Source organism: Saccostrea echinata, unplaced genomic scaffold, assembly GCF_033153115.1.
Source record: "Saccostrea echinata isolate AGI-Se365-2 ecotype Australia unplaced genomic scaffold, CSIRO_AGI_Sech_v1 ptg000081l, whole genome shotgun sequence".
Classification (NCBI taxonomy): Eukaryota; Metazoa; Mollusca; class Bivalvia; order Ostreida; family Ostreidae; genus Saccostrea; species Saccostrea echinata.
In genome coordinates, this window is record NW_026889830.1 from 1,587,736 (window position 1) to 1,659,824 (window position 72,089).

At 32.6% G+C, this 72,089-nt stretch overlaps 2 protein-coding genes across 5 annotated transcripts in view; both read right to left on the reverse strand.

Annotated features, from left to right (window-relative positions):
• Positions 1-1,568: 1,568 nt before the first annotated feature.
• On the reverse strand, positions 1,569-57,771 carry LOC133176714 (short transient receptor potential channel 7-like). Of its 4 annotated transcripts, none has more exons than XM_061311789.1 (16): positions 57,599-57,771; positions 44,083-44,170; positions 35,929-36,579; positions 29,939-30,100; positions 28,845-29,012; positions 27,738-27,999; positions 27,354-27,510; positions 26,476-26,600; positions 25,790-25,974; positions 25,411-25,529; positions 24,178-24,269; positions 8,995-9,155; positions 8,500-8,706; positions 7,717-7,846; positions 7,193-7,345; positions 1,569-2,064 (listed from the first exon to the last, which is right to left on the reverse strand). In XM_061311789.1, the coding sequence occupies exons 2-16, from the start codon at positions 44,125-44,127 to the stop codon at positions 1,640-1,642; spliced, it is 3,042 nt and encodes a 1,013-aa protein (XP_061167773.1). In that variant the 5' UTR covers positions 44,128-44,170; positions 57,599-57,771; the 3' UTR covers positions 1,569-1,639. The 4 variants fall into 4 exon arrangements, with proteins under 4 accessions (XP_061167773.1, XP_061167774.1, XP_061167771.1 ...); XM_061311790.1 differs by lacking the exon at positions 57,599-57,771 and adding an exon at positions 57,459-57,558; XM_061311787.1 differs by lacking the exon at positions 57,599-57,771 and adding an exon at positions 55,979-56,276.
• A 13,644-nt stretch (positions 57,772-71,415) lies between these two features.
• The window catches only part of LOC133176717 (heat shock 70 kDa protein 12B-like), a 5,513-nt gene continuing 4,839 nt past the window's right edge, over positions 71,416-72,089 (reverse strand). Inside the window, exon 4 of the mRNA XM_061311792.1 lies at positions 71,416-72,089. This exon is cut by the window's right edge and continues 425 nt beyond it. Within this exon, the coding sequence (XP_061167776.1) occupies positions 71,427-72,089 (663 nt within the window). The 3' untranslated portion in view covers positions 71,416-71,426.

The window sequence follows — 72,089 nt, forward strand, 5'->3', positions numbered from 1 at the left end:
GTGAACGGATTTCAATGAAGAATTGTTAAAGCTTGCAAGTGAATGGTACAGACGCTGGATGTATTTAAATAGGATATTTTAATTTCATATACAGCATTTACAAATATAATCAATAAAAGCAGATGTTTAACTTTCATTACACGCCGGTGACTTTGTGGGATAACAGAGCAGTGCACGCTTGGGTCCTCATTTCTTGTTGAACCTCTACCAAATTCGTGCATAAAGGTAAAATCACACTTTTTGGCCGTATTTGGCCGCTGTATTTTTATGCTTAAAGCATGGAAGCATAAATTATTGGTGCCAAAATTTGTCAATGAATAGTTAGTTAATCCGGCGATAGGTTTGATGCATATTGCAACGTTAACTGTAATTTAATTTCAGACAGATGTCATACTGAGAAATATGGAAAACTTCAAGAGAAAATAAAAGAAGGAAATACCATTTAAAAAAAAAAAGGGGGACAAGATACATTAGGAGGTACTTTTTGTTGATTTTTTGTTTGGAATGAAAGGCATATTAGATAGCAACTTCTTTCACTTACATGTACATTGGGATACTTCTTTCCTTACTGCCCCCTGTCGAAAATATGGCATTGTGTGCACACAAATGAGTTTATAAATATTTATGTTTTAATTTTCTTCTGCCTTTCTAGAGAAGTTTTCAGAAAATGTTAAAACAAGTGTAAGTGTAAGAATTCTTCATTAAGACATTAAATTATATACTCTTGGGCTTTCAAATGTCAAAACAAGTCTCTGACGAGAGAGTAGCTCTACTGGTTTTTCCTTATAACACAGGAAGAGAAAAGTACTTGAACTCGAAACTATGGGAACATCAATAAATAGAATTATTATCATTAGTTTGGTCTGCTTGTTTGTCAAGTTTCTTTTTTTAAAAAGTACTAAAACTGTAGGAGGATACATACCTGAGTTAACCATTTGTGAGAAGGGACGTGTGTGCAGCAGAATGTTGAAATTGGCAATTACATCTTTATTTTACACATTTCAATATTAAAGTGATGTCAGTAAATATTTTACTGTATACAGTTAAATTGTATGCAAAGCAACACCTGCTTATGGCGAAGTCATATTTTCTTCGGCAAAGTTTTCCAAAAAATTAAAGATATACACAAAAGATACACATTATATAAGACATATTCTGAGGATGATGACAATGCTTAAAACAGTTTTAACATAAATAAAGAACACTCTCACCAAAAATTTAACAACTTTTATTACTGGCTTTTTACTGTCTCGTGTAAAGAAACAACATATTCACAATATTCTAACAATGTAATAAAAATTGACTATAACAGTCCATATTGCACATTTAGTTGCATCACAGTTTAAAATACAATGTATATCACTTTTCTGCTTTGTTTTCTATCAATAAAACTTTCAATTATTATCTTAAATATTTCAAAGAATTACTTTTTCAGATATATATATATATATATATATATATATATATATATATATATATATATATATATATATATATATATATATATATATATATATTTATATTTATATGTATATATCATATTATCTTTTAAAGAATTGAAATATTTTTACTCTGTAGCCCCTGATTCAAATTATTTTAAAGTATGCCATTAGCCACCCTCCCTCTGTTCACATTTTCATCAAACTTCACTTTCTTCATCATCCTGATGACTTGTGCGCTTTTTCCCTGAAGATTTTGAAACGGAATTTGAAGAGTTCATATGACTATGATTTTTGTCTGGTACAGGTGTTGACGATAGACATTTGACAAGGTCAACAATTTCACCTTGCATATTTCCAAGAGCATGTATAATGTTAAATAACGCCTTCTGATTTTCTGTCATTACACGTCTAAGAAATTCTATATCGTCAATAATGCGATTGTTTTCTTTACTATTTGCTTGAAGGTGTTGTAAACGAACGTCTAAGAGCTTCTGTGATCGTTGAATAGCATCTAACTGAGGGATCACAAGAGTTGTGGGAGAAGGAGCCACACTGCTTGATACTCTGCGCATGTTCGACCGACTGCACAGCTTCCGTTTGGATCCTATCCCTTGCCTGAGATCTGAATTAGTAAGAAAATTATTAACTATCATGAATAATTAAATTATTATGGTTCTATCATATTCATTTAATGTATCCATCTTTTTAAACATAGTTTTGTTTAAATCAGAGACAAATAAATGTCTTCGTAGATGAATGTTTCAAAACTAACGGCACTATAATTCTGCTATATGATGAAAACCGACTTTGAGCACTTGACATTTTGCATAAACGATGAAGCCAGGGACCTATTTAGTTCCCTAATGAATCTTCATGTTAGTGATCATCCGTACACACATCAAGTAATGGACACGTATTCTTATAGCTTGTACATGTATATACATTTTTACCGTACTGGTTCATACGTGATAAACATGCATACTTAACACAGAAACTATAGACGTTGCGCACGGTGTTGGTACACATTGACGTTACGTCAAAATAACGTAATTAAAGTCATAACGTTGTTACAAAGTTTTAAACGTTATAATTGCATATTTTAGTTGTTTAATGTGAATTTTATTTATTTTTTAAAATCTAAATAAAATTACAGGGCACAAACTTTTCAATTCTTGAATCTTCATTGAAAGTATTCAGATGTACACTAAAAATCTTATAATCTTATAAATAAATTGTAAGATTTTAAATATGATATTGCCACAGACATACATATCCCCATTCATATCCTTGATTCCTCTTTCTATTTCTTTTTTCTCACTTTGTACTCTCTGTCTTGCAAGGAGAAAACACATCAAGTAGCTTTCTCTTTCAACTGTCTCCCCTTCATTTTTTTCCAATACGTCATTTCAAGTTTTCTATTTCTATCAAGCCCCGCATGCGCCTTGGTTTTTGACACCCAAGATAAGAGAAAAGCATAGAAAATCGGTAGTCCTTTCATGCGCGGTTCCAGGATTTTTCAGAAGGGGGGTCCAACCAATTAAAAAAGAAATATGACTCTCAAAGTTTTTGACAAGCAAAAACAAAATAATAACTGAAAATCCTAGGGTGGAGGGGGTCCGGACCTTCCCCCCTTCCCGACCTCCCCCGCCTGCTTTTTTTAATGAAACCTTTTGAATTCTATCATTTGCTTTCTATATTTTTCTAAAATATGTTAGATTAGGTAATGTACTTAGCATTTACAACCTTTATTTTGCATAGGAATATATTTTTCTACGATAGAGAAAATGTGTCTTTCTGCGAGAAAAATGGATTTATGAAATCAAAACGTTTGGATGACGTCATTTTTATGACAACCGATGTACAAAGTAGGATTTCCCCATAATCAGCCCCCACCCCCACCCCCCCGGATCTATACTCAGGAGTGGGATCCTTCCCCCGAGGGGAAATCTTACACTAGAGCCTATTTTTCCCCCCTTTCTTTCACAGAGTAGGTTTTCCCCTGTTTTATCAATGCTTAAATCATACGCAGGTAGGTTAAGGCTTCCCGTAGAATATCACAGTGCACTCTGTGCCTTCACATCTCTGAACTACCAAAATATGACGTCATAATGGAAAATGACGTAAAGTCACTGCAAACTTGAGGTGTTATGACGGGGAGATTGTCATAAACTTTACACTTTATTTCAAACTGCATGTAAAATGCTAGATAGCTATTGCAAAATTCACGTGTCGATAAAGGTTTTTTAAGTCTTATATGTCAGAATATCTTAAAAATACACCGCTTACCTACCCTTGATTGAAATTCAGCATGTTCAAAATGATTATGAAAAATATACTTTTGAAATGTACTCTGTTTTATACCCGTGGTTGGAGGTAGAATTTATTTTGTGTGTATAAAAGAGTCTGGCGCAGGTGATTAATGAGGATTAATCTGAGAATTTTTGTGGATATCAGTAAGAAGAGGTTGTTCTCTAATTGAATCTTGCTTGGGAAAAATGTGTGTTGGATTTGTTTTAACACAGATTACGATATTGTGTGGAAAATACCCTCAAATTTGTAGGTAAGCTGAATTTCTCAGGAAATATTTTGTATCTAAGTAATGCTATGACTTTTCCCAAGCACATTTCGGATACACAAGGATACGACGAGTTTAATTACATAACAAAATGTTTATAATTATTGTGTTAATCAGCTGCGCCGAAGCAATTTATATGGAACACTTCAAAAAATTATAAATGACCGTCACGTGATCAACAAAGTCATGTGATATCATAACAAATATGTTAATGTATAGCCGAGGATACCCTCTATATAAATTGGGAGTACTTAAGTTCAATACTTATAAATTAAAACCAAAACCGACCTCGCAATGACATATGTTTTGAGCGCATTTTAAAGCTTCGGGAAGCCTTAACATAGCTGCGTATCGACATTATTAAAGTTTATATGAAAGTCAACTGACTTTTTAATAGAAATATTAGTGTTTTCGCTCAGGAATTGTTCAAATTTAGTATGAAATTTTAGTAGTTAAAAAAAGTACAATACAAGAAGCACTGCTCTTGCAAGCTGTAGGATAGGTATGACCCCTCGACCACAGAGGTGTAATACTCGATAGCTATTTTAAACTCCAGAAACTTGGAGAGACACTTAATCAATATTATGCACATGTAGTTTGATGAAATATAACTGGAGAAAAAAAAATTAAAAATAAAATTCCTCTTTTTTTAAATAAATTAAATGTTGACACAACTAGACTTTTTTTATTACAATTTTTGTGAAGTTTCATTAAGATTGTCTACTGCGAGAACGCCTGTGGAAAAATTGTAGAAGGGGCATTTGTCGCCCCCTTGCCCTCATATATACGTACTGGCATGATATTTTATAGGAGAAGGGGTAAATTGGTTCTTAAGGGAATCGCACTTTATAACTGTTACACAGAGTAAGGATTTCTAGGGCTGTATCAATATCATCAATATATTGATACGTAGCGATATTTAAGAATGTATCGTATTGAAAAAATAACTTCCAATACGTATCGGATAGGCAGATTTTCTTATAATGCTGTGAAAAAGTTAGGAATTTCAATCACTAAAGGTTATATTTTCAGTGTTTTGAATTAAAATTGATTAAAAATAATATAATCATGAAGGAGATAGCACATCTTAGATAAATATTACAAAATACATAAACTTTATTTTAACTTGTTGTTTTTACAGTCATTAAAAGCTTGAATTTGAAGTGTAATTTTTAGACATAGTGAGACAAAACTTTTGAAATGGGTTTTAAAACAATTAGTTTTTATAAAATTCATGCATAAGATGATTTATAAGACTTTTTTGATAGATTTGTTAAAGAGTCCAATATATCGGATATCGCATTATAAAATATCGTATCGTGTCGTATCGAATTTTTTTGCTCAATACACAGCCCTAGGGATTCCCCCGTAAAATTGAATCTGTTGTGGGATTTCTGAAGGGGAAATTCTACTCAAGAGCCAGTTTTCTGAAAAAGACTTTAGAGGGGAAAGACTGATAAATCAGGGCTCTAATTGGCGACTAATTTGGTCGCCATGGCGCCTTAAAATTTTGATTGGCGCCTAAAAAAAAATTTTGTAAGTCGCCAAATTGGCGACCATTTTAAATTGACTTGGTGATTGTCAAATTACTGAATTATTAACATTTTCAATTAAAAAAAAAAAAAAAAAAAAAAAAAAAAAAAAAGCAATGGGCATGCCTTTTTATATATTGACTAATGTCTGTTTTTAAATTAATGCTTACAAAAAATTACCTGGCGACTAAAAATTTGCATTGGCGACTAATTTTTTTGATAAGAAGCCAGTTGGCGAATAAATTTTAGAGATCACATGGAGGCCTGTACATGTATAAAGTTCATTGTTTTAATTTTGGGCTTTTGTACTGATATGTTTTTGTGAATCAGACGGTAGATTGGTTCTAGAATTATAGAAGGTCGCTAGACTGAAAAAAAAAATTAAATGGTCTTATATTGAATTGAACTTTTCTTGTTTTTTTTTTCAGCCCCAGTAGTTAAGCTCTCTTTACAAATCGGGGGTGGAGGGTATTGACATGCAAAAAAAGGAGGGATGGGGACGTTTCGCGACTAAAAACCCTACCAAATTGACAGAAAAAGAAACTGGCTTATAGCCAAATTCAGAAATCCTATTACTTTTTTTTTTTGGGGGGGGGGGTCCTCATTCTCTTTTTTTAGCAACAGAGAGAGAGAGAGAGAGAGAGAACAATAAAGTGATATGTTTAGATATTGCTGCAACAAAATAAAAAGGGGGTACCGGTGTTTGAATGAAAATTTTCAGAAAATTTAAAACGAAAGATTATTCTAAAATAATTGGAAAAGGACCTTCTACCCTTCTTGGTACTCCAGACCTGCAGAAAATTGGGGAAAAAAGATCACGGCGATAATAATTTGACGCTCCCGACGTGATTCGTATATATGTAGTGTGTAAAATGGCGTTTTTCGTATCTGTGACAAAATGGCTACATTTATATTGATGCTTGTATTTATTTCATGTAGATGATTACCGTAAAAATTATGTTATTATCTAATACAATATGAAATGTTCTTTCAAGATACAGTAATGATTGGTATATATATGGCATTAATTTAAGTATTTTTGATATGTAACTGAGACATCTAAGTTACAGTACAGCGACTCGTACGTGTATAACAAAATGGCTACACTTAACAAAGCCTTACTAATATCTACGTATTAGCAGTAATATGACATTTATCAACATAACTTATTTTAGAAACATATGTACTTAAGGATTATTCATCAAAATTTCCTTTTGTTTGGCATTTATGTCTAGTACACATCGCCATGTGGGCTAATGTCAACTTTAGGAAACGATTTTTTTCTGTTGAACATTTTACTTACGCACTGTAGAATCAGCCCAAACTCATGAAATTGAGAAAATGATATTAAAAATTCAACAATATCACAAAGTATGTATCCAAATTATTGTACTTCCTAAATTTCATTCAATTTAGAGGATTGGGAGTGAATCTTTACGACATCTAAAGAGTCAGAATTTATAGTACCAACACCGTGCGCAACGTCATAATTAATCAAGACATAGCTCAGAGATGGTTAGGAACATCTACCCTTTGTTAATTAGTGGTTTGGTTATTACTGACAAAATATTGCAAAATGTAAATATCGGTTTTAATCTTCAAATAACTCCTATGTTGCTTTTTATAATAACTTTATATATTACTTTTATTAATAGACTGCGTTTCATCTTCCTCTTCTTCGTTGATGGGTGTGGCGTAGGGAATCCTACTAGGAGCTTCCGGTACTGGTGGGGGTGTGTCATTTGTCTCCACGATTTCTACGTCCTCATTTCGTAAATTAGGCACTCCATCTTTTACTAAGTTAAACCATATGGTGTATTGTAATATACGATTTAAATGAGTACATTGTGTTAAGTATATATAAAGCCTCATCACAGTTTTTGCCAATTATTCCAATCATATCAGAATATATCCAATCATATCAGAATAATATTTTTTTCCTTCTAATATATTTTAATTTAAGTAAATAATAAGTAAAAATAGAGATGAATAAACAAACAACATTGCAGTTTCCCATATTTCTTATACATAACTGGTTCCTAGAGCTGAAGTGATGCAATAGAAATATTACGCGATTCATCTTCCTTTACATCTAGTGTCTTTAAATCAAATAGAATAACTTTAAGAGATAAATAAAGCTACAACCATTAACATAAAAACGTCTCACCAAGTTCTTTTTCATCTTTTGCACGCTCCATTTTAAATAGATATCGTTTGACCAATCTCTGCATTATGTCGCTGTAGGACGTATCTTCTACTTTAAGATCCAGTGTTTTACACACTCTTTCTCTCCTTTTCTGTGAAAACAACTCATTGAAAGCAAGATATTTCTTCTTCCATTGCTGGTAAAAACTCTTTTTTTTTTTTTTTTTTTTTTTTTTTTTTTTTTGCTTATTTTTTTTATTAAAGTAAATGAATATCCTCAACCATTGTATGAAAAATATACGCTATACATTTATTCTGAAGTGTTTTTATAGTAATAATCAATTATCATTTAAATATTAGAAATTCGACTAGAATCTACATTTATTTATACAAACCAGGTATTAATTTCAATTTGTCTAATTTTTTCATACTAGAAAAAAGAATAGGAGCAGCTTGACATGCACATTTCGTGGAGACAACACAAGACAGTTATTAACGTTGGTCAGTGGTGGCCTGTAGGGTAGGTGTTTACACGGCGCCACGTCCTCCCCAATGTAGCGCCTGTGAAACACCTTTCCAACAAATCCAACAATTTACTCATGTTTCTACCGTTATTTTAAATACAAGAGTCATGCAATGCTAACCGTTCATAACTATATGTAGACTATTTCACAGCATATAGACTATTTCACATCACAGGAATGTTTCTCGATTATTTTTATAAAATAAAATCAACATACACTATCACAATCATTATCACTAAAGGTATATAAAAAGCAACAATCACAATTTGAGATTTATTCACCTTAATAAATGTCTGCTTTTTCTTCGTCTGATATTCCAACCAAGATACATCAGATATTGCTAACAAGTCTTTACAGAACCTCCAGGCATAGCAGAGAGATTTGGGTGTAGGTATCATATTAAATGGCACTGGTAGGGTACTTCCCTCATCCATATAGTTCAGCCAAAGTTTGGTTCTGGCAAATTTCCATTCCACATCACAATCAGTCTTTAAGTACCAAAAACAGATTATATTGCCAATAAACACCTGTATGTGGTTTTCTTGAAAAAAATGATCAATTTCCATGAAACACAAAAACCTAATTCCAGATAATCCTGAGAACCTTTCAATACTTGTATTATTTAACTATCAATAGACAACAATTTATTATCACTTTTTAACCTAAACAACTTTGTAGTTTGTGAATTGAATCCTGGTTAACTCATAGTTTTTTTGTGTTCTCAGCCATAATTAACAATTCCAACTGATATACAATTAATGTTGATAATTACAGACCTGAATATCCTCAAATGAGTGGCTCATCATAGCAATTAACATGTTGATCAAAACAATGATGATGACAACATGATAAAGAGCGAAGAGGTACATCCCGACTTGTTCTACGATATCAGTGCTTCTCTCCATATTCACAGACTCCGGTGTTGGACCACCATACACTAAAACGTTCAAACTCTCAAAGTAGCGAATATCATCAATCATATATATGAAAATACTAGTAAATAGATAAAGAACAAGGTTCACTTAGGGCCTTTTTTGGCCCTGTGAATTTCTGAAAAACTGAAACTGCTTAGTTTTAGTTGACAATGCATAAAATTTCATTAAGACATTTGGCGATCGCGAATTTACCAAAAATGACGTAATTTTCTGGCTAGTCAATGCATTATGACGTCATGCAATGCGTCATTTTCCTCATATCCTGAACAATTCTACAAAAACAGACAAATTTTAAAGCTATTTTTCGATATTTTTCGATATTTAATATAGAGCACAATCTCTGATCTAAAATATGCAATTATTTACTGATAGAACCGTTTCTGAGGATTACAAAGCATGTTTTATTTTTTAGATCAGAGGGTGCGCTCATATTATGTTTCTTCTCTGAAAGTACTAAAATATACCTGTTTTCCTTAAAATTGAAGAACATTGCAATTCCATAAAGCTTGTTTTCCAAGACCTGGACTTTAAGGAGAAAGTCTTTACTTTATTTTGATGTTTAAAATGGAAAATAAGGTGCTAGTCAATAAATTGGTATATCTACAGGGCCATTTTACGCATAAAGTGAACCTAGCTCTTTGGATAACAGAATTTCAAACAATAATCTTTAACACATAATAACGCTTATCTGACGAAAAGAAACTCAAAAACATTTGATAAAAACCACTTTTTTTCCAATTTTCTGTTAATGAATTGTCAGACCACCATAAATTAAAAGAGAGAAAGAAATCGCGCTGCATCAGAACTACTTAAAGTGACACTGTGACGGACAAACGGGAAAATTGATAACAGTAGAATTTTTGCATGACACATGCAAATTTTTTTCAGTTCTTGAAGATATTAGGTTTCAGAAAATTACAGGTTTCAGAACCTAAAAAATCTAATTTAATGGAGAAAAATAAAAGTAAAAAAAATCTTTGTATAACCCATCACAAAAATATTGCTTCACTTCTTCCTTTTTATTGTACGCATGCGCTGAAAAGTTGAAGAATTTATCATGGTTTCAATTCCATGGATATAAAGGTCGGATGACTGAGAATTTTGATACAATCTTCAAAAAAGATGATCATATCTTATTCCTTACTTCTGCTTGCCCCAATTCAATGTTGATTACAAGTTTCACGCTAAAAATAAAGGACGCGTGACCTTGACATTGTTGACATTGACGATAAAAACAAATCGATAGATACAACATTTGTTTTTCAGGCACTTATATTTTGCAGTTTTTTTCTTGCTTTACAGTGCAGTTGAGTTGTCAAAACTTCACAGAAATCTTTTGTTTTGTGATACAATTTTCTTTTAAAAGAAACACATGATTTTGACTCATTATGCAACTTTAAGCGATGAATAGAATGATCTTAACTAGAGTGAAATGTGAAAAAAGAATACACTTAGATCAAAATCTTCTGACTTTAACGTCACAGCATTGAATTTCATCCATATTTTGGAAAGTTCTTTTAATGAAGTCAAATTTCCAGGAATTAAACCGCATTCAAATACACCACTATTGACTGAATCTGCCACTGCTCAGTTTAAAATCCTGAATTAAAAGGATGGACCAAAAGAAGAAATCCTGGAATTTTTTGGCTTATATGAGGTCACTTCATCGATTTCATCGGTACGACGACGTGATATAAGGCGTTTATTTATATATCATTTCATTAATATTGCGTCTTCGGAAATGAAGTTCATGCTACGCATGCTACGAAAAAAAATGAATTGTTAACACATAAATATGAAACAAAGTCAATATTTATATGTTTAAGGTTAATTTTCTAGAATTTCAAAGACCAGATGGACATTTCAGTGTCAGAATATAAACGTCCATTTTTTCAACATTACTGTACATTACTGTTGATCTACCATATTCAATGAGCAGATTCAACTGAATAAAAATAGGAATGTAGGAAATACTTTAATGACATATATTATTCGTGGGAGGGGGGAGGGTTAGTCCTTAAAATCTGGACAGTTTTCACTTTCAACTTGTTTTCGTTTGCTACCCAAAGTCTTTAAAAGTAAATGATAACAATTCCGATAGATTGTCTCCAAAAACTACATAGATAATATAAATCAGAAACCCAATCATCTTTTTACTGTAAACTTCAGAGTACGTGTGTGTATAATGTGAAGTAATGGTAATGTAATGCATTACTTTACAATGTAATTTGCCCCAAGCCTGTCTCCTACTTATGGGGTTTATGTCTCTCAGTTGATTCGATACGCAAGAACATACTCTACATACGAACAATTTCTAAAACGAGGCAAGCTATTGACAATATATTTATACTTTTATGATATATTCGAGCAAATGTATGTGCTTTATTATTTTCTGATGATGATTTTGATTAATACAAAACAATGAAACGATCTGCTGTGGCGTAAGGATGGATATGAGGGTTTTTACCTTCCATTGATGTACGTGGCAAAGAGTAATGTATCTCAACTCTGTTAAGGGAAACATAGATACTAGAATTAAATTTTTAAGAATTCAAATTGATTTGTTTGAAAGGAAAAACCTCTTCTTAAGATATCAAGAATAGGACTGAATTCTTTAAGTTAAGGTATGTCACTCGTGAAATTAGTTATATCAAGGATTTTCTGAGAAGTATATTTTAGATAAGTACTCATATAGCGTGATTCAAAATCGCAAAGAAAATTAGTGGTCAGTGTGCATCTTACTGAGCAACGGTACAACTAATTTGACCTTTTTGCACTTAAATTGTAATTCTTATGTTAATTACTTTAATCTTTGTCATACTTTATCGGATGTAACATTGGCAATAAATATAATCTTTTTTTTACGTAAAATAATTTGAATAATATGCATCATTGAACAAATCATGCAAATTAATGCGTATAATGCATTGTGTGACCTTTTTTGCACTAAAAAAGTATCATATTTGGGGTATTAAAAATCTAAATGGGCAATAAAATATTTTCGTCTATCAAACTTTTATGACTTTAGTGCTGATTGGTTGGAAGTACCGTGTAGTTTAAAATGATGAAAGAAAAAGTTGGGGTCAGTGATGTAAATTTTGCGATACTGGTCAAAATATGCGATTTTCGGGCAAAAAAAACTGTGTAAATTTTATCTTGACTTCTTTAATGAAATGTATGGAGATAACAAGCAGTATTCAAGCTCAAAAGTCCATTAAACATTACAAAATAGGAGCAGAGCAAACACGGACCTCCAAAACATCAGAGGTGGGATCACGTTCCATGGAGAAGTGAGCATCCCCTGCCGACCGGTCACACCCGCCGTGTTCTCTTTGTGATGATCGGGAAATAACGGAAATATCCGTCGACAATTCAGTGTGTAAATAATGACCTAACAATTAGTATGAAAAACGTCAGTCAGCATTTGAATCAATGATAAATTGTATTTGTTGACAAGGTCATTGTATCGACCAAATATATTTCCATTTCTAGGCAAAGTCTGATGAGTGAATGTGTAAAATGTGTTCTAAAATATACATTGAAATCTATATTTAATATTCCTGACATATAATAACGGAAAACATGCTCTGAGTAAAAATATGTCGGGCTAAAGTTCCAAGATATTAATTGTAACAAATGTGTCGGTTTGAAGGATTTTCATCTAAATATCCTTCCACCACAAAAAATAGTCCCTCATAAACGTTTTTTTATGACTTTGTGAGCAGTTTTTAAATTGTATATTGTATAATTGTAGTGTTTAATTCAATTATGTTATAAAAATTGAATTGTAATGAAGTTTTGAAGTTAGAGGTTCTGACCAAACTTTTCTTAAAAGCTGACGAGTTACATACCTTAACATCAAAGCAAAGTATAGTAAAAGAAATAGGGGAAAAAATATCAATTCGACATATCATCTTTATGATGCATGTATCTGCATATGAAGTATCAACAGCGTATTTTAGTTAATAAGGTGGGATTTCAAAGCGACAAATGATCAGCAAGAAAATGTTCCTTTATGTTACGAAGTTAACCTTCGGATGAGACCGTACAAACCGAAGTCCCATGTTGCAGTAGGTGCTGGTACGAAAAAAAAAAAAACCTCACTGCTCAATCGCCTCGAGTGTCGAGTATAGGTCAAAATTTGCAGCTCTCCACCGGTAAATGGTGGCGTCTCCATATGAATGAAAATTTTTCGAGAGGGACGTTAAACAATAAACAGACAAACAAAACAAACGAAGTTTACCACTTAAACCTTCATAATATTTTACCAAATTAATGTTATCATGGCAATAAACATAATCTTATCTTTTTTCCGTTTTTCCCGATTATGACAAGGAACACACAGCGGGTGTGACCGGTTGGCAGGGAATGCTCACTGCTCCATGGCACCTGATCCCACCTCTGATTTTTTTGGAGGTCTGTGTTTGCTCTGCTCCCAATTAATATTGTTTTAATGGACTTTGAGCTTGAATACTGTTTGTAATCTCCATATTTCACTTATGTAAAATACTTTGAATGAAATATATGGAGATAACGAACAGTATTCAAGCTCAAAAGTCCATTAAACATTGAATAATATTTATTACTTTAAAAATTCCATCTTAATGCGCGTTAATTATTGTGTGACATTTTTTCACTTAAAAAAATATATTTGGGGTATTAAAAATCTAAACCCGCCAATAAAACCTAGCTTTTCTTGTATTAAGCTTTTAATGACTTTAGTGCTGATTGGTTGAGGGTATTGTGTAGTTTAAAATAATGAAAGAAAAAGTTGGGGTCAGTGATGAAAATTTTCAGGTAATTTTTAAGGAAAATGTAAATATTATCTTGACTTCTTTTGTGGACAAGGTTTGTTAAGTGAATGTGTAAAATTTCTTCCATAAATATTAATTGAAATATATATTTCATATCCCTAACATACAATAACGAAAACAATTCTCTGAGTAAAAAATATGTAGGGCTAAAGTTCCAAGATATCAAATGATTTGAAAAATTTTCTTCTTAATATCCTTCCATCACAAGAAATAATCCTCCCATCGATTTTGTGAGCAGTTTTAAAATTGAACGTTATATAAGTTAAATTTTTTAATTCAAGTATGATATAAAAACTTGCATTGTAAAAATCAGTTTGAAGTTAGAGGTTCTGACTTTTCTCAAAAGCTGACGAAAGACAAACCTTAAATCAGACAAAATATGCCTCTATTAAATTCCAGTTAATTGATTTGTGGACAATTTTTCTACGGTTTATTTACCTGTTGAAGCTTGAAGTATTGTCATCTGATTTCAGTTGAACTCATCGTTGTAGTTTATGACTATGTCATCTTAAGGCCAGATATTTTAGACCATTTCAAGTATTTCAGAACATATTGAGTTTTTTTTCCTTGTAATCAGACTTTCTTAGTGCTTATTAAGATACTATTAACATTTCTTAGTCTGAATTGAAGTACCAAAAATGTTACATTAGTACCTTTATTCCACGACAATATCATAATTTTAAGACATTATTCGCAAAATACCTATAATACGTTCACATTGTTGTGTAATCTATTTTTAAGAGATTGAAGGAGTGTAAGATATGTCAAACAATGTAGTATTTTATCTTTTTCTTTCACAGTTTGCATTTTATATTTTTATCCTATATTGTATTCTTTAATTGTTCATTTGTATCGTATATTTCCTATTTGCTTTCTATAATTTTCTAAGTGTAACGTACACCAATAATTGTCAATTTATGTTGTGTTCTACCATTCTCCATTTGTATTCTATATATCAATATTTATATTGTATAAGCTCTTATATTTTATGAAGTTTAAGTTTGTGTTGTTTGTGTTTTTTATTTGCATTCAATAACAAATTTATTTGTTTTCTTATAATTAAATTTTAATGAAATTCACAAACAATAGAAACTGAAACATCATAAATTATTACAAATAATGTATTTTAAAATACAATGGAAACTATTCAATACAAATAACAAATATTAATTATATAACTCAAAGTGAAAATTATGAAATACAGATGCAAAATTACAGAATGCAATTAGAGTTTTTTTTCTTTTGAAAACAAATTTACAATTATAAAATTATAAAACAAAAATGTAAAATTATACAATACAAATAAATATAAATACGAATAATTATAGAATATAAAAGATCAAACATTGCAACGTTTGATATACCTTGGAAGGGAGAATTACTCTTTTGTGCCATGTATCATAATGGCAGAGTATGTAAAAGTGTATCTGTTACAGTCTCTTGATTTAATTTAAGTTTGCATGCATAAAAGGATACACAAGGCATTAAGGACATACGCAATGTACCTTACCTACTGATGATTTTTCAAGATATTTTTAATTTAAGATTATAGTGCCATCAGATGTTCTTAGACAAAAAATTGGCATGCTTTACCAGGGGTTTTGAAAAGATATCAATTGATGAAAATTCTTGTGTAATTAAAAGAAAGATATACAAAAATTACTTAGCATATATTCTAGATGTTTTGTTTATCCAAACTTGTTTTAGAAGAAGTGCACAACAGCATATATAGACATTAAATTGTAGCACACGGTTCCTTTAAGTATTGGAACTCTTCAACTTCAGGGAAAAAGACAATAAAGTTCCAATTATGTTGTGTATGTCCTTAACATTATCTAATCTACTGAGATATGGTATGCAAAGCGATTGTAAATACTCATTACTTTAATACTTTCCAAAAGATGTATGATATCATGCATTTCATGCGGAACAATGTACATGTCGTTCTCAAAAGACATTGATGGTGTTACACAAAAATAGTTTTTCGAGCAAATGGCTTGTCGTGAACAAGGCATGGAAAAAATCATGGAAAAGGTATTTATAAACAAGAGGATATGCAGAGTTTATCGTTCTTAAGTTACTTTGGAAATAAAATACCTTTCAATTCATATATTTAACAAATATACTTTGAATTTTTCTACATATTATTCTAAATTCAGAATAGAAAAAAATAAATGGTTACCTTACAATCATACGCCTTTGTGAAAAGTCTAAGAGCCTGAAATAGTGTGCGCGACCTTATATAAAGATTGACTGGTTTATTTTTAGAATTTCTTATTAGAGGCATGCTCTGTCTAACGTTTAATTTCGAACACATTTAGACTGGACAAAACAAAATTAGCACGAAGTCTATTTCAAGATCGAAATCGATTTTTTTCTACAGATGTACGTGTACCAGTTAATATATCTATATTGTATCTATATAGTGGTGGTCCAAGACTTCTTTTGACGCAGGAGGTGTATTTCATTTCTTTTCTTACGTCAATACCGAGTACTGTGATAAGTAAACAATTTTTTTCTTTCAGTTTGAGTTTTGCTGGGTGAATGAACACCATTAAAATAGATTAGATTAAATTAATATGAAGTTTTAGTAATATATATGTTCTTTTTTTCCAAATATATAAACAAAATATGTAATAACTAAAATTCAGTTTAGTGTTATGGATACGAGCTTAATCTTAGACATATAAACTGCAATACACTAAAAAGGAAAAGACGGTTAATGCCTAACAACCAAAAATAAAACTGTAATAGAGAGGTGGAAATACCATTCGTACATCTTTATCATTTAATATCTATTTTAATTATACTTGAATACGCAGCTATGTTAAGGCTTCCCGAAGCTATAAATGTGCTCAAAACATAATATGTCATTCGGAGGTCGGTTTTGGTTTTAATTTATAAGTATTGAACTTTAGTACTTCCAATTTATATAGAAGGTTTCTTCGGCTACACATTAACATATTTGTTATGATATCACATGACTGTTGATCACGTGACGGTCATTTATAATTTTTGGAAGTGTTTCATATAAATCGCTTCGGCGCAGCTGATTAACACAATAATTATTAACATTTTGTTATATAGATAAACTCATCGTATCCTTGTGTATCAGAAATGTGCTTGGGGAAAGTTATAGTTTTACTTGGGTACAAAATATTTCGTGAGAAATTCAACTTACCTACAAATTTGAGGGTATTTTCCACACAATATCGTAATCTATATTAAAACAAAATCAACACACATTTTTCCCAAGCAAGATTCAGTTAGAGAACAACCTCTTCTTACAGATTTCCAGAAAAATTCTCAGATTAATCCTCATTAATCACCTGCGCCAGACTCTTTTATACACGCAAAATAAATTCTACCTCCAACCAAGGGTATAAAACATAGTACATTTCAAAAGTATATTTTTCATAAGCATTTTGAACATGCGGAATTTCAATCAAGGGTAGGTAAGCGGTGTGTGTTTAAAATAATCGGACATATAAGACTTAAATAACCTTTAACGACCCGTGAATTTTGCAATAGCTGTCGAGCATTTTACATGTAGTTTGAAATAAAGTGTAAAGTTCATGACACTCTCTCCGTTATAACACCTCAAGTTTGCAGTGACTTGACGTCATTTTCCATTATGACGTCATATTTTGGTAGTTCAGAGTTGTGAAGGCACAGAGTGCAATGTGATATTTCTTCGGGAAGCCTTAACCTACCTGCGTAGAGTTCAGTGCAAGTCACCGGAGAATTATAAGGAACACTTTCCAAGAACCTTGTGACCAAAGTAAGCAAAATCTCCTGGCCCTTAGTAAACAACGCAACGCAAATACATCTGAACATAGTCGCAAAAGGAATTTTAAAACTAAGGTTTCCAAAGTAAGTTTTATATTTAAAAAAAGTTATTTTCTTAACTTAAATACAAATTATTGACCTTGAGTTGTTCGGACCCTTAAAAGGAAGGGGCAATTTCAAAAAAAAAATCTACATTGCACGAGAACATTAACACGATGAAGTTCGATAGAGATTTGCTATGTTTATATTTGTAAACATGAAAGGAAGTTGGGTGTTTCACTACATCTAGTATCAATGTGTTAAATCGTAATCTTGCTGTTCTACAGAGTTTGCATTTGTTCCCCCGTGTTAAATTTTGTATCTAGTTAAGGTTTTACAGGAACGTTATAAACTTTGATTAGTAAATGAATTTTATCGCGTCTGTGGTCTCAAATCCTTTACAATATTTGTAACCAGACGATATCTTCTACTGAAAGCTACACTTATATGCATGTAGAGCAATGTATATCTGCTCCAAGCCATGTGCATGAAAGCTGGAACAAACTTAAATGTACACTACATAAAGATGCACGCATACTAATTTGACAAAATGTAACTATCGCTAATATTCTGTTATTAATGTATTTAAAACAAATACTGAAAGTTCTTTTAACGTTTTTTAAAACATTATTATATGTAGAACAATTCTAGATTAACACACAATTATCATAATACATAAAACTAAAGTTACTGTGAGCACTGAGCTCACAAAATGATACCCCCTTTTCATATGAGTACAATGGCATACTCCATGTTTAGCTTTGCCAAACCCAAAATATATCTCCGATCAAAATGTAAAATGACACTATGTAATAAGAATTCTGTGAAAGTCTCATTTAATTGTATTCAGCAGAATAGGACGAGCTGGATAAAGAAATGGTACCCCTCAATATTGTAGAAAGAATGGTAGTGTCCATGTTTTGCTATTGGAAATCCCAGGTATCTGTTTAATAAGAATGTAAAATAGGAGGTGCACAATGACACACGTAAGAGAGTCTGATTAAATTAAATCAGTGGTATAGGAGGAGCTGTGGATAAGAGATGGGCATCCATAAAAGGTGGCAGTGTCCAGGTATTGCTATAGGAAACTCCAAATGGATGTCCGATCGGAACGCAAAATAGAAGGCGCACAATGGTAATATCTAATAAAGATTCTGAGAGAGTCTCACTTGATTTTATTCAGTGATATAAGAGAAGTTACAGATCAGGAATGGCTACCCCCAAGTGTAACGGATGTACAGATGCATGGTGGAACGGACACCGTCAATATATACCCCCGCTTTTCAAGCGGGAAGTGGGTTATGATAAAATTGACTCGACAAGTTCTATGTTTTTTTTTCTTTCTTTAGGTAGAATTCATGCGTGTGAATTGTATAATATTTCAAATCCTTATTTTGACTCGACTTCCATTAGGACTAAGACATTTTCATCAAACTTGAATCCAGAGTATACTAGAAGACATTCCACTGAGTTCGGACGTTTAGACCGGTCCTTCGGATGAGACCGTATAAACCAAGGTCCCTTGTCGTAGTAGGTGCTGGCACGAAAAAGATCCCTCACTGCTCAATGGGCCTAAGTGCCGAGTATAAAGGTCAAAATGCAGCTCTCCACCGGCAAGCGGTGGCGTCTCCATATGAGGGAAAGAGGGACATTAAACAATAAACCAAAAAAAAAAAGAGTTTTAATATTTCACAAACAATAAATGGTGATTTACATACCCACCACTTAAGAAGCTGCGGGGGGTGGGGGGTGGGGGTATATAGTGATGGTGTCCGTCCGTACCTTCGCTACGCTTGGGGGTAACAATAATTTGTTTCGATCAGACACATATTTTGGGTTTCCCATAGCAAAACATGGGCATTTACATTCTTTCTACAACATTGGGGGTACGCATCTCTTATCCACAACTTCTCCTATACCACTTAATAAAACGGGATAGACTTTCACAGAATCTTTATTAAAAAGTGCCATTATGCATCTCCTAGTACAAGTATTTTATGTCTCAATCTTACAGATATTTGGGGTTTCTCCTAAGATAACATGGACACTGACATTTTTTCTATGATATTTGGGGTACCCATCTCTTATCGAACACTCCTGTTATACCAATGAGACTTTCACAGAATCTTTATTACAAAGTGACATTGTGCACCCCCTATCTAAAATTTCGATTGGAAAGATATTACGGGTTTCCCATAGCAAAACATGGAGCTTGCCATTTTACTCATATGGGTGGGGGTAATCATTTTGTGAGCACAGTGCCCCCCAGTTTAATCTAAAGCTAATATCCAAAGTTCCAAATTCTTTTAATATACTCCTAAATGCATATATTTTATATTTGGTATAACAGGTTTATGCTTTTGGGTTAACATTTCAGATACATGTATATATATATATATATATATATATATATATATATATATATATATATATATATATATATATATATATATATACACACACTGTAGATCACTTTTTATTCGCGAAATTTTATTTTCGCATAAGTACGCAAGACTACCTACTCGCAAAAAATTGATTCTCGCGTATATTTGTACATGTAGTACAAAAGATTATATAGAATAATAACCAGAGTTTGTGGAAATTATCGCTTATAAACACCAAATAGTCATCTCGCAAAATTAAAAGTATCTCGAAAATTTGGTGATCTTCAGTATGATATATATATATATATATATATATATATATATATATATATATATATATATATATATATATATATATATATATATTCTAAACATGCTTGTCTTTCTATATTACATGTATCATACAAAAATGGGTAAAATTACTTAACAGACTTGCTACAGTAAAAAAACATGATACAACATTTCTAAATTTCATAACGTCAGCCAAAGTTCTAATACATATCAATGATGAAACAATACGTGGGGTAAATTAATGCTGAAATTAATGCTGAAATTCATCAAATAAAAATCGTTGTTAAAAGACTGTTTTTTGGTTACACAAGCAATGATAACATGCTTCTCTATATACCTGATTCATTTCGCATCTCCTCTGTGCACATGATTTTTCCTCCGTCTATTTGTACACAACTGCGTTCTGATTTGATGTGTGTGCAGCGGTTTAAAAAGATGTGGAATATTATTATATTTAATTGATTCCTCTTTATCTTTTGCCCTCCATTAAAATTCCATATAAAATTCCAGAATGACATTGTACTTTTTTAATATTCATGTTGTAAAACATTATATCAGTAATTCTCGATGCTAGGAATTTTATTTATTTTGTCTGTTGATAGACCACTCCTTAAGTCCTGCTCTTAAGATTTGGGTATATCAACTTCTTTGACCATCATCTGGATTGTTTGTGTGTTTGTGCTTACCATTTTGCAACTGTTTCTACAATCATTGCAAAGGTTTATCTATAACGTGTACTGTTTATCCTTTTTATATTGTTTGTTCGTTGACCTACTGACAAAAACCATTACAAGACTTTTGTACAAGTATTGGTGAAGGGTCTCGAGCTTGGAAGTCATATTTTATTTCTGGCCTGTTTTACGAATGTTACAAAAAGAGAAAAAAAGGTTATGCTTAACACTATCCTGATCTTCAGATGTAACATAATTTTAATTCAATATCATATTGCAAAGATCAGTGCTAATGAGGCTTTGAGATAAACGTTTTGTCGTATGTATATTTTGCGAGCACAGAAGAATTGCGTCTTTACGAGCTGTTAAGTTTGCTTGATTTGTGTTTCCCGACAGCTTAATTGTAAAAAAAAATTAGTCATACAGCTATTAAGTCAGTATCATGGAGAAAAATAATCATATTGATTTTGTTTGCATGGAGGGGGACAACGTTTAGATCGAAAGGTTGACCGATGATAAAGATGGGAAAGACTAAGATCTTAGGGTTGATGTTGACCTTGTCATTAGATGTGTTGCGAGTTGAATAAAAGTCAAGGTCAAAAGGCTAATGACCAGGAGTATGATTCGAATGGGAATTCTTTTTCAAATTCAAAGAAAACAGAAAAAATAGCTATGTTATTTTGTTTCTGAGTTTGTTATTTCAACCACTAAAAAGAAACACTTTATTATTGTTATGATTTAATAACTCTTTGGTGTATCATTTCAGTTGTTACGTCAAAGAGCTTATCCGACAGATAAACAATGACTCAGAAGCAAGGAAAGAAAGTTTCTTTTATGTAAGGTGATTTAAACCCTACATCTGAAATCAATTAATCTTACAAGAAAAATACTAAGATAATAACACAATTATTAGTTTCCTTTTTTTTATGAAAGAAAATATATCCCGATGTAGGAGTAGTATATGTTGCAGGAAGAAAGTATAATCGGGAAGAAGAAGGTATGGTTTGGGCTTTATTTTGCCCTTAAAATTCGTTTTTTTTCTAAAAAGTTATGAAATTGGCTTAAATATGAGTAGAGTGTATGAATGTGATAATTCATGAAAGAATGTGGCACGAAGGAGGACTATTCTGGAAATATGATGTCATTTATTTGATGAATTTCTAAGTTTTTAACAGAAAAAGTCTAAAAATGACACATTTACGGAGTTTTCTTCCTTTAGAAATAATAGATATTCTCTTAATTTTAGGAATTTCAAGGATATCCAAATAACGCTGATTTCATGTTACATATACATAGCACAAGGAAAGTATATTTTTTTTATTCTGATGTAAGAATTAAAAATAAAGATTAAAGACAAGGAAAGAACAGTTTATGGTCCTTGAGAGTCACCCAAGTATTATGAATGTTTCAGGCAATGGCCAAATCAGCCACATCAGATACATACACGCTCAACCATGTGAAAAGACCTTCTTTTTTTTTTTTTTTTTTTTTTTTTGTTTTGCGCGACGACTTTATTATTACATTCAACGACCTTGGTGCTTATTTCCTAGGGAGGGTCTTAAAAATATAGATAATTTTAATACATATGATCAACAAATCCTCACCTTGGGCTTTTAGCCTTGGAACACAAAAATGAATTTTTGGAAAGGACCAATAACCTGTTATTGTCACCATTTATTCAGTTTGCTTTTTGTCTGGGCATAAATATATTTTCAAAGGTTTAAAAATATTTCAATATTTGATCAACTCACCCCAAACCTGTAGCCTGACCTCGAGGGCCATGAATTTCACATTTTCGAATGTTTTGTTTGGTTGTTGTTTATCGTCCCTCTCAAGAATTTTTCACTCATATGGTGACGCCACCACTTGCCGGTGGAGAGCTGCAAATTTTGACCTATACTCGGCACTCAGGGCCATTGAGCAGTGAGTGATCTTTTTCGTGCCAGCATCTACTGCGACACGGGACCTCGGTTTACACGGTCTCATCCGAATTTGACTAATTTAGCCCAATTCAGGGGCTTAAGCCTTAATCAAGATGGTCATGAACTTTACATTGTTGGTAGATGTAAAAGAATAAGTCTATAAGCGTGCTAGGAGTACACAGAAGATTTTCGAAGACTAAATGAAATTTGATGTTTCAATCCCATCCCTCAAGCTGCAGGGGGCTGGGACCATGCAGTTCACAAATGCTGCATACTGACATTGGGTGAAGGTGAATTCAGTCGATTTTTAGAAGCTGAAAATGCTGAAAGTTTTCAAATAATGCGCATTTAGGAATAAGCCGGCTCGATGACTCAAGTGACCTAGATGTATCTTAAGGTAGGATTGTTTACAAAGATGTATGATTATGTATCCTGAGGAAAGAATTGTATCTTTTGGTTTCTAAAAAAAACTATACACACTAAAAAAAATTAAAATTATGAAATTTAGTTTTTTAATGGAGTGAACACCTGTACAAGTTGTCATTAAGATTCTGCAAAAATAACTATTGTTTTAATTTTTTACAATATTAAAACATCCAGAGAATTTGCAAGAGAATATTGACATTCAAATGACCATATTTTGTTGACTTGTTTTAATGCCAGCTTACTGTTAAATTGGAATGGTATTCCTGAATGGAGCGGACGAGGGCGAGGTGAATACAGTGTTTCAGGAGTAGCTAAATGATCATATTGACCGTACACAAGTCAAAAGCTATTTTTATGATATGAACACACTGTTGTAGCTCATTTTCTCATTAATTCACACCCATGAAGAGTAATCAAGTCCCAAAATGGTCCTATTTGAAGTGTCAAACTACTGCGTCATAATTTTCAATGATCCAACCAGGGGTAAAAGAAGACCTATCATTTATCTACTTGTGTTATATGAAAGAAAAGAGAAAGAGAAAGAATTATCAGGAAGAATTACATTAGACCGTGAAGATAAGGAAAGAGTGAAAAAAGAATGCATTTATGTAAGTATATTAGCATGACAAATATAAGATACAAGAGGCTACAAGATACCAAACGCTTTTCAGCATGCTGTACCACTCACCTCCTGTGGGACCCGGATGTCGAACAATTATATCTGCGATACTGACTTGTCCAAACATGGACCAGAACAAGCTGTAGAAGGTCTGGCGTAAACTGTAAAACATAACGTAAAAAGTAAGCTGTGACAAGTAATGCTGCACAATAAGGAAAATAATTTGTAGATAATTACCGATCCCCAGTAGAAAGAAAGTTTTAACTTTCCATATGAAATGGTCATCTACTTTCTTTAAAACAAATTTTGGCAAATTCAGAAGAAACTGAAATGATTGAATATAACGTTATTAGATCCACAGGCTAGTTGAAAAAATGATCTTAGGAATGAGATGGTGTATTTGAATTCGCTTAGAAGAAAACTCCTCGGTGCAATCATTATATATATATATATATATATATATATATATATATATATATATATATATATATATATATATGATATATATGGAGATAAGGAACAGTATTCAAGCTTAATGTCCATTAAACAATGCAATATAGGAGCAGAGCAAACACGGACCTCCAAAACATCAGAGGTGGATCAGGTGCCATGGAGGAGTGAGCATCCCCTGCCACCGGTCACACCGCCGTGTGCTCCTTGTCATGATCGGGAAATAACGGGAAAATCCGTCGACAATTCAGAGTGTAAATTATGGCAGGATCAGGTGCCACGGAGGAGTGATTATATATATATATATATATATATATATATATATATATATATATATATATATATATATATATATACGATTGTGTGTTTTGGGTGGGTGGGTGCGAGGGTGTGTGTATGTGTGTTATAAATCTATATTTTGATAGTGACTTAACTATTACGAAGAAAAAAAATGATGATGCAAAAGAGCGCTTTCCTATCCATATAATTTTAGTTTTACTAGATTTAGATAAAATTGAGTTAAACAAAAAGTATCCATCACACACGGTTTAGTGTGATAATTATTGATAAAAGTATTTAATCTTCATGATAATTATTGGCTGTTATAGAAGAAATGAAACATCCTTTGCTGTACACTAGTTACTGTTATCTAATATTGTCAAGAAAAGACGTCATTAATTGACAAGTAAAAACTCAGAATTCTTCATATTTATAATATTTCTTTATAAGAAAATCACGTTATATCTGCTCTTAATACTAATGATTAAATAAACAGTTTTACAACAGAATTTCTTTTTAAAAATAGCCATAGTGACCATGCCAGGCACACCCTTACTTTAGATTACGACTTACCCCTGAAAAGCTTCCGCAGCATGTACGTATACAGTTTTGTCATTCAAAACCATCTTGATTCTCTGAGCGCCGTAGTACCAATACAAGTTATGAAGGCCAACCATGAAGGCAAACAGAACCTAGAAAAACAGTACAGAAAATATGTTTTTATTCTCAAGGATAAAATTAAAAAATTACCTCTTCCTTCCTTTGTTGTCAAAGAAAATTTACTTGGGTTACCCACACCTAATTTTAAAAACTGAAATTCAGTTAAAAAATTGGACAAAAGATAAGAATGTGAGGAACAAGTTTTTAAAAAGGTCTACTCTTTCTTACAATTCAATTTACTGATTAAAAGTAATATAGATAATGTTTCTTCCTTAATACTTTCAAAGCTTACCAAGGTGAAGAGAACCATAAACCTTGTAATGTCACCAATCATACGGCCCAAGGAAATTTGTAGAGGCCCCAGGACCTCAAACGCGGGCATGAGGTAGGTAGTTCGAGCAAAGCTTATCACATTAGCAATGGCAAACAGCACATCTGACACGATTTCAGGGTCGTTCGGTTTCCAGTGAAACCGTGCTGTTAAAAACGTATGAAGTACAGTGTATATAACAAGCAAAGGAAACTACACTAGGCAATGGTTAAAAGTCATTTGAGAGATGAATCATTTTGGAACACTTTCCAATAAAACAAGGACATTTTTTTTTCTGGAGAGAATAATGTTATTTGCGAAAGAGTTTTATCTTTAAAAGCTTCCCCTTCTTTTAAATTTGGATGCAAGAGAGGAGGGTTTTTTTTCTTTAATCATAGATATATGAAAAAGAGGACGTGTTAATTGTATGACCTACGTCCAATAAATTTTTTATAAAACTTCAAAGATCGATATAAGTTTGAATGAACAAATGTGGAATAAATATTGTAAAAATTATTTAGATTATTTAGTACTTGTGAATTTTGGTACTAGTCATACAATGATTCCATTCTTTAAGAATAAGATAAAAGTATTGTACTTATTGTTGTAGATTTCATGATGATGTTTAACTGTATTTTATAACATTATAATACTTCAGCTGTTCTTACAGGCTTCCATGAAATAATTTATTGGTGCGTTCTTCGGACTTCTTATTTCATCTAGTTTCCAGTTAAAGTAGGTATAATTTTCCTGCCGGAGAAGATCTCTTGCAATATTTGTACCATTAAAATACCTGCAAAACAAATTATCCAAGTAATTCAGATGTAAAACACACATTTTTCTTTCAATTTTGCATTGTTGAAGGAGTCATACAACTTGATTTTCCTTTTATGTTCATTATTACGATAAAAAAATTGTAAGCTGTGACTACTTCAAGTGAAAGGGATGGGAAAGTATTTTAATTAGATACATGTATATGTGACTTAATTAAATACAGGTATAAGTACCGCCGTCTCTAAAACTCAAACGGTACGTGAACATGGAGAGTATAATAATGTAAAGAACAATACCAATAATTATTTGTGGTACGCCAAAATATCACAAAAGTTTTATAATTAAAGCTACACATGTATTTTTCGCTGGTTGTAATCTTTATGTATTGTTTAAGAATGCCAACAATATTTAACACATTCATTAACTTGAGTTTAGAGTTGTTAAATCGTGACTTTATTTATCAAATAACTGTGCTTAGTACTTGATAAGTACAGTTTAAACTTGTTAAATGTAGATTGAGGCGTAAACTATGGTAAAAATATCTTAAATATAAATAAACGTCGTGAATTATAGTTAACGCTTCCTGTACTCTTTGATTATAAAACTATGTTTAGCTAATTTCATGTGAATATGGCGTCTAATGGACATCACATGCTAATTTTTATGTACTAGTATTCCATATCAACCTAAGATCACCTTAAATATCATCCCTAGAACCGTCAATAAAAACTTACAAAACTTATACAAAGTTCCAAGCACAAAAAAAATTTACCTATCAGCTTGTGCTATTCTATACTCGGTAAAGAAACGGAGAACATATGAAGCCAGGTACATTGACAGCACACTAAAATCTATCAGCTTCTGATATACTGTGATATAGGCTTTTAATCCTGTACTGTAAAGTTGTTTACATTCTATCCATAATAAACCTGTAAACACAAACGTGACAAAATCAGAAAATGGCTACAAGAAAGTAATATTTAAAATCACTGATTTGATTTCATATCGATGGTGCAGTCTTTACCATCACTCAAGCGGGTCAAGTTAAATGGGGTCTCACAATAAGATGTTTACATAAAATAATTTAGCATAAACACTTTTTTGAATAATTATGGTCAAAATGTCTTGTAAAATCATATTGTCCTGATGCATTTACCTAAAATCCAGAAAACAATACATAGTTGAACATGAGTCAGTAAGGTATTTGCAGGCCTTAAAGTTTCTTTTAATAAACTAATAATTTTTTCTTCTTTGGACAGCGATTCGTATGTTGGATTATGTAGATCTGTTGTGGAAGTGATGGTTACGCCGCTCTCCGTTAAGCGGAATGTTGCAGCAGCCAGTAAGATGAGGAAGCAGATGTGTGACGTAGCATGCGTGATGAACTTTGTCACGGGACAGCGCATGACCTCTCCCGGCTGTAACAAAGCAAGCATCAAAAATAAATATCTTTACTTAATTTAAATTTCAGTAAAGACTCTACAATACAATAACAAGATTAAAGAATTAAGATATATTACAGTAAAACTTTTTTTTTCAATTTTAATGAGAAGTATTTTTAAGCAATTGCATATTAAGTTTAGTTCTCAAACAACTAAATTTTTCCCAATAGTGTATGCCTATAGTGGTTATTATTAATATTTCACATTTCTGCGAATGCAAATAAAACGATGACAAGTTATTTGATCTATCTGGCCTCTCGCGCCAAACAGACTACGAAGTTAATTCATCAGCAACTCGGAAACTCTACTTATCAAAATATGTTCGATCGGTTATGACAGATTTGTGTTCTTTGAGCATCGAGTATTAGGTACTAGTGTGTTCCTTACTGACAGACGTTATCCTGCTACGATATGTAAAAGTCTACCAATTTATTTGAATGTCTAGTGTTTGTTGAGTCACTTTTATTCTCAGATCACCTATATTTTATTTCATCTTGTCAATTCACATATTTCTTATGTACTTTTCATTTAAATACGTTTAGTTTAATCTTCATTTGCCTTGGACTGATGATAAGTTTTCAACTTTCGCTTACTTTTTTTTTTAAATTTCTTAACAAGCAGCTTTTATTTAATGTTATCTAAAAATCAGTCTTCATTTAAATGTATATTTTGCTCGCAATAAACAAAATATATGGATACACTTGGGAATATATATATATATATATATATATATATATATATATATATATATATATATATATATATATATATATATATATATATATATATATATATATATATATATATTCATAAGTACCTACTTTGGTGTTTGGAAAAATGACATATGCGACACAGAGAAACGGAATACATGGAAGAAATAGAAGAATGAAGGCGAGTTGTTTCCAAAGACTTAAAGACTGGAGGAAGCTCATCTCTGATCCATACCAGAGGGTCGTCATGTGCTGCTGACAGTTAGGATGGGCAACAAACTACAATATTACAAATCAATTCAAAAAAAATAAGGAAAATCTTTCAAACTGGAAGGTACATATATACATGTATATTATTATTCTCTAAGGTTGCAACTTCAAAAATTTTACTGACGTTACAGTAACTGGTATTGTTAAAAACCCCACCTAATTCAAAATCTTCGATACAATAGAAAACCCCTATTCAAGTGATCAAATATCTTTATAAGGGCAATATTGGTTTGGGCTTTATTACACATATCAATTTTCATCTAGAGTTGATCCCTTTTCAATGGTATTATTTTGTCCACTAAAACCCTTAACTGACTATGACATCAAATAAAGAAATAATGTTAAAATAAATGAATTATTATGACCGGAAACTTCATCTGGATATGTGCCATAGTCTAGAGTCATCGAAAAGTAGGCTCGGAATTTATTTTAGAAAAAAAATGCTCTATTCATTGATTTTGATGTAATTACATGAATTTGCAAAGCCTCTTAGATTCAATCAACGATTAACTTAAGTAAAAGGATAACATTTTTTTCATAAATATTATCCAAAAAAGTTAAGTTTATTAAACTACAAAGTAACAGGTTCAATGGTAGAGTTATAATTTCCTCCTGTTATTTCTGCCTCGTCGATCAATGTCTACGCAATGCGCAAAAGACAAGACCTGGTCGACCCTTTGAACATAAATCTTTATGCTTTCATCTTGAGTTTCTATCAAAAGTCAATTGAGAAATGAGTAAACCTCCACTTCCTTCAATGAAACGAGGCATCGTTTTGTGTTGTATTATTTGATTTTATAAATTAACTATATTGCAGTCCAGTTGATAATTGAAGACAGATCTTTCTAATCATTGTATTGCATAATATTCCCATTGATATTTTTTCAGAATGATTTTCAAACAAAATTTCTACGATCATAGTAAACAACTTTCACCTTCTTTTCCTGATATCTGATTGCCATTTTAAGTCTTGCCAGAGGCTCCCCACATCCGGTTCCCTCACTAACTACGGCCTCAACTTCCTGTGTACCTCGGCAGAGATCTATCAACTCACAGGCAAAGTTCATACACTGTTCCAGCAGTGCAAGGTATTCATTCTGTAAAACACTGTATCTGATACAATATTGCACCCGAATGTTTGCCACTAGACTTGCAATGTTAATTGTTATTATAATTCATCGTTGGGGCTATTAAAACTGCTATAATTGAGTACATACGTTACAAATTAAATATATCCGTAAACACAAACAGAAAGTTCTTGCAGCAATTTAAACCAAAGTTACTACATTTAGCTACGATTAGCTTTCTTTTCAACCTTGTTAACATCTGCAAAGTTGTTTGATTTTGACATACCACAAACTCAGAAAAGCAATATATGTTTGGAAGTATTTTTTCCTCAAATTTAAGCAAACTGTATCGTTTATATTAGAATATAATGCTGGTTTTCTTATAAAAATTATGAATTCAAACGTAAAATTCATTCCCTTTATTGTAATAAAAGATTCTAAAGTGTCATCCATCTTTGGACTGAGGTCTTTAACGAACAAGTATGCTTTAAAATAGCTTACGATGAAACCCGTTAAAAATATAATAGATTTATATAAAATTACAATTACATTGAATTCTGTTGATGTTGAGATTAACTAAAATTAATTATAATAAATATTCATTGTATTCTCTCGAAATAAATTTTGATAATTTTTTCAGTATGTCTACAAGATATAACACAATCATAACCCTGATATTCCATCGAATCTAAAGGAAGAGAATGTCTTTATACTGCCAAGGTTTAGCATAGCAGAAACAGGAGGCCCAAGGGTAATAGGCGTCTATTTTTATTACAAACCTGACTAAGGTACGTGAAAATTACAATGCTGGTAGAGGACCACTGTTTACTATTTCATAAAATTAAGAAAACGGTTTGCTGTATAGAAGACGAATTTCTAGTAAGAGAACCTGAACAAGGAGGAGAGCCACATGGTCTTATAATCGAACCCAGAGATCATAATGTTTAAAAATTAAGTAATATATGACTTAATATTTCCATTTCTATTTGTTTTCTCTCTGATAACTCTTTGAAATTTAGGAGAGTTGATTTCTTGATCATTCTAAAGGAATGCAAATTTTGCCAAGCGAAAGGTCAGTAGCTAAGAAGGCCTAATATGCATGTAATTCTCGTGCGGCTGTCTTTGTGTTTGACGTCAGTGGGCGGGGACTATTGAAATTGACATGTGAGGCCTCGTGTAATTTAAATCAATTAGTCTACATTTTTAAAATCTAAATTTACATTTTTATTTCAAAATGAAATGGAAATATAAGGAATCACTGTCTAGTTAGTAGAGTATGCCAGGGACATTAACGATAGTTGGAAATGTGGGATAATTTATGCATAACGGGCTTCGCCCGTTATGCAAATTATCCCACGTTTCCAACTATCGTTGATGCCCTGGCATACTCTACTAACTAGACAGTGATTCCTTAATTGGTTAGCACAAAAACAAAGACTTTTTGTGCTCCAGATGTAAAGAAGAATAATTTCTCAAATAAAATGGATTTTCAATAGATAATTTAGTTAGCTTTATAACCCCTGCACACAGAACATAGATTTACCAGTAAGACATATTTCTGCTCATTTTCGTCAAAGGTTGTCTGATAGTTGTCCAAGAGAACAAAAGAATAGTTTCAATATTAAAATACGACTAACTAAAATATGCGAATACAAATCCCCATCGCGATGGTTTTTATATCCTGTTAAACACAAACATGATCCAGACTGGAATATGTTACATGCAATCCCCTTAGGTAGTTATTAGTTCCCTACCGGTGAAACCGGAGGGGACTATAGGTTTCCTCTAAGTCTGTCCGTCCGCCTGTCCAGCTGTCTGTCTGTCTGTCAGTCTGTCCCGCTTGGTTTTCCGCATTTTTTCCCTAAATGCTTGCAGATATTGAGCTGATTTTTGGTATGTGAGTGTATCTTGACGAGTTACAGAAAAAGTTTGCCTTTCGTTCCGCTTCATTGATTTTTGACGGAATTACGGCCTTTTCAATTTTTAGGGGTTTTCCGCAATTTTCTTCTAAACGCTTTCAGATATTGAGCTGATCTTTGGTACGTGACTTTACCTTGATTAGTTATAGATCAAGCTTGCATTTCGTCGAGCTTCATTGATTTTTGACGGAATTATGGCATTTTCAATTCTTAACGGAAAAAGATTACACTTGCCGGTAGGGGACTAGTATTGCTAATGCAATACTCTCAGAATGCTTGTTTATATAAATTAATCACAGACTAATAGACAGACTTTGATCTGAGTACCTTAAAAAGACTTTAACATTGTACAGTTGAATGTGCGTGAAGAATTTGCCTGCAAAAGTTAAAGCCAGTTATTAAGTTTTTAGCAATCAGACAGATAGAAGAACAGAGAGGACCAGAAATATTATAACCCCGATCTTTGATAGGATAAATGATTTTAATTAAACTCAAAATATGACCAAAAGAAGAAATTGAAGATAAATGAAGGACTATATTGAAGGGACATTTCATTCAGATTGATGAACGAGAAAAACAATCAAAGATTTCGTTATATTAAAATATAGAAAATATGTACATAATTAAATAACTGGAACAAAAAAGAACATGATTCCATTAATTAAAACAACATTACATTCTAAATAAAACTGATTTATTCTATGAGCAGTTAAAAAATGAGATTTAATAGGGAACTAGATATCATTGAGATGGTGCCTAACTCAAAGGTCCCCGCTTTCAGCAACAAACATAAAAATGTAAGGTAGCCTATTTTTGACCTTGACCTAGAAACTTTGTTCAAGGTCACTGCACATCCATTGACCAGTGGCACTCTGTGAGTGAAGTATGAGCCACATTGGACCAAGAGGAGAAAAGATATGCTCCGGACAAAGATTGTTCATATAATTCTGCTATAACCTTAACCTTAGACCTAGAAACATGGTTCAAGGTCACTGCAAACCCTTTACCCAAGACACTCTGTGGGTGAAGTATGAGCCAGACTGGGGCAAGTAGAGAGAAAATATTTTTGACCTTGACCCTTGACCTAGAAACTTTGTTCAAAGTCACTGCACATTCCTTGACCAGTGGCACTCTGTGAGTGAAGTATGAGCCACATTGGACCAAGGGGAGAAAAGATATGCTCCGGACAAAGATTTTTCATATAATTCTGCTTTGACGTTAACCTTTGACCTAGAAACATGGTCTAAGGTCACTGCACATCCTTTACCCAAAGACACTCTGTGGGTGAAGTATGAGCCAGATTGGGCCAAGGAGAGAGAAGATATGCTCCAGACAAGAGATCTCGGACGGACGGAATGACGGACGGACGGACGGACAGACTGATCACTATAGGGCGCCCGCAGAGCGGGGCCCTAATAAATGAAAGTGAAAAACCTGCAGTATACAATGTTATCGTTTATTTGTAAATTATATAAGGTCTTCTAACAATTTCCTCTATTAAATGAAAAATGGCTAAATTCCAAGGCTAGATGGGTTTTCGGGAATTCTCCAAATTTCATTGAATGGATGTTCTACGTTCGATCAATTTCTTAAACGTCGCCCACGTGGCGCAGTGGTTAGAGCGTTTGGCTTAGAGTCGAGGAGTAAGGAGTTGATCCTTACTTCACGGGTTTGAATCCCACTTTTGGACGTGAAGACCGCTTCTTAGGACGAGACCGTATAAACCGAGGTCCCGTGTCGCAGTTGCTGCTGGCACGAAAAAGATTCCTCACTGCGCAATGGCCTGTGTGCCGAGTATAGGTCAAAATTTGCAGCTCTCCACCGGCAAGTGGTGGCGTCTCCATATGAGTGAAAAATTCTAGAGAGGGACGTTAAACAACAACAAAAAAACCCAAACAAACAAACAATTTCTAAACAAGGGTATCAACATGTTAAATATCACAGATGAAATACTTCGAGGCAATTCAGGCATGTCTTCCCTGGCCAAGGGTGAAAATCCGCTTTTTGAAAAGAGATCTAGTTAGTCAATTTTTCGAATACTCTAGGGTCGGTACAAGGATTTTGTTCACAAATTCAACCTTTCCTTGGAGCAAATGTTAACTGGCTTTTTCAAAAATATTGCTAGGTCGTTCTTTTATTGCTGATTTGCCTACGGTTCACTTTGTTTACCTCACTAAGACAAAGTGCTTATGGTGGGTGTGAACGATCGACAAAGGATGCTTACTCTTTTATGGTACCCGATCCTATCTTCAACCACTTGTTCTTGTTTGCCCTGCTCTTCATTTTGTATATTTTTATTGGATATTGAGCTTAATCACTTTTTGTTATCGACTGATTTTCATACTGACGCAATAAATGATACAACAAAAAGTTTCTGAATCTTAACAAATTAGATATATATTCCAAAGACCGGAAAGCCAAGACAGCTGTTTCTAAAAGGCTTCCGATTAGTCAATTAAATGTTGTTTATAAGTTAGCAATTGGTTGTATTACTGAGAGAATGAAAACGTTCTTAGATACATTAATGCATGGCCAATGTGATATGAATTTCATAATTGTGGTATAGAATTAATTGCCTAGTAAGTTTGCTTTCAAAATTTCCATGTGTCATGAAAAAGAATTGTAATTTTGTAATAATGAGTTTGTTCATATTGACTCCCATCGTATAATCATAATCACAGTTTGCGAAAAAGTTTGTTTGTTGTGTAATAATTTAAAAAAAACAGCAGCCAAAAATTTGATTTAAAAAAATAGCAGCCAAAAATTTGTTTATTTATTTCTTTAAGCCAAAAGCTCAACTGATTTTAAACACAATGAATTAAGTGTAATCTTGTGTTGAAATTAATGTAAAGCATTATGATATTTTCGTTTTTGTGGATACAGATAGTTAATAATAGTGTTGTTTGATTTTAAACATTATAAAGTCTGAAGCATTGGAATTATCAAATACCTTAATTCTTACTTGTATTGAAGAACTAACATTCGTAAACATGGTTATTCAAGACAAAGAATGTAATAACGCAAAACATAATAATCGTCCCTCTTTCACTGTGCATGTTTATTACACTTGACTTTACTTTCCTTCACTTAGACAAACTAGGGTTTTTTTTCTCCATACTGATTCATTTTTTAATTTAAAAAAAAAATATATATTGTAATATGGCGGAATGGATTTGAATTCATCATTCCCAAGATGTATATTCAAATTCAAGAAAGTATATAATGTATTTCTTGGAAATCAAAGAATATTTCAGAAAAACAGAAGTGTTTTGCCTTTTTCTAGTTTAAGACCTGTTTTGATTTAGGATGCCTTTAGCGTAAATATCCATGAATCGAAAAACAGTAAAGGCCGTTGAACCAAATTGTTCAGTCCCATAACAATATACTATCCAATTACAACATGCCTTAAGGTCGACATTCTATCTGTTGACTATTTCATAGTGTATTTGAGGTCGACATTGTGGTATTACATCTCTGAGGAATCTGATCCACTTTATCTGAATTAGTCAGGAAATTGTCGGAAAATTGAATTAAACCTGACCCTATATTTTGTATAATCTGCTGTATTTGATCTCTAAATTGCCATTTTACAAAAAACCTATACCAGGTCTGGAATAGAATCTGTCTGTTAATCTTGTTTTTCTTTATTTGTTCATATTGAATGGACATATTTTGCAACTATCTACGTATTTTTTAATAATATGGATTGCGTGGATCTCATATAGTGTCAAATGAAAAGATCCAGATTCGTTAAATCTAGAATCTTCTGTGAGAGAGAGAGAGAGAGAGAGTTATACCAGAATTAAACAATATGGTATGCTATACAAATGCTATACTTAAACGAAACATGTATTCAGTTATACGTAAAATTTTGTATAAGTGAATTGTCAAATGAGTAAAATGTTTATTTCACATCACAAGAATTTGAAATATACTCACTTTGAATTCTTTCTCCACCTCTGCCAGTTTCATCATCTCCTGTCGAAGTTCAAAGGTCGTCATAATTGGGTCAGGACTAGAAAGTGCCATGTATGCCGGGCTAGCCAGAGCCCGATATGCATTCAAACGTGATCGAGACCGTTTCAAAGCATCATAGTTCTGTTTCGTAGCACAGTCCGTGCACTTACATGATATGCTATGTGGTTTTTCTATTTTGTGATTCCTAGACAAAAACATTTGAACAATTTCATGATTATTGTAGTGAGCAGCTAAAATTAAAGGTGTAATGTCTGGAGGAAATTGACTTTTCTCTTCTGTCCTGAAAAAGGCTTCAGTTACTCCAAAACTTTTGAACCTGTCTTCACCCGCCATAAAGTTAGGATGTTCAATAATTAATTTAACGATTTTCGTTGCTCCTTTACTAATTGCATGAAGCAGTGCCTCCTCTATGCAGTTAAAGTTCAAGTTATCGATGAGGATCTCAATAACGCCGATCTTCTCGCTGTCAATGGCAAGATGAAGGGCATTTCTCCCCATATAGTCCACACAGTTGACGTTTAGGGCTCCGTCCGGTTCCTCCAAAGACTGACGGACGATCCCCACATCCCCCATCGAGGCAGCATTGAGGTATACCCTCTCTTCGTCTGTAAGCTGATTAAAAATAACAAACATTTCTTAGTTATAAGTGAACTAAAACTATTAAAGATATTATTTATTAAATAAAATTAAAACAGGCCATTTAACTTTTCAGGATGGCTTGTTAATTTTTCCACACATTTTTTGGTGACAGTTTTCAATAGATCGCAAAATGTTGCGCATTTTCAGAAACAAAACAGCTTTTGATAATTTTTAGCATTAAATAGAAGCCCTCTAGTTAAAGTTCGGAATGGTACCTAGCTTGTTCTATAACATGCGACAAAGGAATCTGCACAAAGAAAACGTAAATACATGTACATCAAGTTTTATTCTTTTTTTCTTTATAATTATTATTTTGGCTACAAGGAAACATGAATTATTAAAAAAGGTTGTAGTTATGGTTTGTGACATATATATTCAGAGGAAGTAAAACATGAAAATAACGAATAGCTATCAATCTCATTAATCCAGTAAGCAAAATGAATCGTGAATAGGCCAAGAACACGGACCGTTAGAAACACCAGAGGTTGCATCAGTTGCAAAGTAGGAGTTAGCATCTCCTGTCGACCGGTCAAACGCTATGAGCAATCTGTATTGATAAGGTAAGTGCAGTATTTTGATAGGTACTATTATTACTATTGTTTGGCGTTTGTTTTTATACTCAACCTGATCAATACATAGGGCTTACGGCGGATGTGACCGGTCGACAGGGGATGCTTACTCCTCCTAGGCACCTGATCCCACATCTGGAATTTTGTGGGTTCCGTGTTTTATGCCTTGTTCACAGATTTGTATTGTTTGTAGATTTTTTAGATTGATCACTGTTCGTTGTCTTCACCTTTTTCATTTGTTCATTGTCTAAATTGTAAGGAAGATAATTTTTAAATAAATAATGAATTGAACAGGAATTATTATTCTGGGGTCTTATGACCATTTAAAACTTATTTGCAAATTAAGTACGTTAACATTATACATATATATAATCAACATAGATCACTTTCCTGGGGTATATTTTTTGATCCAGGTAACAGAAAATTCTTCAATGTTGGTGAAAAGCTTACTGTTCAATATAATTACAGTTTACAAGATGTCCAGGAAAGGGATATCTTTAAGATGTACTAGCAAATCATTTTTATCAAAATTAATCTAGCCCTATCCTTTGGAATGAATGCATGATCTACATGGCATTACTCTTTTCTTTTCTGACAGAGGATCCTTTTACGTATTATTGATTATGTGCTAAATGTTTAGGGGTTAAAATGAATATTTTCAGAGTTAAAATGTGAATTTCAATTAAACATTTAATTCTCTTTTTGGATGTCGTCGGTCCTATAACAGCACCTGACCGTGCCGTCAAATTGAATACTACTGAATAGCGCCGTACGATAATTTGTCGGCACGGACAGGTTCTGCTTATGCTTATATTTACATTCTCTAATTTTCTCTAAATATGCGTTTTTGTACGATTCGTGAACAGACGAAAAAAAAAACAAGGACCAAAAGAAACACAAAAGGTCGGATCAGTTGCCTAGGAAAAGAAGAATAAACACCCCCTGTCTACCTGTCACACCCGCCGAGTAATCCGTAAAGGAAAACAATGGTCTAACGTATCAACTTAAAAGGAATGTCTTAATAGATGCAATATGATTCTGAATGAAAAGCATCTTGGTGCTTTTTGACCTTATCCTTTGATTCTCGAAGCAGATATATGCCAGTTTGAATTTTTTTATATTATTGGTTTTAAGCTATATCTTTTTATTTTTATTCTGCAATATAACTAAATATGAAGAGTCTTCGCATAGGGCTATTTTTTCAAATAAGACATGCTTCTGACTAATAAGTTGATGATACAAGGATATCTCCCAAGTTTTGTGATCGATACAATCACCTATTTTGCAAATACAATTCATCACATCCTTAGGTCGAAACTTGACCGTCATTCATACAAATTTTAAGACAATTCTTTTCAGACTGAATTGTCTAAGGATTTTTCCGTTTACCCGATCATGACAGGGGGCACACGGCGGGTGTTATCAATCGCCAGGGGATGTGGGATGCTCAATTGTCGATGGCACTTGATTCCACCTATGTTTTCAGAGGATTGTGATTTCTCTACTTCAAATATGTATTGCTTATTGCGACCTTGGGCAGGATTGGTTTGTTATCTTCACAATGGTGATCACCACAGCTGTTTGAACTACGGACACTTTTGTAAAAGTGGGATGTTTTTATGATTATTTCTAATTTCATGATTCATATGAACGAAATGGAAAAAAAATAGTGAAAGGAAAGGCAGTATACTTTCACAATCATCTTAACTGTAATAGATATGGTACAAAAATAGTAATTTGACAGAATTCATAATTTTTAGCTTGTGAATATTAATGTAACTATTCCAAATTTAAAATGGCATAAAATTCTCAAAGTTTACTGTCACGGTAGACGTTAGCAAAATAAAGACCCCTCACTGCTACGGTTGTAAGAGCCATGCATAAGTCAAAATTTGTAGCCCATAACCTAAAGCATGTGACGTCTCCATATGAGTAAAAAATTCTCTAATATGACGTTAATATGACGTTAAACAACATACAATCAAACAATCAATCAAACGGCCTGTAAAAGTTCAAGATAAGGAAGATCAATCTCATAAATTCATTTAAGAATACGAATTGTGAACAGGGCAAAACACCAGAGGAGAAGTAAGCATCGTCTGTCGACCTGTCAGCTCTGTGTATAGATGAAGTAAACGGAGTAATCGTAGTCAAATGATATAAAAACAATTAATGATCTAAAAATTGGAATATCAGTTAAAATGCAATCCAAAAAACAGGTGGTATTTGCAACCAAGGTCAATGTAACGACCTAATATTTTGCCTCATGTTATAATTGCAAAATGCTGACTGTAAACGAGATAGTTGCAAAAAATTTACGACATCAACTTATTTGTCAGTAGCTTACCCCGGTTTAAAAATTGATTGAATTCAGAACAAGTTCTTGCATATCGAATCAGATGGGCGACATTATTACAATATATATGCAGGGGATTGTAGAAAACATAAATACATAACTAAGGAAATGTGATGATGAAAAAATTTTGTTAGGAATCCGATATCAACTTCCTATTTATCCGTGCGTCTATTCGTACCAAATTTCCGTCACAGTTTTCTCAGCAAGTACACACGGCAGAAGCTTGAAATTTTAGCACACTCTTTGCATGTTTAGGCATACAATATGGTGGGATTTATAAGAGCGTATATTCAAAGAGCGGGGGGTATTATCAGTGAGCATTGGCTCACAGACTTCTTGTTTTCTCTGAACATCGGTATTTCTAGCTTTGATACACGATAAAACAGTAAATCAAGAATTTCTACCTGGTGCTAATTTGTGTCGTTTTCGTTACTTTTTTGAGATCCTGATCTAATGCTTAATATTGATTGTAGTATATCTTCTACTTTTGAGTCCTACAGATAGGTATCAACCTCTGGTTATTCTTTCCTATAAAGCGCTGTTAGATACATCCAAATAATATAGAATAAAATAATGAAAGATTGTATGATTTTTTATCCATTTATCCATCTTTTTTCATCATTCTCAATAAATGACAAATAAAATACAGATTGAATGTTTCACATAGTTCGTTTTATGCCTTGTTCTAGGACAAACACATTTGTCATTATTGAATAAATGAGACGGCATAGAATCATGTACTTCAAGAGTATTCTTTTCAAAAACAAATATCATGCGATATTTGTTACGTTTTAAACTGATAATGTTATCTCGAAAACGGAGCATTGGAAATAGGATTACCAAACATTGTGCAAATTGTTACATAATTTTTATGCAGGATATTGTTTCAGTATTTTACATATTTGTGTCGTGTTTTGATTGAGAGTTAATGACCACTGCAATACGCTATGTTAATACTTTTACACGAAAGTACATGTAACTTTATTATCCATTTTCTCCTCTAAGGACAGAGGACGCCTCAAATGAACATATTATAGATTAAGTGCAGTCTTTATTATGGCTAAAACATACATATGAAGTTTACCTCTAAAGTCAATGTTTCAGAATAGTCATGAAAAATACTTGAAGAGTCTTTTCCAGTGAATACACTCTGTTTCAAATTATATGATCACACAATGTAAATCAATCATAAATACATAAAATACTTAATATCTAGAAAAGCTTAGAGGACCTTTTTGGTAATTTCATTTTTTTTTTTTTTTTTTTTTTTTTTTTTTTTTTTTTTTTTTCTCAGTGAATTTCACAAAAACGATATGCAAGTAAAGAGTTTGGGGGGAATGCAAGAAAAAGGAAAACTTGATAAATATGTCTTTTAGCAATAGCATTGCCAGTACAAACTGTTTTACATTTCTATAGCATATTTTTAACACTATGTCATTCAGGAAGGAAATAGTAGTCTGCATTAATTTTTTGATGTGCAACCATTTTTTATTGATCTAAAGACATCTACAATGTCATTACATGGAACAAATGTGAAGAAAAAGATGTGTTCGCAAAGAAAAAAGCCAAATAACATATCAAAATCATGGTTTCAATACAATTCCGATATCGGAAAACTTCACATGCAAACAAACAAATGATTCATATTTGATGCGATACATTTTAGCTAACAACTTCTAAAGTTACAAGACAATGGGGTTTTTTTTAAATTTAATTTGTCGAAATTAATAACTCGTACAGAAACCATGAACCCCAAATAAAAGACACTACAGAGTCTGCTACAGCTGTTTCATATTTGGATGTTTTACTGACTATAGACGAAAATTGTCAACTAATAACTAATTGTATGACAAACAGGATGACTTCAACTTTTCCATCTTTAACTTCCCTTATTAGTCCCCTACCGGTGAAACCGGAGGGGACTAAAGGTTTTTATGTAGTAATATTCCAACATCAACTATATAATTTTTATGATGTTTATGTCTTCCAGTTGATGATACGCAAGAGCATGCTCTTAGTTCGATTAATTTTAATCCGAGGAGAGCTACTGAAAAAATAAGTTGATGTTACAAGGATTTCAACAGCTTCCTTAAAAGTCAGCTTTTGGTGAATTCAATGGTCGTTATAATGACATTCGGTCCTATTTTAACTGACATGTTTCATGCCAATTGTTAGGTTATTGTTTTATACTAAATTTTACAACGGATTCGTCTACCTGATCCGTACAAAGACTCACTGCAGGTATGAACGGTCGACAGAGAATGCTTACTCCTCCTAGGCACCTGATCCCATATTTGATGATTCCACAGTCGGTTTTTTTTTTCTTGTTCAGGATTTGTCTTTTTTAGTGGATTTATGAGACTGATCACTATCATAAATCTTCACCTTTTATATTGGAAATTTCACTCGCAAATAAGTAACTAGACTGAAGATACAGGACTTTAAATATCATTGTGGATTTTATTTATTTAATGAAAAGGGTGGCGATATCTCAAAAACACTATAAACAGGGAATAAAACAGTGCCCTTCTGAAAACTCCAGAAGTAAGATCAGGTGTCTAGGAGGAGTGAGCATCCCCTGACGACCGGTCACACACGTCGTGAGCCTTATGTATAGATCAGAGAGACGGAGTAGTCCGTAGACAAATTTAGTATAAGAACAATGGTCAGACAATAGGTGTGACACATGTCAGTAAGAATACGGTTGTATTTTCAAACAAGGTCATTATAACGACCATCGATTTTTCGAAATTCTGACTTAAATAAGGTTGTTAAAATCTCTGTAACATCTCTATAACTTATTTGTCAGTAGTCTGCCTTGGTTTCAAAAATTGACCGTATTCAGAGCACGTTCTTGCGTATCAAATCAATCAGTTAGAAGACATAATCACAATATTCAGGTCATAGCGGAATACTTATAAATAAGGAAAGTTGACAATGGAAAAGTTGAAGTCTTTTCGTTAGTCCAACAGCTTAGTTGTAAGTTAGTCAGCATCGTCTAAAGTCGATAAAGCATCCAAATATGACACATGCTAGAATGTGGTAGATTCTGTGGTGTCTTACAGTGTATGTTTCAAGTTCACTGCGATATATTATACACCTATTTACTGGCTATGAGGACAATAGCAAGTTTATTGCCCAACAAGACAGCAACTATTTCCCTACGCTCAGCAGAGGGAAATACTTACTGTCCGAGGGGATACTAATTGTCAGAATAGTCAGTAAATAAGTCTTCTATTATATCAAATCAGACTTCACTTATGGCACGTCACGATCCGAATAAAAACAGAAGAGTTCCGTCATGAAATGGAATGCTGCCGGTAAATATTGGATGACTATTTCACCGGGGGGGGGGGGGCTGTTTAGAAAAAAATAACAGGTTAATTCGTCATATTTTTTTATAGAAAAACTTCACAGAGGTATAATCAAATTACTTCACAGAGGTATAATCAAATTACATGTGTATATTTAAGAGAAATAGGATAGTAAATCTGATATTTTCAAAAACAAAAATGAACATTTCAACGACATAGAAGAACAATGGCAAACAAAACATTTTTATAGATTTTGAGCTCATTCATTCAAAGATCAAAATAGTTTAGTTTTTTTTTTAATGATTATATTTTTAATATTGGTAATTCATATTCACTTCACCAAAAAAAAATCAGGTTTTCCTACTATTAACGTTATTTGCGCTAATAATACTCATGAGAATTGCAAGATAACATATTGTATAAAAACATATCAGGATCACTTCCTTATTTGTCAAGTGCGATATCATATGATTCGTGAACCGTAAATTCGTGATTTTGATGTGATTGAAAAACAATCTGATTGAAACAATTATTACAACACGTCCCATTTAACATGTATATTATCACTTCTTTCTCTGTTCATTTCTTTATTTTAAAAAAAAATGTATTTTTAAGGCACTAGTCGTGTTCTCCATGATTGGGCTTCCAATGTTTTTGTGAACAGATAGGATTTTTATCCAAATAAATGCCCCTAAATGTGTGTTTTTTAACTCGATGAATTAATAAAATTCATATCCAGACACAAACACAGGAGATTCTTCGTCATATGTTTTAGCTAGTGTTAATGAGATTAAACCCTTTCTCGTCTTTCCGTCTGCCTCATGCCGCATAACAACGCCAACGATACGACGTTATATAAAATAGTGCGTCAGGAGATAAAGACAAAGATGATGAACTAAGAGTAATATTTGATGAAATGAATTATTTGATGAAATGATTTTATCTACAAGATTTACATGAGATAAATATTTTATATAGGTATGTCATAAATACAGTACTGCAGGGCAGTAAGAGATTTTTGCTTTTCACAAAAGAAAAGTTACAATGATATCAGATGCTCATCGAATTTTAAACTCGTATTGGACAGGTATAAGAGTAGTTTTTTTTCTTTATAGCTACAAAAATATCAATATAGTTTCTACAAGAATTAAATCTTTTTGAAGGATGTACAATATACAATTTTCCTTTACAATCTTGCTGTAAAACTTGATAAAATTAAATAAAGAATTTTTCTTACCTGAACTTCTTCAAAGTTTGTAAATAGAGATCCCTGGGACGGCATGGCTGACGCCCGCTTATGATCCGCCGACCCGTAATCCACACCCCTGTGGGAAGGAGAATTATATGGAGAATTGTATACGACACAAGGTAAAAATTTATTTGACATTGTTCTGTATTAGAAAATGCTATACAATCATCCCAGCTATCAAAAGTTTCTTCTTCAACATAATTTTGCAAAATGTCCATAATTCCAACTTAAATTCCACGTTCATTCTGAGCTGCAATGGCTATGGCAATTTTCCCCCTCTTTTTCTGGTATGACTTTATTCCAAGTTCGGAAATTACTCACGCACACGCGTCGCTGCTCAGTACAGAGCACTGAAACAAGACACTTGGAATATTGACCAAAAATGATCTCGTATTATAAATCATAAGCGCAATAAATCGTAAATTGTGAAATTTGAGGACTTGTCAGGCATATGATTTGAGAATCGAGCGAGTATCGCAATTTTTCCACAACTGTCAGATACACTGATTGCTTGTTATCCACGCTAAGGATAATAAACTCTACCCCTTGATTTCTTCCAAATTCCCTCCTCCTATAACTTTCAGAATTGGAACATTGAAAATCTTGGAGTGTTTTTTATGACAACAAAAAGCTTAATTAGAGCTATTAACACTTCGAGCAATCATCGTCTACATTTTGTCTTCAACCTTTCCTAATTGATTACTATAACGTCATAACTTTTGTTTTTGCAGTCCAAAATATAACAGAGTCCAGTGATAAAAATATTTCTCAATGTCTATGATTTGATCATTCTCCAAGTTCAGACAAAAACTTTACTTAGGAACTTATAAATATATACTAGGTAAAAAGCCCCGGAATGTTTTAGAGGGCACGTCTACGGCAAAACCGTTCAAAGTCGTCTGGAAGCTACATGTAGGTTCACCAATTTTCATGAAACTTTGTTTATGGGTTACACAAGTACACCAACGTACTATAATTCTCAATATATTTTTCCAGTCAATCGAATATGGCCAACAAACGAAGCGCCATCTATTATTTGTCCTTTTCAGCCAGATTTCTGAAGAAATGTCCCTATTTTCAGCAATAATTTTTAGTATTTTTGAAAATCTTTTATAGGTAAACCAAGTGTGTATGAATAGAAACAGCATTCTATCAATTGCAATATTTTTAGACGTTACAAATACGTGTAGGAAGATAGCTCTAAAAAAGAAAAGTTGGCATTTTGCCAATATATCACAAAATATGAGTAACGCTTTGATTTACAAAGTTATTTAACATGTAAATGTTGCGAACTTTATTTATATTAAAATGAAATATGTTTTTACTAAAAATAGATCAGTGTAATTCAAATTTTACATCACTTTTGATGTTTTTGAACAAACCTTTGAATCAAAGATCAACTAATGTTAGTTCAAAAATCTCTTTTTCCCATTTTGCATAATTTTACCACAGACACACTTTCAAACCCGTTGATTGAATATTCAGTTAATGGCTAATATTCTAGAAATAGTTATGTTCATTTTTCCCCATAGATTGAATTTTAACAATTTCAAATACTGGTTAAGGATTGAGTATCAACATTTTATTCAGTTTTACTTTGGTTCTTACTCTAATATCTCCAAACTTTACAAAATTAACCTTAACTGATTTTTTTCTATGTTTTTTTTTTTTTGGGGGGGGGGGATTCTCAATTATCGATAATAGAAATAGGAAGTGTAGTTCAGTTTGAAATATTTCATGAAGGTATGAGCTGATACTCTTTTACAAAGCAAATTCAATAAATAGTGTTTAATTAGCGCTTCACGAGAAATATGTCTGGATGACACGTTATCAGGTCAAATCTTCGTTGAAATACATGTACATTACTGATATTTACATATCAACTATTCCAGCACACAGAAATTGACAAACTGTTTAGGGTTACTCCCTAATTTTAACCTTAAGTAGTGCCACCTGACTTCTGTATTTTTCCTCTTAAGTTCATGAGGAAGTGAACTTCAATTTCAAAGAAATATTAAAGAGAATTGACATCTCATGAAAATATTTAGGTCAGACTTTGTGGCATTCTTTCTAAGAAGAATTTTCATCTATTTGGCAAATTTTTTTTATTATCATTATTTATTAAGATTATCCAAGTATTTCACATGTAGTTTTAATTTGTGAAATGTATTTTAAAATTCTTTAACATTTCTCTGTTTTTCAGTTTGGGTAAATTAAGTCTGAATATTTCATTATTATCTTTATATCTATGGCATGTTCGGGGGGGGGGGGGGATTCTAGAAATTCCCATTTTCATATTAAAAGCTGTGTTCTTGTTCAAGCAAATGCATATCAATGCACTCTGCATGCAAAAATATTAGTATTGCACCTTACGACTCATGATGAAAGTTTAATGTACTAGAATATCTTTATTTCATAAGAAAAACGCTGAAATATTCCTTGACAACAGAAACGTATGACGCCTGCAGTAAAATTGAAAACAAATATTAAATACATTTAAAAAGATTCAGAGCAGCTGTGGCCCATTGTGTGGCCCATTGCGTGCATTTCAAAAGATACATCTTAAAAGTCTTTGGAAATCCAACACGTTTTCTACTTCAAAGAAAAAGGAGTTACCTTCAGAACAAAGGGTACATAATATTATTGAATTTATTTCACATCAGTCACGTTGTGTACCATGTACAAGCAACTATTTTTGCATCAAAATTGAGAAGCTGAAAATTTCTAGCAAGATATATTTAGATTAAGGAGTGGAGTGGACAAACATCAGAATGGAAGGTTTGCATTGCTGCTCAAGGCCTTTTTAAAAATCGTTCTGCACCACGGTGGAAATCTTTGTAACATTGTATCACTTCGTGTGTTTTAAAGAATAAATATCTGTAGGTTACAAGTTCATCTTCTGAATAAACTGTACAAAAACACATGTTCCTTTATCAAAAAATACTATAGTAAACTATAGTTTACTATTTAAATTAACTATAATTTACTATCTTATCAAAGGTTTTACTATAGAAATCAAAGTTTTTACCAGATTAAATCATAGTTATTTTGTTATGAATTTCATATTGTTACATTTTATTTTCTCAAAGTCTAAATATTACTTGCATATCACAAATTATTTCTAAAATCTACATCATAGGTGTGTAATTAAAGAGTTATTAAAGCCCTAAGTCTAAAAAAAATAATTCTAAATTAAAGTTTCATAGTAAATCATATATTGTTGTTGCTATAGTTATATATAGTTAACTATCGAAAAAACAGTAAATGTTTGCTAGGTTGTACCTTATTTTGCCCATCTGAGCCAATTATTCAAGAGGTTTTCTTATGGAAGAGAGTCCAGTGTCTGTTGTGTATCGTCTGTAAACTTTTCACATTTTTAAGAATCTTCTCAAGAACCACTTGGTCAGAAAAGGCAAGACAAAGTAAATGCTTTCTTTATAAAGTCCAGATTTTAGTTTCTTCAATTCATAGTCCCTGGGCTAGAAATAATCTGTAGTATGCGGTCAAAGGTGTAGGAACTATCTTTTAAAATCCTCTCAGGAATAACAAGGCTACAGTTAGTCAAACTTTGTATTAATATACGAGCATCCTAATATAGTGTGGATTTAAATTCTTCGTTCAAATTTTGACCCCCATGGCTAGGGTGGACCACAATTTAGAGTCATTTTTGAAGATTTGAGAACATATAGTTTTTGCCCCGTGTCGTCTGTCTGTCTGCTTTTACGCAAAAACTTTAACCTTTAACCTAACTTCATAGTTCACATGTGTATTCCTTGTAACAAGACCTTTCTTTGTGTAACAACATATTTTACCTTTTACCTTGACCTTGGAGCTTAAACACTTTGGTAAAAATTTTACCTTACTATAACCTTGTCAATAACTTTTGAATGGTTTGCTACTAGGGCTTTCATACTTCACATGTGTAATCCTTGTGATAAGATCTTTTCTTAGATACAAAAAATTTTGACGGCTTGACCTTTACCTTGGAGTTTGACCTACTTTTGAAAAACTATAACCTTGGCCATAACTTTTGAACAGTTGGTGCTAAGGCTTCATATTTCACATGTGTATTTCTTGTGACAAGACCTTTCCCTCGGTACCAACAATTTTTACCCTTTGACCTTGACCTTGGAACTTGACTACCTGTGAAAAACTATAACCTTGGCCATACTTTTTGAACAGTTTGTGAATCATATCTCACATGTGTATTCCTTGACAATCTTTCTCTCGGGTACCAACAATTTTTACCTTTTTACCTTGACCTTGAAGTTTCTTTCCTTAGGTACAACAATTTTGATTTGTTTATCTTGATCTTGGGAGTTTGACTTGCATTTGACAAACTTTAAGGTCAAAATCAACAACATAAAATCTTACGACTTTTCAACTTTATATACAACCATTCCCCACGATAAATTAAAGTCCAGGCTTTTTGAAACCATTGACAGCTGCTTTTTCAATAAAAATGGAACTAGTAAATTTACTTACGTTGTCATTGGTCATTTGCAAAATTACTTTGTTAAAAAACAATCTGATTGTACACACAAGTAATCTGAAGTTGATATTAAAAGGATGCTTGAGTTTCTGATTGACAATATCTATGTGGTTTTTGGAGACCAGGTCTTCCAACAATCTATTGGAATTCCCATGGATACCAATTGCGCCCCGTCATTAGCAGACCTATTTTTGTATTCATATGAAGCAGAATTTGTTCAAAATCTTATATGTGAAAAGAAGAAAACACTTGCTGTGGCCCTCAACTCTCTATCTAGATATATCGACGATGTACTGTCAATTATTCGACACGCAAGAACATTCTCTAAGTATGAACAATCTCTAAAACGAGGTAAGTTATTGACAAACAAGTTGATGAAACAAGAATATCAGCAGTCTCGTTTAAAGTAATCATTTCGAAAGTTCTATGGTCGATACAATGACTTTGGCAGCAAATACAATCTATCATTAAGTCAAATGCTGACTGATGTTTTTCATACTAATTGTTAATCTTGGACCATTATTTACACACTGAATTGTCGACGGATTTTTCCGTTATTTCCCGAGCACGACAAGGAGCACACGGCGGATGTGACCGGTCGGCAAGGGGTGCTCACACCTCCATGGCACCTGATCCCACCTCTGACATTTTAGAGGTCCGTGTTTGCTCTGCTCCTGATTTGGATTGTTTAATGGACATTAGAGCTTGAATACTGTTCCTTATCTCCATATATTTCATTTTAACCTTTGCAATGAACTGCCATACGGGGGCATCAGTGTTTCACAAACACATCTTGTTTATATTGTAGTAGGGTATATAGGAATTTCTTTTTATACCCCCGTAGTCGAAGATTTGGGGGTATATAGTTTTTGCATTGTCCGTCCGTCTGTCTGTCTGATTGACCGCAAGAACGTTAACTTGCCCATAACTTTTGATTGGTTGGCGCTATGGTTTCACATGTGTATTCCTTGTGACAAAACCTTTATTTGGGTACCATCCTATTTGACCTTTTGACCTTGACCTTTAAGTTTGACCAGTTTTGAAAAATTTTACCAAACTTTAACCTTGGCTATGACTTTTTAACAGTTGGTGCTAGGGCTCTCATACTTCGCATGTTTATTCCGTGAGACAAGACCTTCCTTTAAATACCGACATTTTTTACCACTTGACCTTGACCTAGGAGTTTGACCTACTTTTGAAAAACTATAACCTTGGCCATAACTTTTGAACAGTTGGTGCTAGGGCTTTCATACTTCGCACATGTAATTTTTGTGACAAGACCTTACTTTGGATACCAACAACTTTGATCTTGACCTTGGAGTTTGATCTACTTTTTTAAAAAAAATTTAACCTTTTCTATAACTTCTGAACGGTTGGTACTAGGCCTTTCATACTTCACACGTGTATTTCTTGTGAGAAGGTCTTTCCTTGGGCACCATTAATTTTGACTTTGACCTTGATGTTTGACTTGCTTTTGAAAAACTTTAACCTGTTTCACAAAAACATCTTGTTTTAAAAGGGCTTCTTGAGAACAGCAGATTTACAATAAGTCTTATCAACAAATTATCACCGTCGTACTGTGTAAAGACAGGCTCATGAATCATAGTCCCTACATCTAGGGTGGGTTCAGAGTAGAAGTGAAGCATTTTACATCGAATATACAGGGAAAACATTTTAAAAAATCTTAACAAATTATGAAGTAACTCCACGTACCAAAGAAATCGGTTTGTTCAAATCATGGCCACTAAAGCTAGGGTGGGACTGTAAAAGGGAGTCAACATTTGAAATAAGAATACTGGTATATTTTTAAAAATCTTAAAATTTCCTATTATGAACAAACAGGTCTACAATGATTTATACTAGTTTGCAAGTATCTTGTCAGACGGGTTCGATCGCCTGTGGCCAGATAGCTCAGAACCAAAAGATTCCATCCAGGGACGCCAACCCAGGTTCTTCACTGGCAGGACTTTCACCTGTCACTTCCAGGGCATGGCACAGCAATAAATGTAACAGGAAAGGAGAAAAAATGCGTCGGACCAGACCGGGGTTCGAACCCGAGTCTCCTGAATATTTCCAGTCAGGTGCTCTACCAACTGAGTTACCTGGCCAAAGGCGATCAAACCCGTCTGACCACCACAATCTTTATGTTGTGTGGATTCAAGTTTGCTTAAATTATTACTTTTGGAGTTAGTATAGGGTTTTAAAAAATGGGATCAAAGCTTTAGATAATTAGTAAGAAAAAAAAACCTTTTCTTTTAAAAGAACAAGAAATTAAGCCCCCCCCCCCCTCCCATCTAGCGTGGATTCACACTTGGTCAGGTCAAGCCATGCACCCTTGAGGCTAGGATGGATCCATAATAAGGTTCAGACTTTTATAAGGGAATACAATATTTACAATCATCTAAAGAACATCAGGGCTGTGGTGACTCAGGTTAGCATTATGGCTTATGGACCTCTTGTTTATTTCCTTAAGTAAATATTCATCATATAGAAAAAATAAATATTCCCTAGCCTGTTAGATTTAAAGTCTGCTGTTCATTATATGACCACGTTTTGATATTTTCATAACCAGGACCAATATAGATACAACAAAAGACAAGGTATGGTATCGACCTATTTTGTCCCCTTGTTTCTAAAAAAAAAAATAATCAAAACATAATGAAATTTTGATATTTTGCAATCAAGAACTTTAAATTATCCTTCTATGAAAACAAGCATTAATTTTGATTCTAAACGTAAACAGAGGTCACAAGAGGGTGACAAAGTAAGTAGGAAATTTTTACCGAATTTCCTCAGTTCTGATGGAATTTTGCCAAATATGAGACAAATTTCACTTCGCAAAACATAGAGCATAAGCTTGCCTATCTGATATTTTCATACACTTGATGCATTTGATACTAGTGCCTGAAAAGTATACCCGGTAAATATGGTCGATAAGTAAGCTTGTGCTCTGTGTTTGCTGAAACAAAATGTGCTCTAAAAGAGATGAAAATTTGAATACAAATGAGAAAATTCAGAAATTGACACATTTTTTGACCTTCCTGTTCCCCCTTTGTATCCTATCAGTTAGAATCAATTCTCATTTTGTAACAGGGATGACAAAAGGTTTTTGATGATGAACTATTGCATCGTTTTTAAACTGGGCAAAAAAGGGGCCTTATCCTATCTTGTTCTTGCGTCAGATATATATTAAACTTAAAAAAATATGTAGAACTCTAGTACAGTGTACGTGTAATTAGATGAAAGCGTTTTGTGTAAGTTTTCCAGGACCATGATAATAGTTTACAAGTTGTACGTGCCAGATTTCTTCAATTCGAAAATGGCAAGAATAACAGAATTAGCCCCTTCACGGTAACTGCGGTACTACTCTTTTGCAGGGCAAAATTATAACGTTTGGCGAAGTTTTTGTTAACAGATAATTAAATGACGTATATTTAACAATTACTTTTACGTCATATATCACCAAACTAAATCATTTTGCCCTGCAAAAGAGCAGTACTGCAGTTTACCGTGAAACGGTCTATACGAATAATGTCTTTGTTATATTGCTAATCTACTATAATTTGATAATATTACATAAGGAAATATGAGATTAACTAATGATAAGATAAATTATTCTATTTGCTTGCTAGAAAAAATCTAAACCATCTCCGAATATGTGGACATTCTTTAGATAAGAATCATCGTTTCCTCTTTCTTGGTTTCGTAATTGTGATGCCATTTGTTCCTGAATGTAACTCAGATATATCTGTGTGATACTGGATATTGCAGAAATACAGCATAGGGAGAAAAATATATTTTGAACATAATTCATCTTTCACATAGCATTAATCATTTTACGGAATGGTTTTTACCAATAAAATAAACTACATTTGTATAACTTTATGATTGATCTGTCTACCATTATACCTTCATAATTTACTCGCATGACCAATTGTCAAATATGGAAATTACGTTTCTATTTTGTTATTAAAAGAAAAACTTGCTTCTTTATCTTCCAAGAGGTAAGTTGATCATAAAAATTAAACTTTAAAACAAACCTTTCCTGATTACCCCCCCCCCCCCCAAAAAAAACCAACAACAATAATTCTTGAATTTTCATACAGTACCCCATATTCATCTGAAAGTTTAGAGACTCAGGGATTTTTTTACCCCTTGATGCCAGGGGCCGGGGCCGTCAAGATTGGGAAAAATAGCGATATTTGGTTGAAATTGGGAAAAATATCTTCATACAAATAAATATGAAAAAACAAGCAAAAGTCAAATATTTAATCATTTTTCTTATTTTTTTTTATAGTATGAAGCTGGCTTAAACCAGCTTTAGTGATATGAAATAATAGGGGCTGTTGACGTTCAGAAGCTTAAAAATGGCAAAGCCGCAGAGTATGATAACATTGTAAATGAACATATTTATACGTTGTCATCTTTTTTACCTTTATGTAAGAAGTTCTTTAAAATAATATTTGATAGTGGGTTTGTTCCAGATGAGTGGTTAATCGGTATTGTTTGACCAAATTATAAGAATAAGAGCGATTTCACCCAGCCTGAAAATTACCGTCCTAGGCAAACTGGAGAGACTGACATGATGCACGTTTATTTTTTAGATAACGATCCCGACTTTAATTTTTAAACATCGATCCCGCTTTAAAAAGTATGCATGCAAACATCCATAGTATTCCGAATAACTTCTCGGAAGTCCTCGGATGGCTCGTACATCGCACATAGAGAACATAAACACCGTTTTGTCATTATTTTATTTTAATAATTTACAACTTAATACTTCTTTTCATATTGGGAATTTTTAGGTATGATTTTGGGAAAAACATACACTTTTCAGCATTGGGAATGGGGCCGAATTTCGGCCCTGGAGAGACCCTAAAAAAATCCCTCCGTGTTTGCTCTGCTCTTATTTTGCAATGTTTAATGAACTTTTGGGCTCGAATACTGTTCGTTATCTCCACATATTTCATTCATGCAATGAAGGCACTAAAATCTTAATACCTCGGCTTTATTGGCTGCAGCATGTAGCATCCTAAATTTCTTTCAACCAAAATTTTATTTATTTGAAATACGTTGTCATCCTAAGAATATGAAGGATGTAGGACTTTGAAAAACTTCAGAGATGTACAGGTTTTTATAAAAAGGACAACAACTTGAAAATAACGTGCAGTATATTGTGGACATGAAATGGTTACTGCTTGTTTTCATTGCTGTCGAATTATAAATATCTGATGAAAATTACTTTATTTCAAATAAGTAACCTTCGAATAAAAACCAGATGTCATCTTTCTAGGGAATGTGTACATGTATACACAAATCATAGGCAGGCTACAGAATTTTAATCTCTGAAATATCGATTCCATGAATGTAATTTATCTTTGTTAGCACTTTTGTGAACTGCTGTTTTGTCTTGAGACTTAGGGTTAAGTAAATGTGCAAAGAAGCCCAATTTCCTGTCGAAAAACTTCGATTGCATTTAACGCTGTCTTTTTTATATTTACTCCCATCACCGAACGACGTGAAAATCTCCTGTTGCGGTTAGAAATGGAGCCCAGATCACCCTTGTCAAATCAGGGAATGAGTCGGAACGAAAGCATCGCCAATTGCTTTTTATGTGGATTCAAGGCATGGGATTAAGCTTGTGGTACGAAATGGAAACGAAAACAACAGACAATTATATATATATATATATATATATATATATATATATATATATATATATATATATATATATATATATATATATATATATATATATATATAATTTTATAGCTTACATCTACCTTTTTTCAAGGTTAGATGTCTCAAACTTTGTCAAACTGTAATTTTTGTAGATTTATTACCCTGTTGTGAATAATTTGAAGGTAAAAGAACAGAAGTTATTTGTATTTATAAGAGTAAAAAGCATCTGGAATTTGATTCTCCAACTTTTGAATCATTGTAATATAGATACATGTACTATTAAACTCGTGTCTTTTTTAATTTACCTACTGGAATTGAAAATCGTCTAGAAATTGACGTGTATGTTTGTTTCTCTGTTTGCCAAGATAAAATTTTTTATCACATCACAACAACCATAATATAATTAAGGAAAATTAGGGTTTGAAATTCCTTTTTATGTTAGATAATAACATTTATGATAATAAGAAATCAGTTTGTCAGCTGTAGGACATCGTATGACCTCAACACATCATGTAAAGTTCTACTTAAAATTAAGTATTACATTTGAAAAAGATATCTTTGTCAAGTGTTGTTCTACAGGACCTGATTTCTTTTCCGAGATACAAAGACCACTAAGTGAGACCACAAAGAAAAAGTGCATTCAGAGGCTGGTAGATGTACATTGTAGAGAGGTTGACAGAAAAAAAGAAATTAATCAGCACAAAAAAATAGCAAAATCGCAGTAAATGATTTGGAAAACAGTATATATCGCCTATTTGGCGTCTGATATATGTTGCTGTTGCGAGGATCAATCCACTTTAAACCATTTAAAAAAGAAGCCCTAAATCAGTCAGACTTGCGTTATGTAAATGTGTGTAAGATTAGACTTATGCATTATACAAATTGATTCAGAAACGTGATACACATTACTGTTTGACACCTTTAAAAGAAAGATGGGGCGTCTTGTGCAGGATTTTTTAAGACATTCACACACAATCTTAGTTTCTCTTATATATAAGATATCTAAGGCGCTTATAGTTTTATGTAACCATTACTATAGCAATAAAAATTGGCTGCAAGAAAAATCTTTAAATACTAATCTTTAAAGAGAATTAAATAAAAAGCCATACCTGCTTTAAAGGCAAAAAATATCGGATATAATAGTTCATTTCAAGAAGATTTTTATCGGAATCATCTTTACAAAATAAAAGTAAATCCTGGTTTTTAGTTTTTAGACACAGAACACTGTATTTTAGTGCCAGTTAATGGAACATACACTGAACAGTTTAGAATGATTTTTCCTTAAGAATGGCTCTACCGTGAACACGTACAAGAAGTAAGGTTTGTTTCCTCGTTGTTTTTTTTTTTTTTTAAAGAAATGCTCTAAGAGAATTTTCGACAAGGAAATTTACACTTCATATGGAAATTGTAATTTTGATCTTGACTTCAATTTTGTAACTTAAACAATTGCAATCCTGGAAAATTTTCATCATAAAAGGACTAAACACTTTATTTGTTGAAATTGCTTCATGAAATCGTACAAAATATTTCTTGTAATAAATTAAAAAAGGACATGAATATTTAAAATTATATATATATATATATATATATATATATATATATATATATATATATATATATATATATATATATATACAAGCGTATCAAGAATTAATAAGAAGATAATATTTAGAAAATTGTGCTGCAAAAAATATGATGGAGAGTTTTTACCTTTCTATGTATTCTTCGGCCCATATACCTGTGTCCATCCCTTCCATGGTGCATTGCAAAACTTTAGTCTGCTTGCACGACCCTCTTTTAAAAGAATGCTAATAAACTTTTTTTCTGTGTTGTAATTACAACTCTCATATTCAAATAGACACAATGTGCAACGAAAACAAAATTCTCTCTCTGAGAATTGGAATTTTATTTCCGATTTATAATTAGAAGCGACAATTTGTTAATAGAATCTGTTTACATCATTACAGTAAGAGTTATGAAAAAGAAAATTATGGCTCAGTTTTGTGGTCATTATATTTGGAGAAGCTATATTTTATTGTTTTTAATTAAGTTTTTTCCCCTCACTTTCTTGCTAAAATGTAAGTTATTCCGTAGCGATTCGAAGTTTTTCCCCATTTGTTCACATGATTGATATTTCCTAATCAATCGCTTGTTAGGAGTTATCATTCGTGCAAAAAGGTTGCAAGTTTTTCTTTAAATAATCATTCAAAATATTAGGTAAGATGGCATAAAATTGGTCTGTGTTGAATGCATTTTGATTATAAATCATATTTTCTTCTAATTTTTATTCCAAAGGAAGTCATCATAAGGCACATAATATTATTTCATGCAGAAAGATCATTCGCCACGTATTTCATTGAAAAATATGCTTTATTTTTCTCAAGAAGTCGGTGTTTATGATCTTTTATTTATGGACCATAAAATTGGTACATTACCCTATCACGTGATGTCGGTATTAAAATTATAGAGAACTTCTGACGTTTTTTATCAATTTAGAAAAATTACATTGATCTACAAGAAAATTTGTATAGAGAAGGAATTGCCCAACTTTATCTGATGTACAATAATCCACCCTCTCTAATAGCCTCAAGATTTTCTTTGGAGAAAAAAAATATTTTTGTTTCAATTTACACAGATTTGTCTTAAAACAAACGAAATAGCTATGATTTTTCTTTTGTAAACATGCTTCATTAATTTACTCTTTGACTTTCATTTCAAGGCCAAGCAGTATTAGCCATACTCAGGATGGTCCAATGACGAAAGTGCAAGTATCCTTTACGATTACACAATTTGTTTAGCATATTGGAAAGTACAAATGAACTTTTCAAGAAATTGTTATTAATTTTTCTCTTCTATTTTTATAAAAGTATAAGAGAATTGTCTTTGAACAATATCATTAAGATATAAATGAAAAAGATTTCAATCATTTACGATTCATATTTTGTTGTAAGTAGCAAAACGGATGCTCGCTCAGATATAAATATTCTTTAGATGAGATCAGAATGATCTTCAAATGGCATAATACTAAAAAAAAATATTTTATGTAATTGATGTTTGAAAATAAGCCATTTATTGGTTTTTATCCGACCACTTTATGCACCAATTTGCTATTTACATACAGGCTAAGACAGAATACATTTCAGGGATAGCATTTAATAGCAGTAGCAGTTATTTTCTTAAGAATACTCACCACCTTTCTTAGAAAGATATAATCCTCTAGCATGTTTCACAAATTTAAAAAAAACATTGCAGTAACACTAAAACATAATTAGTTATATTCCAAACTAATCATTGCATCCTTTCTATTCTGTGAAACGCGAATAAGCCTACTTCTAAGTCCACAGGACTTTATTCTATGCAGCTTTCATGGTCGTGAACAATGCTTAAAACGCATGGTGATTTGTCGCTCTGGTGTTCAATTATCCTTGAAACCAGCATTGGCCAGGAAGCCGAAAACCAAAGGTTAACATTCGTCAAAGTATGAAGATGAGAATTTGATGATATAATAGATATAAAGATCTAAGTCAGCAACCACGTGCGACGATAGAGAGATTTTTCTTCTGCTCTTATTTAGGAGTTTATATAATGAGAGCCTAAAATACGGCCTCTTGTAAAGGATTGACATTTCTAAGATATCTCTAATAGGTTTGGATGTGATTGCATGTGAATATTTGAAAAATGTACATCAAAAGTAACCATGGCAATAAATTTACATGATAATTGTTTTTCTTTCAGTCATTTCTGATTCTAAAAACGATAATATGGATAATCGGTAAGATTGTGATGAAATGTCCTTCATATCTTATATAGAATCCAATATTGGTCGTATTTATTTTTTTTTTTAGATTGATTTGGACGTTATATCTTTTTCTCCGAACGGTGATACTGCACAAAACTCAGACTAGGAATTCAGTTTATTTATTGCATATCTCATGGTAATTTCCCCTTGTTTTTAATACAGACTGAAGTCAGTCAAAAATACTTGTATATGTTAATGTTATGTTATGTATACTCTTTAGATACTGAAAATAGCAGAGCACCATGACTGTGTTTAGAATCTCCTAGTATAGAGCGCTTCTTTAGTTTTGTAAATAGGAAAAAATCATGATTGGGCGAATATGCATGGTGTGGGACTTCAAGAAATTTGTGACTTTAGTGTTTGACCTTTGCTTTATGGCTTTATGGGCTGAAGCGATGTCATGGAGAAGTTTAATGCTTCACACGCCAGTATTTGAACCCTTTTCTTAAAGATAAAAATTTTGTAAAAGTCTTGGAAGTACATTGTGTATTGAAACAATACAAGTTTCTAGTGAGGTTTTTGCTTTGCGGAACTGGGTATTGAATCACTCCTCCATTAGGGATGAAAATAGTGTGCATGCATGGGTAGCGCCTTCTTCATTGTCAGGGTTCTTCTGCCCTGTTTATTCTCCTTGCATTCTTTCCAATCCAGATTTATTATTTATTATATTTTTTTTTTACTTTTCTTTCTGCTCCATAGGTTCAACTGTCACTTATTTTCCTATTGTCCATATTTTAAAACATTTTCAAAAGAATTTGGCATTTTTTTAAACTTTCTTTATCTTTGGTAAGAACATGTTGAATGTGTCATGCACAATTTTTTCAAGTATTTAAATTTAATTTTTTTTAAATGATAAAAGCACTACCCGTTGATTGATATTGTGTTGATTTGTCTTCGACAGTATGTCGTGAATTGTTGTTAAGATGGGCAAGCACGAGTTTTTGATATCTTACTTTTGGTTACAACACTTTCTGGTCTTTGGGAATGTGTGTCGTCGGGAAAATGTGATCCAATCACAAAATTTTACAACAATCAACATCAAAACGGACGACTTTTCAACAATTAATACAACCATTCCCCACGATAAATTAAAATGCAGGCTTTTTGATATCATAGACAGCTTTTTTTCCAATAAAAGTGAACTCGTAAATTTACATACCTTGTCATTGGTCATTTGCAAAATTGTTTTGTTAGAAACATTCTGATTGTACATAGTACTCCGAAGATGATACTAAAAAATGCTTGAGAAATTTCTGATCGACAATGTTTATGCAATTTTTGGAGATCAAGTCTTCCAACAATCTATCGGAATTTCTATTGGGACTAATTGTGCCCCGTGATTAGCAAATCTTTTTTTTTTATATTCATGTGAAGCACAATTTATTCAAACACTTCTACATGAAAAAAAAGTCCTGCTGTGACCTTCAATTCGAATTTAGGTATATCGACAACGTTTTATAGATTAACAATATCCATTTTCATTCTTAAGTTGATTCGATATATCCCTTTGAGCTCGAAATAAAAGCCACAACTTAGTCTGCCTCATATGTTTCATATTTTGGATATTTAATAGAAAAATTAAGACATTAATGGCAAACTAACAACAAAACTTTATCATAATCGTGATGGCTTCGATTTTTCTATCGTCAACCTCCCTTATACCATTATCACCTGCATATGAAGTTTATGTCTTCAAATTGATCGATACGCAAGAGCATGATCAACAATTTGCAAAAGGAGGCAAACTAATGACAAATAAGGCGAAGGTACAAGGATACCAACAGTCCCGTTTAAATTAAGTTAACATTTCGCAACTTCCATGGTCGATGCAATGACCTTGTTAGCAGATACAATCTTGAATTTACACCATTTAAAGAAGCTTTCACATAAGTAGTTCTTGGTAAGATTTTTATTAATGGCACCTATACTTTTCCTTTCGTCTTTTTTTTTTACCTATATAAGGATTTGATCCTCCATGGAAACAAACTTCAATGTAGAATACACATTCATAAAAAAACATGTCTATTTCTGTCGTATTGGATTATAATTCATTTAAATATATCTTAATCAAATAGCTTGGCTTTGTTTTCTAGACTTGAATATCTGTGAAGATAAAGGTTTTGCAAGGATTCAAATTCAGAGCAAATTCATTTTGCATCGACAACTTATTGATAACCATGTAATTCAATTCCCTGCTAAACATTTCATTTTAATTTTCCTTATGAATTCTTTTTCTAAATTAAATCATCAAAAATCCCAGTACCCATCCCAATATTGTATTACTATCATGTACATTTTGAATTTACTAGGTGTAGGAAATTCGAAATTTACAACATGATAGTTATCATGTTGTAAATTTTGCATTTACCTCCACCTAGCAAATTCAAAATTTACAACATGATAAACGCTGTAAATTTTAAGACTGCCGAATAGAAAATACATGTGCAACCAAATTATTTGTCAATTCGGCATTTTGCCCCCCCCCCCCCCCCGCAGCAAAACCAAAATGTATGTGCAACAGTGAAATGAAAATTCACTCACCTTGTTATAGACTACTGTTCTATCCCATTTATAGGGATAACACTTTTTTCATTATCCTGAAAATTCACTGTTAAAGTTTTTAAGTTTTTTTTTTCAAAATACTTTTGAGTTTGTATGGAGGGGAAAAAATCTGTCAAATATGTCCCCCCTAACACTTCGACTTCGTACATAAAAGTTTGTTCAGTGTATCTCCCAGAGTTAATTTTTGAACATAATCAAGTTACGTTCGCAACATACGGTTAAAATTGTCAAAGTTTAACAATATTTAGTGACAAATACATATAAAGGGGACGTAATCAACACCCACAATGCTTAACGATTCGCCCACGATCCTTTCTAATTACAAGTTGAGATTTGTGAATTTGCTTGTAAATATTGTAAAATCAATTACTTTATATCTTAAGCAATCCTCCTGGGACGAACCTTGGTTGATTAACTTAAGGGGACTGGGTCCGTCTGAAAATATACGAGGAAGATATATGATAGAAATCTAAAGATATTAACTGACTTTTGAGAAGGTAGAACAATGCTTGTAAAACCTTTATATAATGATATCAAATCCGGGGAGGATATAGTTAGATGACTCTGCATCCATGCAATTCGATATTATTGCATCATTAATCAAAATACAATATAAACTGTCAATGAAACAATATCCACAACAGATACAAAATGCCATTCATGGTTAGCATTGCATTCCTCCAATGATTCCATATATTGTTCAGTGATGATAATGTCATCAATAGATACAACGTTATATCTTCTTATGCTATATTACATCATTACAAGATTTTATATCATTTGTGGTCTCGTGTGACAAAAATTATACAGTTTGTCGAGAATTTTGTAATTATTATCACATTAATGCAGCTTATCTTATATAATATACATGTATAATGTATATAAAAGAAGATAAGGTACATTGTGAAATAAGCTTCCATTAACAACTATCTTAACCCCAGGGTAACCCACCTTGGGGTATGATCCCTGCACCCAGGGATATGAATTTTACTGTTCATATAGATAGCTATCTGCTCACTAGTAATCATGCAAAACAATTTGTTATTAGATGTCCATGAATATTTTTAAAAAAAAGTAAAGATGTTTAATATACTTTCAATGTCTGACCAACTTAGGTACACCCTGCATGTGGTCTGTACCATGCAGGGTGGGGCTAAGTTGGTCATACATTGTCCAACCTGATGGCAGTTTTACCATTAGCAATTATTGTCTAAAAGATTATAAAATTTTCAAAGATGTATGAATAAAAGTCAAAATACATTGTAGTACTCCATGTCAATGTAAAAAAATTGTTGGAACCCCCTTCTCCCCCTCCCCTCCCACATGGAATAGGAATTTGGAGTTTGGACAATTTTCCTTTTTTTGAAAGATTTCTTAAGTTGTCAATGCTTTTTTTTTGCCCCCCCCCCCTTTCGGAAAAATATGCTACGTGCCTGTTGTTCTCTTGTGTAGTCCTGTATCAAAATGATTCTGTAACAAAACTACACATTAAGTGTATGATTGCTACAGAAAATAAATAAACTTTGATTACTTTGTTTTCGAGGATGAACATCAAAGCCAAATATTTTAAAATGTCGGCATAATAACAGTTCTATAACTGGACACTCTAAGACAACTGCAATATAACCTTGTCCCTTATCCAGGAGGTCATATACGGTATTCGAATCCCCTATATCTTTACTCAACAATATTGTTGAATAACAACTTTATCAGTGAAAGTGAAATATGTTTAATATCCTGTGAAACAATTATACACTGTCAAGAAATAAACAGATAAGATTCAGCACGGCATTGCACGAGATAACTCCACATCGCTGCACCCTCTGCCCATTACATAAGATAAAGGCTCGATAACGTAGCTCTGTGTTCAATTAGCAAGAAGACAGATCGAATCTCTATTGTTTTTTGTGGCTCAGATAGTTATCAACCATGCGATTTCTAGTATAAAATTCCTGGAGTATATAGAGCTTTTGTCTTGGAAAAGTGAACGTTAAATTTTTGGACTTAACATTAGTGTTATCAACAAAACACACGTCATGCTGAAAAATACATTACTGTTCCCAAATAATTACACTTTTAATAACAGATTTTGGCTTCTTAAAAGTATAAATTATTTTTTTTTTACATTTATATTTTTAAGAATTTGAAATACATGTTTGTTTTAAGTAACAAAAATCAGAGGATATTGAAAACTTAGTGATCATATATTTTTATTTCAAAACTTCGGGTATTCAAACGAGGAATCGATGCTTGGGGAACATTTTAATTTTTTGAAATGAATATTATTATAATTATTTTGTATTTTATTGTAATTCATTTGGTCTAACATGAATGAAAGCATCTTTCTTTCTAGTTGTATTGAGTAATCAATGAAGGATTAATTACTTTAAGGCAATGTTCTAGAGTTTTCTTGACTACAAGTATTTTCAAAGACAGAAAAAACATATCAATGTAAAATATTTTAGAGTACAGAAAATGACGACTACTATAGTGATATCAAAGATTAGACAATTCTAAACACTGTATTCATTCATTTTAAGTTCATGGTTCGGCTTTGACATGCGGCAGCAGATTGACCAATTTTCGGTATCTTTGCAGCAGTGGCGTGTGCTTATTAACAACAGGTTAATTGGTTTGATACGGTTTGTGATCCTTGCCTTGATTTTATGTCTTTTCCATTCATATTTTTGCCCACCCCCAATGTGTTAACAGAGTTCAAAAGCCACTTTCCCTCATCATTTTGTAAACAAATGCGTGGTTGCAAGATAAAAGCTGTACAGAACAGCGAAAATTGTATTCAATGAAACTCCCAATGTTAAAATCGGGCAATTATCTTATGAGAGAACAAACTCTGAAACAGATGGTGCCATCAACCTTGAAAAAGGATTTGAACTCTTTCCTGAGAGTGGAATTTTGATTAGCAATGATTTTCTAACAAGTGTATTTCCCTTGATTAGCATCGCTATAAAAGAAGAGTTTTATAACGTCTCTTTAATAGATCCAGTACTATAGCTTATGTCAACGCCCCTTCAATGTTGATAGATATAATTTCTTGGTCACTAAACTAGTTTGTTTATTACGTCATATCAAATGGTCATATACTTATCTTCCAGTAGACGTAATCAATTATTAGGTAAATATACCATTTAGATCTCCAGATCCTACCTCTTGCAAGTTACGCAATCGGTTGCTTTGTCTGTGCTGTTTATCATCTCAATAATTAAAACAATCAAGATCTCAGTCTCATCTAATTATTTTAAATAAGAGAATGAACCCTAATGGGAACCTACTTTTAGAACGTATGTTTCCACACCAGTCCTAAAACCAATATTTTATTTTCCAATTTTTGGGCCATCGCAAAGAAATCACACCGAACACAAGGAACGTAAAATAGATTTTGATCAACCCTCCCAATTAAATACGGATTCTATTCTTGTTCTATTATTCTCATGGAATTAATCCAAAACGAATTTCTAAGCATCAATCACTCCTGAACGGATCATTCCGATCTCAACATCTTATTACGGTGATCAATCAACGGCCAGTGCAATCGAGTATATCCTGTAATCACGATTTCTGGACGTTTACCCAGAAAACATAAATATGACTTCCTATTCAGAGACAACACTGTTACAAATCTATGTGGATGAAGACGGTCATGATTCTATGAAAATTACCCGACTGATGTCATCTACATACCTTGGAAAAGAGATACCGCTTTTTATTGTGTTCGTATGTCTGTGTCCTTCGTTGCTCCAGAAAAAACGCCTCTAAACATTGAAATATACCCATTCAATACCGTTTCCTTCGTTCTATAAGCTAATCGTGACGTAATTGCAGGGAAGTTTTAAGTAAATTTCTAAATCATAACGAAAAGCTTAATATTGAGTATAACCTCTTCATAAAAAAAGAGTTACAAATCATTAACCTTCACAAGTACCACATGAATATTTTTTGTTCTGAAAATTTCTGAGTTGAAAAAAAATTTTTCTGTCATTTACATTAGGAATTCTAACACCAAAGAACTTTAACCTAGTCTGTTATCGGTATGACGTCATCAACACACTTTTTATCATAATCAGATGATTAATGTCAGTAACTATTTTTTGGGGAAAAAATGTACCAGGGTTTTTGTGGTCAGTTTTGGACATAAACGTTTCAAATTAAATGAAAATCCTTAATCTTTGCTGTCATTCTAAGAACTTTTGTTGTCGTATCGCTATAGTATGTTAACTCAGAATACCTCTAATACTCAACTTATTTCCCACTTGAGTAAGTCCGTGAAAATGAGTATATAGAATTTTCTAAGATAATGAGTTTCCAAATCGATTCAGTTGTGGAATACTATTTGATTTGTTTTCTCATATCAACCATCTTTATTGAACAGTCAAATAAACACAATTGATGTTCCATTCATATTTCGGCTTGACGCAATTCATATAAGGACCTACCCTTACAATTACGATGTTGACAGTTTAATAAACGTGTCAAAAACGACTTCCAAGTCAATGATATACTTCAGTCATGGTGCTTTTATTGGCCAAATGTCAACAGTATTGGATATGTACTTATTGCGATTCGCTGCTTAACGATCTGTTCGGATTCTGAAGCTAGTATATAGTTTTCGTTGAGTAAACAGAACCTTTACTGACCAAAGGATCCTGTCCGAGTGTTAAATGTAAAAAAAAAAAGTAATGGGTCTCGAATTATACCTCATAGTTAGAAATAAAAAGGACGAGATGAATTGTTTCAAATATATAGAAGAATCTTTTCTCTTGAGGTCATACATGATACGACTTGGAAGCAACACTTCGTGAAGGGGGAACTGGTAATCCAGATAAATCATTTTATAAATTTCGTACTATATGTCTCTCCTGGTGTCAAGAAATATTTTGTTAGTAAAGCTTACATTTTGTATTTCTTCCTTTTCCAGGATTTCATGTCAATAACAATATTATACACAATATAAAAGTACATAAATCCTCTGCCAGGCAATAGGGCTTGAAATTGCAATGGGTTTTTGTAAGGCAAAAAGTCAATGTCGAAGAATCACTCACTTAAAGTGCAAAACTTAAAACAGTACAAAAACACTCTTAAAGAAATTGAACAATTTGCACGTGTCTGCTTATCCTTTAGACATCATTCTGGGTGGTTTCATTTATGTAAAAAGTATAGCTTGTTATGCACTAGCTTTACAAAAATCATCTTACATATGGTGTGGTGTACTTTAGGAACAGATGATACGAACAAAATGGATATCTGAATTAATATACATTTTTGGATTATATTGATTGTACATGATATGCAAAGCTAAATTTCTGAAATATAAATAAATTGTAAACTTTCTATGATCTTCAAAATCATAGCTTTTTGCCGTCATCATCATAAATCTATGCAACTTTTTATCACTTTGTTGTACATTAAAACTTGAATGAAAAAAAAATTAAAATCTATGTGGTTAGAATTACTCATGGTTAAATTGTTATTTTTCATGATTTTTGAAAAAATAGTTTGTTTTTATTACCTGTCCTTAAAAGATTTGAATAATTTCACTACAAATCTGTATGAATTTCCCTACAGTTTATCTATTTTAAGCATTGGTACTGTATCGATATTTAAAGACCGACTACATCTTGTAGTGTATCATTAAGTATTAAAATCTATTGGAATTTCTACCGCGAATGAGCCATTTGTTAATACAGAAAGGAAAATGGTAATATCAGTCATTAATACAGCTGTCATGGAAATTGAAATGATTAATTATTTCTGTAGAATTAAGAGTTTTTTTACACGGTTCATTTTTGTCTTATCGACATGATAATGGTCTACATAATCCAGAAGGAAAGAGCAAAGTAACACGGAGCTAGAGAAGTGAACGATAAGACGATCTAAAACACGTGCACCAAATAAACTTCATGTTTAGTTTTTGGTCGTTAAAATGATATTTTCTAAAAGAATTCCAAAGAAATATAACACCTCACGGTTACATAAAGGGAAAAAGACAATGTGCTTAAAAAAAGGTAATAGGGCTTGCTATAGCTTTGCTAAGCCTATATAAAAGTACTTTAATTCTTTACAGTTTCTAATATGATATTGAGAGGGATGAGGGAGGGTGGGGCTATGTGGCTATGTTAATTCTCTGTTTTTGGGTCGTTTTTTCCTTTAAAACAAACCTAGAAGACATTTGATAACAATTAAGTAAATACAATCATTCTAAAGTCATTTTATAAACATTTATGAATGTTTGGTTAGACGGAAAAAATATCGTTGGAATATATAATCTCGTCCCAATAATCTCAATCTTATACTGACATTTCTTATTAATTCTCGAAACTAAGCAACGATTCGTTTGTGTGCCTGTACAACACATCATAGCCTGTGGATGCTCTGTTGGTTTGCCTTCCTTAACACTTGTTTTCGGATTCATTGTCAAAGACGCCAGATTAATGGGTAACCTTAGTTTACTAATGCCAGTAACCAGGATTACTGATTATTCGTGTGTAAGACGAAATTAGGTTTACAAATCTATAAAAAAAATAATAATAATAAACAGGAACATACTTATGTAAACTGAATGAAGTTTTAACTACATTTCCTCAATAAATGTGAGGTCACTAACAATATTTGGTTTACTTTTGAGAAAACAACTTTGATCATTAGCAGACTTGTACTTGACTTCCGATGGGAGTCTCCCAACTAAAGCATCATTACACATTTAATTCTTTCGTGAAATAAAGTTGGATTTTTTTTTTCACCCAGAAATAAGTGAGTAGCTCTAATATATAATTAATCTTTCATATTAACCCTAAAGCTTTGAAAATGTTCTCCTTTCCGAATTTTGTCTTGATTGAGACTTTGTTCTTTTTTCAAAGTAAATTACGGCTCAACTTAACCAAGATAAACCCCTGTTCTTCATTCTCGACTATTGTTTAAGATAGTAATTAAGGGCAACAGCTACAAACAAATTTTGTTTCAAAAATCATGAAAATATAAACTAAATATATGTTTATATAAAATGGATAAGTTTAGGCCCATAAAGTTTCTCGGTGATGTATAGATTTATAAGGATGATGGCAAAAAGGAAGAAATATGAACATCACAAAATTTTACAATTTCTTATTATTTTAGAGACTTGATATATGAATCATTTACAGCCAAAGTTAGTTCAAAAATACATCAACCAATCCATGTACTTATATATTTTTTTTTGTTTGGAGCATGTGTCCATAAGGGTCTATTAATCTGCATTGTCTTATTCTTTTTTAACATCTATTACGAAAGATGATTAATGATTAATTGAAGTCCATAATTGCATAGAAAATTATCACCGAATATAAATAATTGATATGATGTCTATAGTTCTATAGCCAGAGCTTAAAATGAAATATGAGGATAATGAGCAGTATTTTAAAACCCAGAGATACTTTATGAAATCTATATACTAGTAGCTATAGAATAGTTTGCCACTTTTGACTATAGTATTAGTACGTGAATCTTAACTATCATTCATGGCTTTTCCATCTTAAAAAATGTTAAAAGAGAAACAGTTTGATTCCATGAAAAATGATTATCTGCACCTGTGAAATTTTAGCTTCAAAATGAAAATCAATATTTAAAAAAATAACACTTTTATTTTCTTGTTACGATAAGTTGAAAACTTTTGCTTTTACTGGCGTAAGCTATAGTGTTATATGTTATAAATCCAAAACTATACAAAGCCATGATACTTAAAATAAAAAATAAAAGTTTTTTATTATTTTTCTGAAGTGGTTCAGCCAGACTTACTATATAACCCCAGAATGTACAGCACCAAACATGTGTAACATATTGTTCTGGTGTAAAGACGGATAAAATTGTTTATTAATTACTTATATTGGACAGTTTTATTCAGAGGATATAAGACCACTTTATCTTGATGTACTTAATAACCCCCCCCCCTCCAAAAAAAAAAAAAAAAAAAAAATTACACCTGGGACTGATGTGTCGTTTTATTGGAACATTTCCTTTTACTCGGTAGAATGACTGATTTGAACATTAACGTCGCTGCACTTTTCAATAGTTGTAAATCTGATAACTCATTCTGCTTGGGATTCTTAGCATGTCTCATGATAATCAAATGTAGGGAGAAAATGGCTTAATCAATTTTACACCTCCCCCTCTTTACGTAATTAACAAAAACTGATGTAAATCTGAAAATCATCTGGAAATTTCATTGAATTTTTTTTTCTGTGAAATGCAGATTGAAGACTTCGAAATCAACACAAATCAGCTATTGACGTCACATTAGAAAAAAAGCAGAGGGAAAAAGTGAATGAAGGACGCGAAAAGCTTTGCAAATAATTCATTCATTTAAAAACCGTCAAACGGTGTCAAGGCCTTTTTAATACTTACATGTTTCTTCTATTATTTAACAGGAGTTTTATCTTTGAAAATGTTGTTTGCATTCTTAAATGAAGCTAATTATTACGGTTGTCAGTTTTAGTTAGTCTTGCCTCAGACTTGCACCTCGGTTGCTCTCTGTGCATTCCACAGATAATTAAACAATTTCGTGTTTAAGCATCACATTTTAAATTAGCTAAATTACTCAAATACTTGTAACTTTAAATTTCTTTAGTTTTAAACTAAATTGAAATGTCTTAAATATTCCAAAGTGTACCTTAAGAAAACTCCAATACCTTTTATTTTTTTGAAAAATAGAATAGCTCTAAAATAAAATACTTAGTACTTCAGTAATGCATACAAACACTCAAGTAAGTATATCAATTTATCGATTTATAAACTAGATCAAAAATATGAAAATATCGAAATTCTAAAAATGAAGATTTCAAAACAAAATAATACTACTTACAGAAGATAATCTTTGTCTTCCACTTCGGCCAGAAGATAAGAATTACGGTCAATGTATGACATTTTTGCCGAATCTTATTATTGTTTTATCCTAAATCAAGATTTCTTTTCACATTTGGTCCAAAACTTTCGCATGAAATATTACTTAACAGTGTCAGCTTCATCGCTGCTGTGCATCACAGCATTCAGAATTTTATCCAGTATCGTTCTGCCTTTGATTATCCGCGGACTTGCTCCAAAGAAACCTCACTTCCGTTGCCAATTCTTGTTCTGTGTCACCAGGCAACTTGTTAAAATCGATGGGTTGATATTAGTATAACCAAAAATTACGTTTAGGACACCGACGCATTTTTACGCATTAATTGTTCTAGAAATACCGAATCTTGCTCTCTTTCTCAATGACATGATATTTACAAAGTCAAATTCAAAATTAGATGGTTGTCAACGGAAATCAACCCAGTTAATCTTAACGTCATCAGAATGCTTTAAGTGGCAAGATCATTTAATCCTTAAATCGAATGTTTGACTAGAAAGAATTCATCGATTGTACCTCATAATGTTCCAGTTGTTCGTCTCTAGTTTTGATTTGCATTCAAATATTAGTAAACTTTATTGCAGTATATTGAAGCGCGTATTTATAAAGAAATTAGTATATAAAGAAAGTGTAATTAATAAGCTAATAAACTTTTCTTTACATTAGCATTCAAAGCAGTAATTGGTTTTTCATAAGTTAACTCGTTCCAGTTGCATTAATGCATCATAAAAGACTTGCGATAAAGATTATGATTTAACTGCCAAAAAAATCAAACACGCTCAGCTCCCTGGCATGTTTCTGGTATGGATATAACTATACTACGATAACACTTAATTTTTGCCTATTGTTCTGAAAAATAAAATTGGTAAAAGCATTCAAGAGTCAAAGGGCATACCAAATATTTTATGTGCAGATTTTCTAGCTATCATATCGCTTTGTATTCCATATCGATGAAGGATAAATCTATAGTATATTTTAGCCCTATGACCCAATTTCTCCCTGATATTAAAATCTAATTAATTGATAACAACCTCACAAGATTTCAGATTCTCCGATATCAATGTGTACAAATGTTTTCTTTGGTTTACATAGGTTTGTGCGAAATATGAATGTAATCATTTGCTCAGATCCTAAAATTCCAGCATTCTTTGATGGGTATCAGCAACAACTCAAATTGTTATAAAACACTGCTCAACGATTAAGCAAAGCGGTATTTTTCCGTCTTTATAGAAATTTCAGTTCTGGCTTATCCCAATAAAATTTAGCAACTTAGTGATATAAAACGGGCCACAGATATAACAGGGTACAGGTAAAACGGGCTACAAACACGGGCTGCAGATATAACAGGCTATAGATATAACAGGCTAAAGACATAATGAAAATTCATCGAACCTGTACCAAGGACGGTGTAAATAACGATTGGATGGTTTACTTTCTGTCGAATTTATTATCGATCCCTCTATATAGGACGCAGAATAAAAAAAATGATCCTTTGATGTTAGTAAGCCCATTTTAATTAAGATGTTAATTACCTTAATTGTAATGAAAACCTGGTTTATTCAAATCACGTAAAACCACGATATTGTGGCTTATGTTAACCCAAACTAAGACTTAACTCATGATATGTGGTCGATTACAATGAAATATAGTCGATTAAAGCACAATTGATTTTGAATTTTCTGATCACAATACTTCATTTTTCACGGTAGGTAATAGGGTTTGAGTTACTTTCAGAATATCAGTGATATTTTTTAAATGTCTTCATTGATTTGACAGGATATTGGATACCTCATTGTGCTTCGTGGAAGTTGCTTTTCATGCAAATAAAGAGCTTGTATATTTCATCAAATGAGGTGAGGGGTGAAGGACCTACTGCAATAAATAAACTTTATGATTGGCTCATTTAATTCCTTTTTTCAGAATATGTCTTCGAATTCAATTTTGCTTGTGATTACGTATTTACTCCCCGTTTCCTTGAGGGTGAGTTCGATAACCAGTTCAGTTTCCGTCAAGGTGCACTTGACTACGTAGATCTGTGGTTTTTTCGATCTAGCTGGAAGAATATTGTTCATCCAGACCTTACATACTTCTTGACATGCTTCGTCCGTGATGTACTCAACACCTCTCTTGTCTGTCTTATAAACCGCAAACACAGAATCTTCGTAATTGATTGCCTCGACTTCTTTCCGAATCAAAGTACCGACCTTTAACGGTGTTCCGGCCATTAAAAAGGGTTTAAACACACCACGACACCAAGTTCCACCAGCACTTTCTATTTTTAGTCTCTCTGGGTGGATTCCCTTTTGGAAGGGAACTTTGATGCCTGAGCCATAAGAATGACGTATCAATCTTTGGTCCACAATATTAACTGTATGTCCAAGAATCACTGCCCCCTTAAGGACAGCTGTACCAGGTTCCTTCGGATATAGTACGTATCGTTTCGAGCGTTGATATTTTTGGAACATCGTCTGCTGAACTAGTTTCGATTCCGCGGTCCCGCCAACAAAAATCAACATTGCAACTGAAGACAGTTCTTTGATTTTGAATAGCGCATCCAAATGATTTACTATTTTGTTTGT

What these genes read in the sequence shown, in the direction of transcription:
- LOC133176714 (XM_061311786.1), bottom strand. Translation starts at nt 44,232, where the DNA reads ATGTCAAATAAATTTTTACCTTGTGTCGTATACAATTCTCCATATAAT. An exon ending in ACATCCGGGTCCCACAGGAG is followed by an intron (nt 9,156 to 24,177) that starts GTGAGTGGTACA and finishes TGAACGTTTTAG; the next exon opens with TGTATGGTGGTCCAACACCG. An exon ending in AAAAGATGAAAAAGAACTTG is followed by an intron (nt 7,346 to 7,716) that starts GTGAGACGTTTT and finishes GGTTTAACTTAG; the next exon opens with TAAAAGATGGAGTGCCTAAT.